The sequence below is a fragment of the Phocoena phocoena genome, chromosome 15, assembly GCF_963924675.1.
Source record: "Phocoena phocoena chromosome 15, mPhoPho1.1, whole genome shotgun sequence".
NCBI lineage: Eukaryota > Metazoa > Chordata > Mammalia > Artiodactyla > Phocoenidae > Phocoena > Phocoena phocoena.
Window position 1 is genome coordinate 16,108,090 of NC_089233.1, and position 66,739 is coordinate 16,174,828.

Here is a 66,739-nt window from a genome sequence, read left to right on the forward strand (position 1 = left end):
CTCAGGGAAACCTCACTTTGGCTCTCTTTTCTTCCCTTCAGAATACGTTATTAGGTTATCAAAACCTACACTTTTAGTAACTTCATTTTATTTTTCAAAAAAGTTTTACCGCTTTATTAAAATATAATTGACAAATAAAAATTGTAACATATTTAGTGTACAAAGTGATGATTTGATGTACATAGTGAGTCCCCAAGCTCCCACTGCAGAGCGCAACAGGGAGAGCCATGTCAAGGGAACACAGGGCCAGGCCTCTTGAGCAGCCCCAAGAATAGAGAGGCCTCAACCTGCACAAGCTGATGCAGTCGTCCAGGAGACAGCTGAGGTCAAATCCCTAAACAACCATCCCGACAGAACCAGTTCTCTAGTAACAGAAGACTCGCTTTTAGGCTACAGCTCATGGATTTCAAGAAAGTTTTTGGTCCAAAAAATTCAAGTCTAGCCAATGAAAGTGTGCAATTCTTGGTGTTATCATGAATGTGGACCTGTATGTTCTGGGGAAAGACAGCAAATACAGACCAATTTTTTTCCTAAATTTTTGTTTATTTGTTTTTGGCCGTTGTTGGGTCTTGGTTGCTGTGCATGGGTTTTCTCTAGCTGTGGCGAGGGGGGGGCTACTCTTTGTTGCGGTGCGCAGGCTTCTCTTTGCGGTGGCTTCTCTTGTTGCGGAGCATGGGCTCTAGGCACGGGGCCTTCAGTAGTTGTGGCTTGCGGGCTCTAGAGCGCATGGTCAGTAGTTGTGGCACACGGGCTTAGTTGCTCCGTGGCATGTGGGATCATCCCGGACCAGGGCTCGAACCCGTGTCCCCTGCATTGGCAGGCGGATTCTTAAACACTGCGCCACCAGGGAAGCCCAGACCAATTATTAACATAGGCTATATGAGAGAACATTAAGGATGACTTCAGGTAGGAAGACTATATTAATATGTTTACATGTTAACATGTCATACATGTTTATCTATTTCAGGGAAAACAGTAGGGAGAGATGAAAAATGGAAGAGACAACTAACATTTATTGAGCATCCATTTTAAGTCTGGTACTCTTCAGAATTACCTCATTTAATTGTGACTACAATTCTACTGGAAAGTAGTAGCATTGTTCCCATTTTTCAGATGAAGTCACCAAGACAGAAGGCAGTTGATATGTTTGTAGGTGATGAGAGTCACAAGGACAGATGTCAGAGGTCACTGTGTCCCCTCCCCACAAACTTACACCCTTGCCTATTCCCCATTAGTATTTAATAACTGAGCAAACCCAAGCAAAAAGAAACTTTTTTTTCCAATTCTCTGCTTCAGTTTGCCATCAAAATGAAATTCACCCAGAAGCACTATGAATCTTAGTAGAGCAAATGAAAATGAGATCTGTTATCCTGAGTACAAAATTAGAGCTAAGAAAAATTACGTTACTTCACTTGGTCATATTACAAGCATTTATTAGGTGCCTGTGATGCACCAGGAACTCTGCTAACTGTTGTTATTATACTTGTTCAAAGTCACAAACATAGCATGTAGCAAAATCAGGATTAAACTCAGGTCTTTCTGATGTTAAAACCTGGGCATTTTTCACATGTCCTTGATTTTCAAATATCTTAGAAACAAAATCTTACAAGGAATGCCAATATGAGGATCACACAGTTGGGAAATCATGTCATGCTTCCACACATGAGTTTTGACAAATTCATATGCCTGTGTAACCCAAACTACTATCGAGATATAGGACATTACCATCACCCCAGAAAATTCCCTCTGGGCCCTTCCCAGCCACTTCCTGCCCCCAACTCTCAAGAGGCAATCACTCTTCTGACTTTGTCACCACAGACTAGTTCAGCTTGTTCTGCATTCAATCTGTTATTACATATCATGTAGCCTTTGCACTCATGAGAGAATAAGAGTGAAGAAGCAAACAACGTCTTAGTATTGTTATGAAAATAGTTTTAACTTTATAGAGACCAGGGACCCCCATTTTGAGAATACCTGCTCTAGAGATTACAATATTTCGTTTTGTTTTAAACGTCAATATTCTTTTTTGTCTTCTCAAGGCAACCTCTGCAGAGCAAGCCTCATCATTCCAGTGAGCACAGCAAACTTGCCCATGCACAGCAGCCACCAAAGGTGACCTCAGTGCCTTTAGGAAAGGGCCTGTGTACAGCTCGGCCGGACCCCTGGGAGCTCCTCTGGGCAGTGTCCACCCCACCCCCCGTGGCTCTTATCTAATTAATTGTACATGAAATGAAAGAAAGGGTGTCCACGTGGGGGAGACTGGCATGGTTTCTTGGACACCCATGGTGCTCTATTATCTGAGGACTCCTTCTCCACCTCGCCCCCCAAGTCTGGTTCTCTCTTTTCCAGCCCGCGTTCTCTTCCTCATCACTGTTGCTATGCCTGCTGTCCCAGATGACCCTCATTTAATCTTCCCAGGCTTGAAGGACAGAATTATCTGCTTCATCCACTAGTCTCTTTCCAATTTTTATGGCGTAAGCTCTTGTATTCAACTTTCCTTCGCTCTCCTTTGCTACTTAAGGATCTAGTTTGGAAGTTTTTTTAAAAAATTACTGTTTCTTTCTCTTGGAATATCAGGTGTTTAACAACCCTAATTTCCACCAGGCAGAGATGCAGCTCTTGATACCCTTCCCTTATAATTCTTTGTTTATTGTCTGTCACCATCACCCAGTCCCACACCCATCTCCCCCACGAAAAAAATTAACTCCAGGAAAATAAGAACCACATCTGTCTTCTTGTTCACCATGGTATCCCCACCACCTAAGACAGTGGCTAGCACACTACAACTGAACACTGTGGACGGAATTATCTTACTCTCTTGGAATATCAGGTGTTTAACAATCCTAATTTCCACCAGGCAGATGCAGATCCCACCATTATTCCCTTTCAAGAGCTGAAGAAATGGAGGCAGAAAGAGGCTAAATATCTCTACCCCAGGCGGCCTGGCAACAAAGCCCCGTACATAAGCTATTTTTTCAACCTCAGAAGCCCTGACTCCCTGACCTATGCTCTTCCCACTATTTCTGGCAGGTAACTTACCAAATATCTGGGAACTGGCAACAAATGTGAAAACATGAAGAGCCCCTGTGTAAAGCGCAGGGAAGACCAAACTGCTAATCATCTAATAGTTCTCGAAGTGTGGTCTTGGAAATTCTGGAGATCCCTGAGACACTTTCAGAGGTCTCCAAGGTCAAAATTATTTTCATAATAAAACTGAGATGCCATTTGACTTTTTCCCTTGCATTCTTCCTTGGGCATACTGCCGAGTTTTCAAGAGGTTATATGATGTGTGATATTACAACAGACTTGACTACAGAAGCAGACATGAGAATCCTGGTATTTTGTCTTGAATCAGACATTAGATTTGTAAAAATGTAAAACAATGCCACTCTTGTTACTATTTTTTTGCTTTGGAAAATAGTCATTTTTAAAATTAAAATGTTTTCTATGTTCTATGTAATGGGTTTGTTATTGTAATTTTTGGCAATTTTTTTAATGGAGATATAATTCACATAACATAAAACTTACCATTTGTAAGTGTACATTTTAGTGGTTTTTAGTACATCCACTATGTTGTGCAACTATCACCAGTCTAATTCCAGAACATTTCCATCACCCCCAAAAGAAATTCCATACCTATTAGCAACAGTCCCAGTTCATCAACCCCTTACCATCCCTTGGCAATCATAAATCAACTTTCGGTCTCTACATATTTGTTTCTGTAATTTTTAAGTACATTAATACATGTTTTAAACTTGTATTCATTTCTAACACAGTAAATATGGATAAATAAAGTCCATATAAACAGAAGATCTTTGGGGCCTCAGTTTTTAAGAATTCAAAGGGATTCCAAGGCCCCAAAATTTGAGAACCGTTGGTCTAATATTTGGTTTTTGATAGGCTGGACATAATGTCTAAATCAGGGCCCTACCAGGAGCTCAAAGATGGGATGATCATCCCTGGTTAGCTTCCAGAAGGGATAGGGAACTACTTAACAGACGACTAAACCCACAGGACATGGGACCAAGGGTGAAGTTGACTAAGTAACAGACTGAGCCATGCTTTAACCCTCACTCCGACGTGTTGAGTGCTGAGTTACAAAGTAAAGAACATCCGAACTGGTCTCCTCGGCTCAGACATGCGACATAAGGGGACACAAATGTCACCTGGCCTCTGCACCCCAGAGTGGCTGTGGGCTCAGCAAGAGGTGAGTGCAGCATGACTGTCCACAATCCAGCCAGCCTGGTCCTGACCTAAATTAGTGACCAGACGTTAAAGCACCGTTGACTTGTCCTGAGGGCAAGTCCCCAAACCCACAAAATAATTCCCGCCTCACAAGCGCGAGAAACAACTTCTGAAGCAAGAAATTGTAAAACCGAAGACCACTACTAGTCGTTTGGAATATTCCCATTTCCGCGAACATCTTCCTTATTCCTATAATGTGTCTAATTATGCCACTAGAATAGCAAAAGTTGTATTCAGTTCAGAGAAATTTTTGGATAAATCGATGAAGTGCCTTCGACCACCCTCTGCTTGATTCGTACCAAAATTCGTAATTATTTGAGGGGGTAAAAAAATGAGGCGAAAACTCTACACTTAACGCAAATCTATGCCTCGAAACCCAGAAGGTAAAAGAAACCCAGTGCCGCGCGGCGCTCACCAGCTCCCCCGACGGCCACTGTGGCCAACGCGTCGGGCTCCGGAGTTTGCGCGGGAGCGCCAGTCGGACGTCAACGGCCGCGTAGCCGACGTGCGCGCATGCCTTCTACTCCGGCGGAAACTTTTTCTTGCAAGACCCGGAGGCGAGCCCTAGAGGGCGGAATAGGGGCGAGGCACAAGCTGAGACTTCCGGCGGCAAGTAGCCGTGATTGGTGGAGCCCGGGGAAGAGGGCGGGGCAGCGGGAAATTCGAATGGAAAGGCGGGCCCAAGGAAGGAGAAGGATGGACGCGGGGGTCCCGGCGCGGAGGCGACGCGAGATGGCGGCGGCGACCTCGGGTACGCGAGCCCGGGCAGGGTGGGTGCCGTGGTCTGGAGACTTGTGGGGCGATAAGTCGGAGTCCGGTCCCGGCTCCGCGAGTTGTCCGGGAGACCCAGGAATAGCGCGGGGGCGGGGGCGGGGGGGAGCTGGGAGTATGGGAGTCGTAGGCTGCTTCCTCCTCACTGTTTCTTGCTCTCGACGCAGATCAGTAGACCCGGGTTGAGACCTGGTTCCGGCGCACTTTTGAGCCCAGCGCACTTTTCCCTTGTGAGCTTCAGTTTTCTTCGTAAAATGGGGACAATGACCCATCTCAGATTACAAGAGAAAGCGAGCGAAGAGTAGCTAATACTCTAACCATAGGGACAAAAGGGAGCTGGATGCGCGTCTGGGGGAAGGGTTCATGTGTGACGTGTTGTTTGGGTGCAGGGAGATCCCTGAGAGAGGTAAGAGTTTCAGACGGGCTGCAGCTGGGTGAGCTGACAGCATAGGATGTGCTGGGATCACAGAAAAGGGAAATAAGGGACTATTTGTCTCCTTACGCTCTATCCTTGGCAGTCAGCGCTATTTTAGGGTTGGAAAGGCTGTTAGGACATTCAGAATCTTGTTCTCTCTTCCTGTAGACTGAATTCTGATCAATGATTATAATGGGCACCATAGTAATTTATTTGAGACCTTAGTGTTTGTCAGCCCCTGTGAAGAAACAGCTATCTAGTAGGATGTCAAACACATGCTGAGCCCTTGCTAGGTGCCAGGCACAGTTGTAAGTACTTTATGGTGATGAATCATTTAATCTCCACACAATGCTATGAGGTGGTTTACTGTTATTGTTCCTGTTTTACAGATGAAGGAACTGAGGCATAGATGGGTTAAAAAGCTTGCCCAAAGTTAACACAGCTAGTAAATATTGGGGTCTGAATTCACACCCAAGCAGTCTGATTCCAGAGCCTCTGCCCTTAACCATTATGCCCAAGCACATGATATTCCTGCTGTCTGAGCACAACACCCCCTCACCCTTCTAAGACCCACTGTGTCTGCTACATAGTAGATATCATAAAAATGCTTGAATGAACATTGTCCCTTCCCTAGAGGAGCTTATAGTCTGTTTCAGTAGATAGTCATATAAATCTATAACATGAAAAGCAACGAGAGATATGTATAACCTGCTATAGGGAACGCAGAAGCTGAAGTAAACCCTTGGGTATTCTGGGAAGACTTCATTAAGGAAGTGATATTTGAAGTGGGTTTCAAAGGTTGGATAGGAGTTTGCCAGGCTTTGGTGGGATGAAAAGACCACCAAATGATCGATTTCTTTTTTATGATGTAAAGAGAGGCCAAAGATGCTTTCTTTGGCTCAATTTCCTCATCAGTAAGAGTTAAGTTGAATGAAGCTTGGGAATTGTGGGAGAGGGGAAAATTAGGAGAAATAATTAGAAGTGCTAGCTTTGCCCAACCTTGAAGTTGCTTTTATGATGAAAGGGATAGACCATTGGCAGATGTGTGCATGTGACTCTCCATCTGTCCTCCCCTGGACTGTGAGCTTTGAGGCAAGAATGGCAGTGGCCACTTTTATGAAGAAAACAGGAAACGAACAAGCCAATGTTTTATGTTAGTCAGTCAAATCTTAGTTTGTTCAGCAAATATTCCCTGAGAGCCTAGTCTGTGCCTGGCATTGGGAATATAAAGGTGAGCAGAGTTCACAGTTACTTGGAGAAGACAGACAAATATGCAATTACAGTGGGGTGTGATGAGTGCTTGGATGGAGAGCCCATGGAGAGCCATGGGCTCACCTAACAGAGCCTTAATGGGGCAGTAATTTTACAAGGGAAGGGTTTTTTTAGAGGAAGTAAGGTGTAAGGATTTACCTCAATTGCTTGGGAGGCGGCAGGAGGTGTAAGGAAGATATTCCAGGGAGAGAGAATAGTATATGCAAAGGCCCAAAGGTGTGAGAGAACTTGGTGTGTTGTAGGGATTGAAGGAAATTCATTATGACTGAGAGCTTACAATACAAGGAAGGAAGTGGAGGGAGAATGATTGGAAGGGAATGAGACTGGAGGCAAGGAGACCAGCTGGGAGGCTGTTGAGATGAAGACAACCTTGGCAAAGATTGTGCAGTGGGGATGGAGAGAAGTAGACTCATTTAAAAAGGTAGACTTGACAGATGCTAATGAAGAGTGTGTGGGAAATGAGAGAGAAGGTGGAGTTAAGAAAGACTCTGCCATCTTTGGGATTGGTTCCATTTATTTACATTAGAGAGCATAGAAGGAAGATGGGGTTGCAGAGAGATGGGGAAGGATTCAGTTTAAGATGGGTGGAGTTTGAAATACCTGAGAGCCATGTAAGAAGAGGTGTCAGGGCAACAGCTGGGAATGCAGATCTGAAGTTCAGGAGAGCCTGTGGTGTGGAGCGGTCAATTAGGAGTCATCAGCTTTGAGGCAGTAACTGAAGCCAAGAGAGCAGGTGACCTTGCCCATGATTAGTCAGTCAGCAGTGGTTCTCAACTAGGGGCAGTTTTGTTCCCCGTGGGGACATTTGTGATGTCTGGAGACATTTTTGGTTGTTACACTGGTGGGGCAGGTGGGGTATGTGCTACACTTCCTACAGTGCACAGGGGGCCCCACCCCCAAAGAATTGTCCAGCCCCCAATATCATTAGTGCAGAAATTGAGCAACCCTGATCTGGAGAGAGGATAGAAGAAGTTTAGGAAAAACATTTAAGACTGTCAGAAACTGAGAAGGAGTGAATAGAGAGCTGGTGGGTGGCAGGGAAACTAAGGGAAAAGTAGTTTCCCAAAGAAAAGCAGATCAAGGGTGTTGAATACTGCTGCAAAGTCAAAACAGGATGGGGACCTAGCTTGCCTATTGTATTTAGCAGTAAGGAGGTCATTGGTGACCCTGCTGAGGGCAGAAGTGAGTTGCTGCCTTGAGGGGAGTGAGTAGCAAGAGAAAGTGTAATAATAACAATAACAGTAGCTTACGTTGCTGAGTACTTACTGCCAGCACTGTGCCAAACGTTGTATGTACATTATTCCTCTGACTCCTCACAGTCTTATGAGGGTAGATACTGTCATTTTTATAACAAGTAACTAAGGCTTCAGCTTCCCTGGTGGTTCAGTGGTTAAGAATCCGCCTGCCAATGCAGGGGTCACGGGTTGGAGCCCTGGTCCCGGAAGATCCCACATGCCGCAGAGCAGCTAAGCTCCCTGAGCCACAACTACTGAGCCCACGTGCCACAACTACTGAAGCCCACACGCCTAGAGGTTGTGCTCCACAACAAGAGAAGCCACCGCAATGAGGAGCCCACGCACTGCAAGGAAGAGTAGCTCCAGCTCGCCACAACTAGAGAAAGCCTGTGCACAGCAACGAAGACCCAACACGACCAAAAATAAATAATTAATTTTTTAAAAAAGGTAACTATCCAAAAACAAACAAAAAAACTAACGCTTGATAGAGGTTAAGAAGCTTTCCCAAGGTCACACATCTGGTAGATGGAACTTGTCTCCGACTCTAAGGCCCATGGGGACACAAAGATGAAGGGACTGAGAAGGCCCGAGGAATCACATAATGAACTTTGGAGTTAGACCTTCATCTGAAACTGTCACTAGCTAGCTGTTGACTATGGGCAACCTAGCTAACCTCTCTATACTGACGTTTCCTCATTTGGAAAATGGATGAATATATAATAAAGCACTTACTGAGCTTTTATCAAGTACCAGTGCTGTGCTAAGCACTTTTATATGAATTACCTTATTATCGCCTTAGCAGCCCAACTAGTAGTTATTTTTATTTATTCCCACTTTTACAGGTGTGGAAATTGAGGCACAGGAATGGAAAATTATTTCCCCAGGTTACTTAGTTAGTTGTAAGTGGCAGAGCTGGGATTAGAACCCAGGCCATCTTACCTTGAATTTTTTCCAACCTTGAATTATTACCAACTTGCTTACTATGTACTAGTTACTCTGTTGACATTTTACTTCTTTCAATCCTTGTTAAGCTCTTCCAAGGCCCTCTCCACCCCATTTCATAGACAAGGAAACTGGGGCATATGGATGTTAAATCACTTGCCCAGGGTCACAAGCTAATAAGTGTTAGAGCTGGAATTTAAATTCAGCTCTGTCTAGCCAGAGTCTCTACTCTTTCTTCAACACCAGACTTCCCCTTCCCTTTGTATTGATCACTGAACTTCCTTAAGTGCTTCTGTATCTGCCATCTTTCTCTGTTCTCACCAAAAAAACCCTGGGAAAGATAGGAAAGGAGAGGCTCCTGCACACATTTTTGACAAGTCAGTGAACCTCTTTGCATCTTAGCTTTCTTATCTGCACAGGTGCATCTGCAGGTTTCTACTTACTTCTGACTTTTAGGATTGCCATGAGGGTCAAGTGAAAACTAGATGCCCAAGTGCTTTGTAAACCTTAAAGTGAGAAATGGTGTTACTAGCTTCATTTGTCAGATGAAGGAACAGAGGCCCAGTTTTTGTTTTTTTTTTAATATTTATTTATTTGGCTGCGTTGGGTCTTAATTGTGGCATGTGGGATCTTCCTTGCGGCACGCAGAATCTTTTGTTGTGGCATGCAGGCTCTAGAGTGCACGGGCTCAGTAGCTGCAGCACACGGGCTCAGTAGTTGTGGCACGCGGGCTCAGTAGTTGTGACGTGCGGGCTTAGTTGCCCTGCGGCATGTGGGATCTTAGTTCCCCAACCAGGGATCGAACCTGCGTCTGCTGCATTGGAAGGCGGATTCTTAACCACTGGACCACCAAGGAAGTCCGAGGCCCAGTTTTTAGAATGGACTGTCTGCTATGTGTATACCTTACTTATGCATAAGGTTCTTCCCAGGGTTAGTCTGTCCACCTTTTTGTCCTGCTGTTTCTGTGTGGCCAGCCTCTTGCCTTATATGAGGCCTGTGGTTCCCAACAACCAGCTGCTACCACCAGCAAAAAAGGAGAGAGTCAGAGCTACCAAGAACTTTCCCATGTACCCAGTTGGTACATCACAGGGAAGCAATACGACATCCTCATTAAAAGCAGATTTTTAGAGATGAGATCTAGGTTTGAATTCTGCTATTAGCTGTGAGTTATAGTATGGTATCCTCCAATATAAAATAGAGAAATACCCTCCTCGTAAGATTTTTTTCAGCCCATTCAATCCTCACAGAAATAGAGACTTTTTTTCTTTTAGTTTTATCTTAACTGTGTTTTCTAATGATAAAAATAATTCATAATCGCCCCCCAGCCCCCTGCCAAATGACTTAGATTTAATTATGGGAAGCAAACTAAACAGAAATCTTACCATAGATGATTGCATGTTAGCGCCTTTGCAAACTGAGCTGGGACAGAAAGGGACTGGGGTCTGCCTCTTAACCTCATCCCTTCCAAAGATGTCCACAGTGTCATTATTATTATTATTTTTAATGCAAACATTACAGCATTACAGAACTGGGTAACATAGAAAATAAACACACATAATCCCCCATTGAGAGAAAACCATCATTAACAGGTTGACGGGGGGCATATGTATGTATGTATGTATTTATATGTATAATAAACCAGGTAAGAAACAAAGGCACAGAAAGGTCAGGCAGTTCATTGACTGATTTTAGATAGGGGCATATGTCAACTCTTTTAATCCTAGAACAACCCCATGAGGTCCTGGTCTGCTACACCTTGACTGATCAAAGTGTGTCCCACCAGCAGTAGCAGCATCACCTGGGAGTTGCTAGAAATGCAGAACCTCAGGCATCTCCCCAGGGACTGAAGCCAAATTCATATTTTAACTAGATCTTCCAGGTTATTTGTGTATACATTACAGTCTACACCCCACTGGACCTACTTACTAAGTAGGATAGGAACTGAGGCCAAGCCTGGGGACACACACAGCATGGCCAGGGTGGAAAGAGCTTCCCCCAAAATGAGCTGTGGCCCCCAGCCCTCCCAGTGGTATCCGCAGGACCCCAGCCTCCAGGCCTCCTTCCCTGCCTCTGTTGTCAAGGTTACGGGGGTCTCTAGTCTACCAAGATGCTGGGGTTTTGTTCTGCTTATTCCTCTGAAGAGCAAAAAGACACAATGTAGATTATGGTACAAGATAAAGTAATAGCCGCATGGCTCCAGGCATAAAACACTGAGGTGCTTGGAAGAGCTGCTGTGCCTCTACGAGTGTCTTCACTGGTAAAATGGGACTAACGGCAGCTACCTCTCAGTGACACCATGGAGATTAAAGTGTGCCTAGCATGTAGTCAGTGCTTCATAAATGTTAACGTTTGCTAAGTGTGCAATCTGGTTTACAGTCCCAGCCTATAGATAATCTCTCTCCTTCAAACCCCACCCCACCCTGCCCCACTGCACTCTGCCTGAGACCATGTATTTGATTCATCTTTTTCTTCCATCCTGCCCTTCTGTGCTCGCCGTCACCAAGAGAACACACAGTTCTCCTGCCTCACCAGTTCTCCAAGGGGGCCGTGCTTTCACACCTCCAGGCTTTTGCACGTGCCTTTCTTTCTGCCTGGAATGCTTGGCAGTGACCCTACTCATCCTTCAGGGGTCAGCTAAGTTAACTACCTCCTCCTCCAAGACCCCTACCCTTACTTCTCAGCAAAGCTACCACCATGCTTCACACCTAAAAATTGTCTTCTTCCAGGAGCCGGTCGCTGTCGGCTAAGCAAGGTGGGAGCTGGCCGGCGCCCACCTCCAGCTCGAGTAAGGGTAGCTGTGCGACTGCGGCCATTTGTGGATGGAGCAGCTGGAGAAAATGATACCCCCTGTGTACGGGGCCTGGACAGCTGTTCTCTAGAGATTGCCAACTGGAGGAACCACCAGGAGACTCTCAAATACCAGTAGGGTTCAGGCCACTCTCCCTCCTTTCCTCTCTCTTCTAGGCCTGCTCACACTATCACTTGCCCAGACAGTTTCTCAGACCTTCCTCCTCAGGATCCTTGCTCCTTCCTTAGCACAGCTTTGTTCGCCACACCTTTGTTTGTTCATTCAGAAAATGTTCATAGGAGCCCACTGTGATAGGTTCTCTGTAGGATACTGTGGGGAAGACTGGGGGCTAAATCAGACACAAGTTACTGTTCACAGTCTTACAGGGGAAATAGGCACAAAGTGGGGAAGGAGCAGCAAAGGTAAGCAGGGGAGCCCCACCTCGGGTCTTGGGGAGGTGTGGGAAGGGTTGGGGGAGCACAGACCAGCTAGCCAACCCAGGCTACAGCTGGGTGGTGTTGGAGACAACCACTTACATTTGGGGATAGAACTCACAAGGGCAGCTACTTTAAAATTCCTTTGGAGATTTAAAGTTCAGCCTCCTTGGCCTGTTATTCTAGGCCAGAGGGTGGCAAACTACAGTCTGCAGGTCAAATCTGCCGAGAATCTTTTTTTTTTTTTTTTTTTTTTGCTGTACACGGGCCTCTCACTGTTGTGGCCTCTCCCGTTGCGGAGCACAGGCTCAGCGACCATGGCTTATGGGCCCAGCCGCTCCACGGCATGTGGGATCCTCCCAGACCGGGGCACGAACCCATGTCCCCTGCATTGGCAGGCGGACTGTCAACCACTGCGCCACCAGGGAAGCCCTGCCGAGAATCTTTTTGTAAATAAAGCTTTATTGGAACACAACCACACTCGTTTATTTACATATTATCTGTGGCTGTTTTCTGCCCGACTGCAGCGGCAGAGTTGAGTAGTCGTGAAAGGAACTATGTGGTCCACAGAGCCCCAAATATTTATTATCTGGCTTTTTATGGAAGAAGTTTGCCAACCCTGTTCTCGGCCCTTGCCAATTTGGCTTCAGCTTCTTTCCAGCCTTATTCCTCCTAACACATGCTACACTCCAAGTATACGAATCCCTGCTGTGGCCTTAGCCACAGCTTCTCCGCTGGAGTGCAGTGAATGGACTACAGGTGTGTTGAGTCTCATCTAGTCATAAGCAGCATCCTCTCTTTACTCCATTACTGTGTACAAATACTACTTTCTGTATATCCTGTGATATACCCTGCCCTTTCATACCATGTCTTGTTTGTGTGCTAGTTTTGATAGAGTATCTTTCTCTTCTCTGGCAAAATCCTCCTTCCCCAGGCAGAGTGCTACTCCTCCTTGTGCGTTCCCACCTTCGTTTCCTGAATTGCAGCAAAGTATGGGTATCTATCTATGCCACCAGGCTGCAGAACTCCCAAGAGCAGGGACATCAAATTCATCTCTGTGTTTCTATGCCAATACAGAGACTGGGATGGAACGGTGTTCAGTGGGTGTTTTCTTAGGTCTTTGTGCAAGAAAAAGGATAGAGACTCTTAAATCTGAGACCAGTTTTATCCTCCTGGTCTGGGCGAGAATGGAACCCTCCACTAATCCCCTCCTTTCTTCCTGCCTGTAGGTTTGATGCTTTCTATGGGGAGAGGAGCTCTCAGCAGGACATCTATGCAGGATCAGTGCAGCCCATCCTAAGGCACCTGTTGGAAGGGCAGAATGCCAGTGTGCTTGCCTATGGGCCCACAGGAGCAGGTGAGGAAGCCAGATACAGAACAGCTATGGGTCAGAAAGGACTCGGGAGTGGGGAAGAAATTCTCACAGCTCTTTCCGCTCCTTTTCCAGGGAAGACGCACACAATGCTGGGCAGCCCAGAGCAACCTGGGGTGATTCCCCGGGCTCTCATGGACCTCCTACAGCTCACAAGGGAGGAGAGCGCTGAGGGCCGACCATGGGCCCTCTCTGTCACTATGTCCTATTTAGAGATCTACCAGGAAAAGGTGAGGCCCCTTTCTTATCGGGGAGGGAAGAGACAAAGGGTCAAAATCAGACCCAGTTCTGGAACATGAAGCTCTGCTCTAGCAAGAAGGCGTAAGACCTGGAAAGACAGAGGTTGGGGTAGTGGATGGCACAACTCTGAGAATCAGCAGAGAAAAGGAGCCCGATAGCCAGGAAGTAAGCAGCCTGTAACTGGAGGATTGGCCCTACCTCCCACTGCTCAAACAGGTATTAGACCTCTTAGAACCTTCATCAGGAGACCTGGTGATCCGAGAAGACTGCCGAGGAAACATCCTGATTCCGGGCCTCACACAGAAGCCCATCACTAGCTTTGCTGATTTTGAGCGGCATTTCCTGCCAGCCAGTCGAAATCGGACAGTAGGAGCCACGAGGCTCAACCAGCGCTCCTCCCGCAGTCACGCTGTGCTCCTGGTTAAGGTGAGGCCCACTGACAGGGGTGAGGACCAGGGAAGCCCCTGGAGCCTGAGCTAAACTGGAGCCCTTGCTCTTACCCCCAGGTGGATCAGCGGGAACGTTTGGCCCCATTTCGCCAGCGGGAGGGAAAACTCTACCTGATTGACTTGGCTGGCTCAGAGGACAACCGGCGCACAGGCAACAAGGGCCTGCGGCTGAAGGAGAGTGGAGCCATCAACACCTCCCTCTTTGTACTGGGCAAGGTGGTCGATGCGCTGAACCAGGGCCTTCCTCGGGTGCCCTACCGGGACAGCAAGCTTACTCGCCTGTTGCAGGTCAGGCCTCCCATCTCGGGTAAAAGGAGCTGGAGAAGGGGGTTCTCAGGCCTCCTGGGGTGTTGGGGAACAGCAGTCAGATAAGGGGAAGGTGGGGCTTCTGACCCACCCACCCTGCCCCATCCCCGTCCCTTAGGACTCTCTGGGTGGCTCGGCCCACAGCATCCTGATCGCCAACATTGCCCCTGAGAGACGCTTCTACCTAGACACAGTCTCTGCACTCAACTTTGCAGCCAGGTCCAAGGAGGTGATCAATCGGCCTTTTACCAATGAGAGCTTACAGCTTCATGGTGAGGACTGGGGTTGGTAGGAGTGGAAAGGCCCAGTCTGGACAGCTGGGGAGTTTGCTGAGTCCACCAAGCATCAGCATAGAAGTTGACCCCCTTTTTCCCCTACCCTGCCATCTTCCCCTAGTCTTGGCACCTATTAAACTGTCTAAGAAAGAACTGCTAGGCCCATCAGAAGCAAAGAGAGCCCGAGGCCCTGAGGAAGAGGAGACTGGGAGTCCTGAACCCCCAGCAGCTCCATCTTCTGCCTCCCAGAAACTCAGGTGAGCAGAGAGGGAGGGGTCTTGGGCATATTCCCTTTCCTGTTGTGTCTGGGTTGGGTGCAGAGTAGCATTGGGTTTAGCCTGTCGGATCCTTGAGCTGTAAACTTGTTCTTCCACTGGATTCACCCAAAATCCTCTACTGAATTCACTGAAGTGCTAAGATCAACCTCCAGCCTTGACGCTGCAGCTGGGGGCCATAAGGAGGCTCCCCCTTGAGCTCCTAGCCCCGCCTTTCTGTTTTCCAACCCCTTTAGGCAGTCAGCAAAATCTCACATTTTGGCACCGATGTTTCAAGGATGAGTACTTTTGCTTCTGGTTCAAGGAGTAATGAGGACCCGGTCTTTCAGGTCCCAAGGGTAAGAGCAAAGCAAAGGAGATAAGAGATGAAGAGAGATGTCTCGTTGAGACTCAGTCTGTATGTTAGAGTCCAACCTTTCTGTGACTTTCCATGGAGTCAGTTGCTGTCCTAACTTTGCCCTGCTTCTACCCTCAATCCAAACAAAGCCTCTCTAAACCAGGGAGGTGTGTGGCCTCCCTCCCTGGTTCTGATAGCCCCACCTCATGGCCCAGTATGCACTAACATTCAGGTCACCCCTGTTTAGTGGTCTTGCTTTTCGTGTCTGGCCACCTAGCCCTTCAAGGAACCAGCTGCAGTTTGAACTTTGTCCTTTTTCTACCCCTAACCCAAATGAAGCTTCTCTAAACTCTATAAGTCCTAAGACTAGATGTGACCTGAGACGGCCAAGGATTAGTGTACAGTCTGCCCCCGGGGACTATTGTAGTTAAGGATGGCATACATAAAAAGGTGCCTGGTGCTTGTGGTCACTTGGAACCCCATCTCAATCTTGTCCTTCTTAAGCCATTTGTCAGCAGTCCCCTCTCCTATGTGTACAGACTCAGAGAAACACACACACCCATACACCTGTATTATGTGTGGAACAGGCAAGGTCTCTGTCAGATAGGCATCTTGGGTAATCTCAGAGAATGGGGCACATCAGACCTAGACAGACCCTGACTTCAGGGAGCTCAAGTTTCAGTAGAGGAAGCAAGATGGGAACATCAGTATATGATGCAAGGTCGATAGTACAGAGCACAATAAGGAAGGAGGATCCTCTTGTTCTGTGAGAGCCGGGAAGGAAGAAATGACTTCTGTGTTCACCCATATTTTCTGATCCTGCTCTTCTAGGCACTTATACACAAAGAACAGGACAGTCTGTCCTCCAGGAGCTAGTTCACAGTGTAGGAAAGAAGATATACAATCAAGCTGGCATCGTGGGAAAGGGGGCATCAAACTGACTTTGAATGATAATTGAGATCACGTGTGAGGGGAAAAATTCCAGACAGAAGGAACAAATGTTCGACATTATCATGTTCAGATTAAGTCAGGACTCTGTTTGAATGGGCCTTTCCTACTGCTCACAGGAGAAAGGCTTGGCATTTGAGGTCTTCAGTAGTTTTCAGAGCCCTGCTGAAGATGACCTCCTCTGTGAATCTTTCACCGACTACCCCTCCAAATGGACAGGCACCTGGCCCTTGCTATCACCTTATCACGGTCTCTTACTTTGTTAGACAGTGAGTGCCTTCAGGGCAGGGTGGTGTCCTAGACCCCATGAATACCTGCCACTCAGGTGTTCATTAAATGCTTCTTCTCATCTGATCTCCTGGCATCCCTGAGAAGTTACTTGGGCAGGTAGAGATCAATCCCCCTTCGCCTGAAGAAGGCACAGCACCCAGAGAGTCTCGCTGACTTGTTCAGGGTTGCCTAGCAAGTTAACACCAGGGTTCTGGAACCACAGAAACACCAAGTTAAGGCAGCATGAGGGAAATCTGCGGCTGGAGAGGGTGATGAGAGAAGAGGTAAGTGGGGAGTAACCTCTTTGTCTGCTCAGCCCCCTACAGAAGCTAAATAGCATGGACCCAGCTATGGTGGAGCGCCTTCTAAGCTTGGACCGTCTGCTGGGCTCCCAGGGGAGCCAGGGGACCCCTCTGCTGAGCACCCCGAGGCGAGAGCGGATGGTGCTTATGAAGACAGTGGAGGCGAAGGATCTGGAAATTGAGGTAAGTGTTGGGGGGTTGGGGCTGGTATTCCTACTGGCCTTGAGAAGCAGCCTGAGGATCTTCAGATAGGGAAGGACACTGAAAGGCTGGACCAGTATCCAGTTTTCACCCAACACTGGAATCCCTCAGTTCTCCAGCTTCTGCTTGAATGTCCTTAACATGGCTGAACTTTGAAAAATAATTGAGGTCAGATTTGAGGAGGTGAGAGAAAAAAAAATTCCAGGTAAAAGTACAAATGCAAGACACTGCCATTTCCTAAAACTCAGTTCATATTAAGTGAGGACTCTCTGCTTGAACTTCCCTTCAGTATTTCATAAGGAAGCTTGTTGCACCTCTGGACAGCCCTGATCATTAGAAAGCCCTTAATTACACTGGGCTCCAGTTGTCTCCTGGTCATTTCTCCTGTTAGTCCTCGCCCTGCCCTTTTAAGGCCTCAGGGTCCTGCACACTCACTGTCCTAATCTACTGCCCTAAAGTTGGATCTGGGTCATATCTCTCCCTGATCCTTTCTAACAGAGGCTTAAGATGAAGCAAAAAGAACTGGAAGCCAAGGTGCTGGCCCAGGAGGCTGCGGACCCAAAGGAGAAAGAGAACTACTCTCCCACAATGCTCCGACCCCTTGCCCGCCGCACAGTCACAGTGGCTAAGCCCCTCAAAAAGGCTGTGGTGATGCCCCTACAACTGAGTAAGTTTGGCTCTGGCGGCCAGGAGGGCCCAGATAACAGAGATCTTAGAAGGAAGGAGGTGTTTGGAGCAGCTGTCCTCATGTCACTCATGTCCTCCCACCATGGGAAGGGGGAGGGGGATGTGAAATAAGAGCTGGGTGCACTGCTCCCGGGCATTTAGTACCATGGGGTAGACTGACCAGTGCATGACTGATTATCATGCAAGACCAACTGAGGTTAGTTTCAAATACAGGTATAAGAAAGGCCGTGTGGAAACGGAACAAAAGAAGATTAACTCAGGCTGGAGGGGAACTGGGAAATCAGTAATGGAAGAACCAAGTGGCTACTGGGGGGCTGAAAAGTGGCCTCTGCTGTGATTCCAGCTCACAATTCTTGCTTTCAGTTCAGGAGCAGGCAGCATACCCAAATGCCGAGATCCATATCTTGAAGAAGAAAGGCCGGAAGAGAAAGGTGAGACTAGCGGAAGGCTTAGGCTATACCTAGAACCCAGGAGAAGTAAGGGGTAGAGAGCTCTAGTGGGAAGAGTACTGGCCAAAGAGTTACATGGCCTGTCAGAACACTTATCAGCTATTTACAACTCTTCCAAGTTGCTTATCCTCTGAATGCAGTGACGTCTCACAGGGCATTTAGGATGAAATGCAGTAATATGAATGTACTTAGTGGGCTGGGTGTCCATCACCTGTTACTTTCCTTTCTTCGTGATGGCTCTTACTCTCAGTCAGTAGCTACTTACTAAGTACAGTGTGCAGCCTGGGTCCTGCCCTCTACAAACTTCAGAGCCCATTTAGGCAAACAGCCTAAACTGTCAAGAAATGAAACAACACTGGAAGACCTACCTAAAAACTGAGATGACATCGGGAGTGTGTCACTTGTTGAGTACCTTCTATGTGCTTTCCTAGGGGTGAAAGAGCTTATTCTGTCCTTTTAGAAGTGAGGAACCAGAGTTAAGAGCTTACTATGTGTTTTACATTCATTAACTCATTTGATCTTCACAGCAACACTATTCTACTCTTTCACAAGTCGGACAAAATGAGAATCAACCCAGAGAGTGACCAGAGGGAAGGGTTTTGGGACAGACACTGTACAGGAGGGAGAAGAAAGAGAGGCTGGGGAGGGCCGGGAGGTAGGTGCTGTTAGGTTCCTATCCTTGGCAGAGGAGTCCAGAGTGGTGAACAGCACGCGGCAGTAAACCACTGCTGTTACTGCTGTTTCTGTCACTCACCTCCTCCTGCCTCATAGCTGGAGTCCCTGGATGCCCCAGAGCCGGAGGAGAAGGGTGAGGACTGCTGGGAGCTACAGATCAGCCCGGAGCTACTGGCCCATGGGCGCCAAAAAATATTAGATCTGCTGAATGAAGGGTCAGCCCGGGATCTGCGCAGCCTGCAGCGCATTGGCCAAAAGAAGGCTCAGCTCATCGTGGGCTGGAGAGAGCTCCACGGGCCCTTCAGCCAGGTAATGGCCCAGGGAGGACAGCTGCGGAATGGAGTTGGGTGGGGGGAGCCTGGCATTCCCTAGACCCTTTCCCCATCGCTGCTGTCCTGCCAGGTGGAGGACCTGGAACGCGTCGAGGGCATATCCGGGAAACAGATGGAGTCGTTCCTGAAGGTGAGCTCAAGAGACTCGGGCCCCCTCCTCCCTCTAGCCTGTTCCCTGCCCGGCCCTAACGCCGCTCTCCCTTTCCCTCCTGTGTTGCAGGCGAACATCCTGGGTCTTGCCGCGGGCCAGCGCTGTGGGCCCTCCTGACTGCCGGCTGTCCTCCTCACTCTGCCTTTTTTTTTTTTCTTTTTAAATCCTTGTGTAATTGCTTGTCCTGTAAATACAGTTTTCAGTCCGTTGCTTCAGCCTGGTTCTTGGGACTGCGAGGGCGGGGCCGGGGTATAATTGCTTTGCGGATGGGCCACAAGCTTTGCGGGTTAACTTCTTTGGGCGCCATCTTTGGGAAAACACGAAGCAGCGCAGGATTGTAAATAAACCGCTGGAGTGGGAGGGGGAAGGGACGGTGGCCGAGAGGACACAAAAAGCTACCGCGAGAGTCCGAGGACGACAACCGTTAGGCGGGCGCGCGCTTAGAGTTTAGCCCCGCCCCATCCGTACCCCCGGCGCGCGCTCCCCTACTCTCCCGCTCGGCAACGACAGCGAGCTTGTGCGCGTGCGCGCGAAATAACGGCCGCTGGTGGAGGGAGGCGGGGGGTGGAATCTTTGAGGGGGGAAAGAGAAGCCGCCCCGTCTCCCGCGCGCCCACCACCTGCGCCATCGTCAGCCAATCAGCGGCCGTCTCAGGGGTCTCGCGCTTAGGGCGACTCCAGCTGCTGGGTGGCTCCCCCGTCCCTCCTCCCGCCAGAGTCCCTCTCGTACCTCCCCCCTCCCGCTGGCCTCGCGCGCGCTCGCGCTCGCGCCCGCTCCAGCCTCTTGTGTGTCCTCGCGCCCCCCGCCCTCCCTCCCTCCCCGCGCGCAGTGTGCTCCGCTCCCCCCCACCCTCCTCCTCCTCCTCCTCCCCCCTCCCGCCCGCCCCGCGCGCCTCCTCCCCGGGTTCCCCCTCCCCCACTGCCGCCTCCTCCTCCTCCTCCCGCCCCAGGGTGAGCGCGAGCCACCTCCCTCCCTCCCTCCGCCATGGATCCAGGCAACTGGAGCAGCTTCATCTTCCAGGTAACAACCCCCTCCCCCGCCCCACCCCCCCTTCCCACACCCCCTCCCGCCCGCCCTCCCCTCCCGTCCCACCCCCCCCTCCGCGCGCCCGGTGCGCGCGCAGCTGTCCCCCTCCCTCCCTCGCGCCCTCCCCCGCCCTCCCCGAGGCGCCGGCTGGGCGCGCGCGCGGCGGGGGCCGAGGCTGCTCCCTCGCTCCCCCCACCCCGCCCCGCCAGGCTCCAACCGCCGCCGCCGCCGCCGCCGCCCGGGCCCCCGCCCCCGGCCCCGGCCCCGCGGGGCCTCCCGCCCCCACCCAGGGGGCGTCGCCGCCGCCGTCTCCGCCGCGCTCCGCGGCCCGCCAGGCGCCCTCCTTCCCTCCCTCCCGCCGGCCGGGGTGCGCGGGCGGCGGGGCGGCCCGCGGGCCATGCGTTCGGCGCGGCCCAGCCCGGCCGGCCGGGGGCGGTGCCCCGAGCCCGGGCCCCGCGCGGCCCGCGCCCCCGGCCCCCGCTGAGCCCCGGGGGCCCCGCCGTGGCCGAGGCCATGTTCCCCGTGTTCCCTTGCACGCTGCTGGCCCCCCCCTTCCCCGTGCTGGGCCTGGACTCCCGGGGGGTGGGCGGCCTCATGAACTCCTTCCCGCCACCTCAGGGTCACGCCCAGAACCCCCTGCAGGTCGGGGCTGAGCTCCAGTCCCGCTTCTTTGCCTCCCAGGGCTGCGCCCAGAGTCCATTCCAGGTGAGTAGGGGCCGGCCGTGGCGGGCCGCGCTGGGAGGGCGCCGACCCGCGGCCGCGGCCCACACGGCGCCTTGTTTTCGCAGGCCGCGCCGGCGCCCCCGCCCACGCCCCAGGCCCCGGCGGCCGAGCCCCTCCAGGTGGACTTGCTCCCGGTTCTTGCCGCCGCCCAGGAGTCCGCCGCCGCCGCCGCCGCGGCCGCCGCCGCTGCCGCCGCCGCCGCCGTTGCTGCTGCGCCCCCGGCCCCGGCCACCGCCTCCACTGTGGACACAGCGGCTCTGAAGCAGCCCCCGGCGCCCCCTCCGCCGCCCCCTCCGGTGTCGGCGCCCGCCGCTGAGGCCGCGCCCCCTGTCTCTGCCGCCACCATCGCCGCAGCCGCGGCCACCGCCGTCGTTGCCCCAACCTCGACGGTCGCCGTGGCCCCGGTCGCATCTGCCTTGGAGAAGAAGACAAAGAGCAAGGGGCCCTACATCTGTGCCCTGTGCGCCAAGGAGTTCAAGAACGGCTACAATCTCCGGAGGCACGAGGCCATCCACACGGGAGCCAAAGCCGGCCGGGTCCCTTCGGGTGCTATGAAGATGCCCACCATGGTGCCCCTGAGCCTCCTGAGCGTGCCTCAGCTGAGCGGAGCCGGCGGGGGAGGGGGAGAAGCGGGTGCCGGCGGCGGAGCGGCCGCAGTGGCCGCCGGTGGCGTGGTGACCACGACCGCCTCGGGAAAGCGCATCCGGAAGAACCACGCCTGCGAGATGTGCGGCAAGGCTTTCCGCGACGTCTACCACCTGAACCGACACAAGCTGTCGCACTCGGACGAGAAGCCCTACCAGTGCCCGGTGTGCCAGCAGCGCTTCAAGCGCAAGGACCGCATGAGCTACCACGTGCGCTCACATGACGGCGCTGTGCACAAGCCCTACAACTGCTCCCACTGTGGCAAGAGCTTCTCCCGGTGTGCACGGGGCTTCGGCCGCCCACTAGGCGGGTGGGGAGGGAGGGACGGTCGGCGATGGAGGTGGCCTGGCCTTGGCTGGTGGGGAGGGAGGGAGGGAGGTTTCTGAGAATGGGGACAGGGAGCCACTCCCAGGGAGGAGGGCGGACAGCCTCTCCTGGTTACCAGGGAGCAGGGGGTGGTGCTTAGCAGAGGAGGTGGGTTCTTGGGTTGTAGGACAGCCTCGAGTGGGAGGAGGCCGAGGCAGCCCTGCACCAGAGGAGGGATTTCCTGCCTTACCAGGACTCTGAAACCCCGGGCTTGGGAGAAAATGTAGGGACCCAGGGAAAGGCTTGCTGTACAGTGTTAGGCAGACGCGGGGACACCTCCACACTCCAGGGCCCTAACCCCAACCCCAACGTATCTCCAGGCCGGATCACCTCAACAGTCACGTCAGACAAGTGCACTCAACAGAACGGCCCTTCAAATGTGAGGTAGGAAGCCCGCCTCCTCCTGTCCTGGTTCTCATGATTTTGATCCTCATTGTAGTTGTCTGAGTTCAGCCTCTCAGACCCCCTTTTTCTCTCTCTTCTTTTTGCTTTTTCACTCCATTTTTTCATCCCTTCTAAAAGGCCTCATCATCTCACTCCCATTTCCTACAGATCAAAGATCCCCAAGGCTCTGATTCCTTTAACCTCTTGCCCCCCTCTCCCTACTCCCCGAAGCTTTAACTCTCCTGACACCCCCCACGCCCCTCCCCCCTCCCCAGAAATGTGAGGCAGCTTTTGCTACGAAGGATCGGCTGCGGGCCCACACAGTACGACACGAGGAGAAGGTGCCATGTCATGTGTGTGGCAAGATGTTGAGCTCGGCTTATATTTCGGACCACATGAAGGTGCACAGCCAGGGCCCTCACCATGTCTGTGAGCTCTGCAACAAAGGTACACGCTGAGAGGTGCCGGGGGTGGGGTGGGGGACAAAGGGTGGGGACAAAACCAGAGGCCCTTCCACAGATGTGGGTTAAAGGTGCTGTAGCCAAGAGCTCGTGGCATCTAGAGCCCTTTAGAAAGCAAATGAAGCAACATTGGGATGACTAAACATCATCACTAAGTTCGAAGAGGTCACGGCTTGAGGAGATGATCTACCAGAAAGAGTCCACCTCTGGGTGTGTGTGGGGAGATGGGAGGGGGACACAACTGCTTTGGGGAAGGAGTGGTCAAGAGAGCCAGTTCCCAAGGGTCAGAAGGCAAGGTTTCAGCTGTGCAGCCACAAGTTCTTGTCTTCAGCTCCTGGGGCAGGTGGAGTACAATGGCAGGGATTTAACAAGTACTCGCCCTGCCTCAGTAGTAGAGAAAGCTGCTTTTAAACAAATTCACTTCTTCACTGAGTAACCGGTCTGAGACTACATGGGGCACTGGAGGGAGGGGACACAGCCGTCTCTGCTGAGGGTCAACTCTTCAAGTGGCTAGGAATCAGTGTCCGGTCACCCCAGGAGAGATCCCCCAGCCACAGAGGATGGGTTCTGTGGATACCAAGGCCCAAAAGCCAACACCACTCAACCAGTTCTCAAGCTCAGGGAGGAGCTATGCCCCACCAGCCCCAGCAGAGTAGTTGGCCCCAGGCTACCAAGGATATGGTGGGAGGAGGACAGGGCCATCTGAGGAGGGTGTCCCCAGCCTAGGAGAACAACCCCGTCTCTGGGGTCTCCGCCTGGCTGACCCCCACCCCCCCATCCCAATCCACCCCCCCCCCCATAGGCTTCACCACGGCAGCATACCTGCGCATCCACGCGGTGAAGGACCATGGGCTCCAGGCCCCGCGGGCTGACCGCATCCTGTGCAAGCTGTGCAGCGTGCACTGCAAGACCCCTGCCCAGCTGGCCGGCCACATGCAGACCCATCTGGGGGGGGCCGCCCCCCCTGTCCCGGGAGACGCCCCCCAGCCACAGCCCACCTGCTGAGGGGGACCCCCGCACCCACCAGGCAAGGCGTGGGGCATGGCTGGGGGGGGTGGGATGGGGCGTGTGGGACGAGGGGGCTCAAAGGGCCCAATAGGGGATCTTAGGAAGGCCAGGGATGCCCATCTATCACCCAAGTTAGGGAGACTTCTGGGGACAGGGAGGGCCTTTCAGGAGAACTGGGTAAGGATGCGGGCCAAAATCTCTGGGGACCAAACAGGAAGTGAGCAACGGCTGTGTCCCACGGGAGGTTGTCTGGGAAAGAGTCTGGGGCAAGGGGCAAGGTTCTTGCCATTCAGATTGCACTGTGATTTGGTGTTTCTCACCTGACAGGTACAGGTGAGGTCTGTCCAATGGCGGCAGCGGCGGCGGCGGCGGCAGCGGCGGCAGCAGCGGCAGTGGCAGCCCCTCCCACAGCTGTGGGCTCCCTCTCGGGGGCCGAGGGGGTGCCTGTGAGCTCTCAGCCACTTCCCTCCCAGCCCTGGTGAGCTCCAAGTTGGTGGGGGGGAGAGGGGAGAATGGAGGAAAGTCCCTTGGTACCATCTCCTCTTCCCCTCTCTCTTCCCACCAATTCCTCACTATTTTCCCCATCAACCAAGGAGCCTCCAGAAGGAAAGGAGGAAGAAGTGTTTTTCTTAGGGGAATTCGCTAGGTTTTAATGATTTGTTTCTCCTGCTCCTCTCTTCTCCCTATCAGACCTGACCCCACACACACCTGTCCCCTCGGTTGTGTTGCGGCCCCCTGGACAGTGGGCAGGGGTGGCAGAGGACAGGAGTGGCCACTGCCCTCACCCCCTCTCCTCTCTGTAACCCCCTGCCCTGCCCTTCCAGGGATTTGTGAGCCTTTCCCTCGATGGTCCTTCTTGCTCTCCTCCTTCCAGTGTCCCCCTACTGTTTGCTGCCCCTCCCTGGGGAGTTGGTGCTTTTTTTTTTTTTTTTCCAGGGGGAGGGAGGAGAGGAAGGAGGGAAATCAAAGATTCTGTCCCAGAGAGGGGGAAAGGTGAGATTTGAGGAGGGGCAGAAACAGGGAAGGCAGAGGTTGTACTTTCATAAGGTGGGGTGGTTTGGGGTCAGGCCCTAAACATCATCCTGCTTGAGAATCTGTCAGGGGAAAACAAGTCAAGGGGAGCAAAAGAAGGAGCCGCTAGGGCCAGAGGCAGGACAAGAGATGGAATCTTAGGGGGCCAGGGTCAATGGGGGGATCCAGGGACTAGAGGTGCTTCCTGGGGGTGGGGGGAATGCAGCCACAGTGTCTCCCCCTTCCCTCTTCCACCCCAGCTCCATCCCTGGCCTTTTCTTTTCATCCCTCCCCCCTCGACAGAAGCTGTGGCCCTGGCCATGTCATCGTGTTCCTGTGTCCCCTGCATGTTCCCCACCCTTCACCCCCTCCTTTTGCGCGGACCCCATTACAATAAATTTTAAATAAAAACCTGTCTCTGACTCAATGAATGAATTGCTCTCACCAAGCCCCCTATCCCCACCCCTAAGGGGATTCTTAGGCCTGTTGTCTGTCCCAGTCCTGCTCTGCCCTGTGCAGCTCTGGGGCTCTGGCTCCTTCCTCCCCAGAGGCAGTATCAGTGGCTGCAGTCCAGATTCAGGGTGGGGCTGAGGCTCCGGTGACTGTGGAGAGCACGTTCCAGGACTCCGGAGTCTCTGGGGAATACCCAGTCAGCACAGGCCCAGAATAGCCCCTGGAGGTTTGAAGAGGCCTGGGTCAGGAACCCAAACAGTTGTGGGACATAAATGATGCTTTCCCCCATCCAGGCCGATTGCCTGCTGCTCAGCCAAATACCTGCACACCCTTAAGGCCCTGAGAGTTGATGGGTGAGGTAGCTGCGAAAAGACTGGGCAACTCTGAGCCCTAAGACTGGGAACAATGAGGTTGAGAATAAAAACTGCACTTTTCCCCACTTGTTCTCTTCATTCTTGGTGTGGTCCAACCTGCTCTTACTCGGGCTCTGCCGCAGCCCCCTCCTGCTGTTCCAGACTGCCCTTGCAGCCTCTACCCTGCCCCCTGCAATTCCCTTCCCAGTCCTTGCTCTGACCCTTACAAGGACCTTTTCTTGAGCCTTCCAGTGCCCATTTCTGCTGCTGCTTCCTTGGGGGTAGAGGGCCTTCCTGTTCGGCAGGCTCCCTTTTCTTGAAACCCCACCCCGGTCATCCTCTGCAGCCTCCCCAAGTCTTGCCTCATCTCTTCTTTCTGCTTGTAGGGGTGCCTCCACCTGGTCCTGCCTGTCCCACTGGTCCTGTCTCCTCGCAGACCCCTCTCCGTTTCCCCCAACCCCCTGCCTCTGCCAGGACCCCCGGTGACCGTTGGCGGGAGGGGGCTGGGGCATGGGAAGGAGGCACCCCCAGGTGGCGCGCGGGGGAAGGGCCAGGGAGCGGCGCGAGTGGTCCCCCGGCCGGTTGCCCAGGTAACGCGGGGCCTGGCACGCGTGGCTCCCTCCGGCTGGCCGAGAGGGGCGGGAGGCGTGCAAGGGGCGGGGGCGGTGCGCGGCAGCGGAGCGTAGGGGAGGGGACCTGAGAGGAGGGGAGGAGGGGATGAGCAGAGGGGAGGGGAGACCCGCCGCCTCCCTCCCTCGCTCGCTGACTTGCTCCCTCCCGGGCTGCGGCTGCTGCAACCGCGGCGGTGGCGGTGGCGGCGGCGGCAGCAGCGGGAGCAGTTTGGAGGCCGGCGTCGAGGTGAGACGGGAATGGACTGAGGCTGCGGGTAGGAGTGGACGGACAGAGAGCGGACGCCGGGAGGGCTGTACGGGAATTCGGGCGCCTGGCGGACCGGCTGGTGGTGCTGGGCGCACCACGCCAATGGGAGGAAGCGGCGCCGGTCCCCCGGGCGCGAGGAAGTCCCTGGGAGAGGGGCTGGGAAGGGGCTCAGAGGAGATGCCCAGGTCCCCCAGGGAGGGGCGCGGGCGTCTACGCCCCAAAGGCGCATCAAGCAAACCGCACCGCTGGGCGCCCAGGGAGGAAGGGAGGATGGATGCAGGGGGAGTGGAATGCGAGTTTCGGGGTTCTCTGCCCAGTCTGCCTATCGGAGTGCATGAGTCTCTGAACAGCTTGTTGATTTTGGGGTGCTGTGGTATCTACTAGGATCTGAGAGTCTGGATCTTGTTGGGTGGACCCAGGAAGAGACCATGGGAGGATCCTGTTTACAAAAGGGTTCATCTTCCCAGGGCTCGCTAACCAGAAGACTGAGCAGAGCACTCCTCCCCAGAGATGTCCCACCCCAAAGCAAAGGAAACCCCAACTTTTCTTCCTTTCCCCAGAGGCAGCCCAAGGCTGGCCCTGAGATAGGAGCATTGCCTTCTTGGGCTGCAGTGCTGAGAGCTACCTCTTCCCTCCTCACACTAAGCCTGTCTCCTCCTCTTCCAGGATTTGCTGCTGTCTCTGCTGCTCTATCCTTCCCACAGAGGCCCTCTCCCCTCTCCTATCTCAAGATGGCAGCCAGCAGCTCTGAGGTCTCTGAGATGAAGCGGGTAGAGGAGGGTCCCCAGACCCAGGGAGAAGGGCCTGGCCATTCTGAAGCCGGAACTGGTCCTCCCCAGATCCCAGCTGGGGTCCCAGATAAGCCAGAGACCCTGCAGCCAGGCCTAGACATCACTGGGGCCCCTGTGGACCCAGAGCCCAAGGCTGGGCTGGCTCCAGAAACCACAGAGATCCCAACCGTGGCCCCAGAAACAGCTCAGGCCAGAGACCTCAGCTCAAACCCAGGAGGGGAATCAAAGGCCAACTCCAGCACTGAAGAGACATGCCAAGAGCTAGCATCCAAACCAGAAGTGAGCAAAGAGGCCACTGCAAACCAGGGGTCCAACCTGGAATCCGCAGCCCCACTTGAGCCAGCCTCAGAGCCTGCTCCCCAGCTGGACCCCCAGCTGGACCCCCAGCCAGACCCTCAGCCAGACCCCCAGCCAGCTTCCCAGCCCACCTCCAAGCCAGTCCTTCAGCCAGAGCCCCCTATCCAGGAGGACCCCACCTCTGAGGTCCTGACTGAAAACGTGGGAGAAAAGCAGGAGAATGGGGCAGTGGTTCCCCTGCAGGCTGGTGATGGTGATGGGGAAGAGGGTCCAGCCCTCCAGCCTCACTCACCACCCTCAACAAAAACACCGCCAGCCAATGGGGCTCCACCCCGTGTGCTGCAGCAGCTGGTTGAGGAGGATAGACTAGGAAGGGCTCACAGTGGGCATTCAGGATCTCCCCGAGGTAGCCTGAGCCGCCACCCTAGTTCCCAGCTGGCAGGGTCTGGGGTGGAGGGGGGTGAAGGCACCCAGAAACCTCGGGACTACATCATCCTCGCCATCCTGTCCTGCTTCTGCCCCATGTGGCCTGTCAACATCGTGGCCTTCGCTTATGCCGTCATGGTGAGCCCCAAGGGACCCTGGCCCAGGCCTGCTGTGGCTCCCAGCTTCCTGCCAGTGCTGGGACAGAGCCCCAGGAGTAACCTTGCCTTCCCTCCCCTTTCTGCATGGACCTCACTTCCCAATTACAGGGCCTTTCCTTGCCTCTTCCTAGGATTTCACCTTCTGAGCCCTACCTCTTCAGGTGGGAGGGAAGTTGAGACATTTCACACAGCCTTACTGACCTGTGCCCTCCTCCTGCTGCCTCTCCAATCCCCTTCCTCTCTTAACCACTGCTACCAACTGGCCTGTCTCCTTTGGACGACTCTCACACCTGATCCCGGCTGGGCTGGTGCCCCCACCCCTCACCCTAACCCCAGTCCCGGAACAGCCTGCAGCAGGGGGACGTGGATGGGGCCCAGCGTCTGGGTCGCGTGGCCAAGCTCTTAAGCATCGTGGCGCTGGTAGGGGGGGTCCTCATCATCATCGCCTCCTGCGTCATCAACTTAGGCGGTGAGTGGGGGTCTGGGGCAGGCTGGGAGGAATGGAAGGGTTGGCAAGGGCAGCTTTACTAACCCCTGCCCCTGATCTCTCCTGTCTGTCCTCCCTACTTCTTTGTCTCTCCTTGTCTCCCCTCCCCCCCCCAACTGTCTCTGTCTGTCCCTCCCTCTCCTCTCCCACAGTGTATAAGTGAGGGGCTCTGCCCTGCATTCCAAGACTTTTTTTCCTGTTGGGAGCTGCCTTGGGCCCATCCTCCCCTGCGGGGAGCCCAATCCATGGCCCAGGCCCGCACCCATAGGGACCAAGGGAGCCTGAGCGGCCTTGTTTACAGCTTCTTTCCTGCTCCTGCATCCTGCCAGGCTCCTCTGCCAACCGTAGGCCTCCCTTCTCCCTGCACTGTTTCCAACTTCCCTGCACTCCTGCCTGCATCCTCTCCAGCCTCTTGGCTTCCCTATCCCTGCACTTCTGGAAACCTCCTTGCACTTCTGGAAACCTCCCTGAACATCTCCCAAACTCTCTTTGCTCTCAGCCTCCCAGCATCTCTCCTCACCTTCCTGCACCACAACCTCCCGAGAATTTCCTGCACCTCAACCCTGGTCTCCCTTTCCCAACTTTCATTGTCTCAGCATCCTCCCTCATTCCTTTCTTCCTTCTCTCCTTATTCATCTCCCTTTCCCGCTCCACATCCTCCACCCCCTTCCTCTTCCTGCCTCCTCATCGCCCCTCAGCATCCTCTCCTCCACCCTCCTCCACCGTTCATTCTGCAAAAACTCCAGCACTTAGATCAGGCTGGGGGAGGGGAGCAGTGTCAGGAGAGGGCTCCCTAGCCCGGGCTCCGACTGTTCTCAGCTGGGACCACCCAGGTCCGGACGCCCCCATGGTGCCTCGGGGTCGCAGCGCTGGCAAGCCAGGCCTCGTTTGGAGACTTGTGCAGGGGTGGCCAGTACTGTTCCGAACACGCACCTGGGAGAAGGGAGGGGCGCTGCTGTTGACCCTTCCCGGTCAGCCTGAGTTGACCTACCCCAACCTGGGCTTTTTAACCCAGTCAGAGAACTCGTTGGGGCTGGGGTCATTCACGTGCTTTGTAACGAAAGAACCCAAAAAATAGGACCAAAGCTCCCAGCTGCAGGGAGCAAGGGAGGGGCGGAGAGGTCTATGATTATTTTTTAAGAGGACGAGAGAGGTTTGGGGGGCGGGGACCGAACCACAACGCGGTTCCGAGTTGGCGGGGTTTTTTTCCCCCTAAAAAAAGAAAAGTGTAGGGAAAAAACCTAAAAGTCTAAAAGCAAAACAAAACAAAAGGATACGCCAAACAGATTCTCCCTTTTTGTATGCCGGATGCCGCATGAGTCTGAAACACCAATAAACGGAGACTGCATGAGACTCGCCTCCAGCCTCAGTTGGTCCGTACGTGCGTGCGCCGCTGGGGCCCGAGGTACTGCCTCCTTTCGGGTTTGCGCATGCGCCGCCCAGGTGGCCATCTTTACTATGGGCCGAAGCCTATCTTTCCGGAGCGCCTATCTGCGCATGTGCAAGCCTTCCCTTGCTTTCCTCTTCCAAGGAGCTTTGACTAAAACTGAGCCTCCCGCGCGATCTCTGTGCGCCTGCGTACTGTGACCGTGCGCAGCCCGGGAGGCGGGTCTTAGCTCCTAGGTGCGTATGGCAGCTGAGGTGGTGAAACTTCGAGGTTTGGGGAGAGGGTGCCGGATCCAGGTGTAGAAAGGGGAGGTATCAAGGCGAGAAGAGCGGGTCCGCTCCTCTCCCGCCTGGAAAGTGGTTTCTGCCGGTCCCTGGGAACACCGGAGTACCGGATCTCGATCCGTGGGGGCGGGGTCCTTGGAGGGGACGGAGCGCCCCCTCTTGGGAACAGGCGGTCTATTCGCAGGGACTGCTGTTGGAGCCTGATTGGTTAGAGAGACATTCCCTAAACCCCTGGGGAGCCCAACCCTTGGGGTTGGGGGATCCCCAGTTCAGTACTCCTGCATCTCCTATCATCGCAGGGCCCCTTCCCTAGTGACATATGTCCCTTGTCCGGGGCCATGGAGACATTGCAGCCACCACGGCGGCGCCTCTGTCTGAAGAAGGGGAAGTGACCTCCGGCCTCCAGGCTCTGGCCGTGGAGGATACCGGAGGCCCCTCTGCTTCGGCCGATCAAGCCGAGGAAGAGGGGGAAGGAGGCCGGGAGGAGGCTGAACATGAGGGGTCCGGGGCCGAGGAGGTGCAGGGAGAAGCCCCCAGCACTGAGGGGGAAGAGCATGCCAAGGGAGAATCCGAGGACTGGTGCGTGCCCTGCAGCGATGAAGAGGTGGAGCTGCCCGCGGATGGGCAGTCCTGGATGCCACCCCCCTCGGAAATCCAAAGGCTCTATGAACTGCTGGCTGCCCACGGCACTCTGGAGCTACAGGCTGAGATCCTGCCCCGCCGGCCACCCACACCTGAGGCCCAGAGTGAAGAGGAGAGATCCGATGAGGAGCCAGAGACCAAAGAGGAGGAAGAGGAAAAGTGAGGGCACACCCTTACACCTTGTCCTTGAGGCTGCTCCCCTGATACCGGGAGGAAGTAGGGAGGGGAGGTGGGACCCAGGAGCATGGGAAGTGGAGGGAGGGAAGAGAGCCGGAGAGGAAGAGCCAGCAGGCTGTGGAGAAGTGGGGGTGTTGGGGGGGACCACCCTCACCTTTCACTCTCTGTCCCCCTGTCCCAGACCGCACATGCCCACAGAATTTGACTTTGATGATGAGCCAATGACACCAAAGGACTCCCTGATTGACCGGAGACGCACCCCAGGTACAGACAAGAGGGGAGAATTGGGGTGGTGGTGAAGGGCCTCTGCTTCCACTTACTCAGAAAGTGACTCCCTAAAAGATGCCTTTGCTTGGTGCCTTGATATCTACAGAACTTGTTTCAGGAGAGAGCATGCCCCCAGTGGTGCCATCCTTCCAGCTTTGGTGGTCCCCTATCTTCCGCAGATAATTCCATCATGCTTCCCATTCCTTTGATCTCAGTCCCCCCCAGAAGGCCAAGTCGTTATCATTATTATCTAGATCCACATCCCTACACTACTGTGTACATCTCCTAATCGGACCCAGTTTCCCATGTGTGCCTTCCCTCGGAGCCATTCTCTTTTTGTTTGCTTGTTTTTTTAATAAATTTCTTTCTTTCTTTATTTTTGGCTGCTTTGTGTCTTTGTTGCTGCACACGGGCTTTCTCTAGTTGCGGCGAGTGGGGGCTACTCTGTTGCGGTGTGCGGGCTTCTCATTGCGGTGGCTTCTCTTGTTGTGGAGCACGGGCTCTAGGCACAGGGGCTTCAGTAATTGTGGCACACGGGCTGTAGAGCAGACGCTCAGTAGTTGTGGTGCACGGGCTTAGTTGCTCCGCGGCATGTGGGATCTTCCCGTACCAGGGCTCAAACCCATGTCCCCTGCATTGGCAGGCAGATTCTTAACCACTGTGCCACCAGGGAAGTGCCCCCTCGGAGCCAGTGTTGATTTCTCTTTCTTTTACCCCAGGATTCAAGCCAGCAGCAAGTCTTGTTAGCTCTGCCTGCACCCTTATCCAAGCCACCATCTCTCTTGCCTAGATAGTTGTGGTAGCTCCTAACTGGTCTTCCTGTCGCCAGCCTCAGCAGCCAGAGACGGGTTTATGTTTCAAAACATAAATTGTGTCACTTCTCTGTTTTAAATTCTCCAAAGGATTCCATTTCTGGGGGTCGGGGGTGGGGTGGTGTATGAGTGTGTCAATTGAGAATCCAACCCCGCCCTCCCCTCAGGGCTTCCATGTAAACTAAAAGATCCAAACCCCTTATCGTGGCCTGTAGGTCATATCTTTGGCCTTATCTTTCCTGTCTCCCCCAGCTCTACATTTCTCATTGGACAGACCTCCCTGTTCTTGCCCTGGGGCTTTTGCACTTGCTCCTCCCCTACCTGGGATGCTTCTACCCAGTCTTCATATTTCTAGCCCCTTCTCAAAATTCAGATCTTCACTGCCCGCCCCATCTGAGGCCCCATCCCTAAACCTCAGAACCTCCAGGACAGGCCTGGAAATCTCTGTTCAATGAGCTCCCCAAGTGATTAGTAAGATCCAGGCAGGTCTGGTGCACACTGCCTCACTCGCTTCCACATTTCTCTCATTCCCCTTCTCCAGGAAGCTCAGCCCGGAGCCAGAAACGGGAAGCGCGCCTGGACAAGGTCCTCTCAGACATGAAGCGACACAAGAAGCTGGAGGAGCAGATCCTTCGTACTGGCAGGGACCTCTTCAGCCTGGACTCAGAGGATGCCAGCCCCACCAGCCCCCCGCTTCGGTCCTCAGGAAGTAGTCTCTTCCCCCGGCAGCGGAAATACTGAGCGCTGCTGCCCTTAGGGTGCAGAGTCTACCTGCTGGGGCCTTGGCCCTTCTTCCCTAACCCAGGCTGCTGGGAAACTTGGGAAGAGGAGAGACACTCCAAGCTCCCAACACAGCACCTTGCCAGAAAGAGGACATACGTGTATGTGTTTATGTTTTCTATTGAACATCTCTTTGGAGACCTGGGCTAAATTTTCTGAATCTAAAATAAAAAATACCAAGTTATCTTCTCTTAGAGGAGGGACTGCAGCTGGAACCGAAACAGCTGTGGAGAGGCAAAATTGTACGCACCCAGATTGGGAAATTAAAGCCAGATGGGGTAGAAGTGAACTCGGTCAGCACCTGCCCCCTGCCTCGGGCCGAGGACCCTCCCCAGTCTCATGCCAGTGCTGCCAGCTGGCTCTGAGGTGGGAATTCCTGCACTGAGTGAGCCGCAGTGCCTCCAGCTGCAGTAGAAGCCGCCCAGAGGAGAAAAAAACAAAACCAAACAAATGAGAACCAGCTGCAAGGGCCCTTTAAATGCCTAAGCCTCACCCCCCGAGTCTGCTCTGCCCTGCCCTGCTGGGAAGTCATCTCTAGGGCTGGGTGAAGGAGTTTCCTGATCTGAGGACTCTGTTGCAGCCAGCCACACTTCTGGATGTGAGTACTTCATACAGGCCTCAAAGCCCCAAACCAGTTGGTGGGACCTTGTGTCCTTCAAGACCCTCTCTAGCTCTGTCCTGCCTTCTAGGGCTTACTTCATCTGGGGCAGGTGGTCTCTGAACCAGAACCGGGAGAAGATGGGTGGAAGCTTAGCCTTGGGAGGCTTTGCTTTCCTTGGAGTTTTTTCTGGCTTCTGAAGTAAAGGTAGATCAACTTGTCATCTTGCCAACACCCTCACCCCTCCAAATCTCAGGCCTCTCTGACCTTAAGCTCCCCCATCAGCAGTAGGGGCAGAGGAAACTTAAGGGGTCCATTTAGAGTCCCTCCTGGAGTGAGATTGGTCCCTGCTAGACTCCCCCTGGGGACCTGAGCTCTGGCCTGTCCCTTTGAGCTTTTAAAATGTGACTTGTCCCCGTTGAGATTCCTCAACTGCAGACATCGAGGCTTTCCTATTACCCAACTCGGGGCTATGCCAGCTGTGATAGGCTAATGCCACTCAGGGCCTTGCAGATCATTTGAGAAATCATTGGCAGAGTAATCTTAAGGTAGGCTTGATTTCCAGAGGCATGGAGTTCGGTGAGCAAGGCTCTTTTTCTTTTTTTTTCTTTTTGGGACTGGGAAGTGAAAACAGGAAGCTCTCTTGGACCCGCCGTGCTTCTAAGATTCTGGTGATCTTAGCAGCATGGAGGGTTGGGGGATAGTAGTAGAGGCAGATGTGCCCTGTTTTCTCTGCTCCCTGTCTGGGTGGGCCCCTAGATATTATGGGGAGAAAGGCTGGCTGTCATGGGTGCCAACTGACTGCCAGAAACTTCTGCCTGTTTCCACCCTTGGCACACAGTATACTCTGCCTCCCCTGAGGGTGAGGCTTTCTGGACAGGGCAGCTCTCTAAAGCCATGGGCACGTAGGGGCAGCCACCTTGAATGGCTGGCCCAGGGAAAGCCAGAGAGCTCTAAGGTTACTCTGGCCTCCTTGTTGGGTGCTGCTCTCCTAGGTTACCGAAAACACCTTTGAACTGCAATGGCACTATCTCCCGGAGTGTACCCAGCCGCTCCCAGGTCCTTAAGTTCTTGTTCTAGTTTAGAATCTTATTGCCATTTTTGCCGGAGACCACACTACTTCTTGGTTTGGGGGCTCTGCGGTCACGATACCTGAGGTGGAATTCCGGCTCCGTCCTTTGATCATTGTGTGATCCTGAGCAAATTCCTTAATTTGTAGGTTCTTATGGGGATGAAATGAGTTAATTAAAAGCATCTAACACAATGCCTGGCACAGATTAAGTTCTTAATAAGTGGGAGCTGTTATGGGGGGGGCACTTGCCAAAGATAGAAATTCCAGAGTCGTTCCTGGAAATCTTAGCCTAGTGCGTCTGGGGTGAGGCCTGGGCGTCAATACGACCAGCTGAGTCCTATGATTGGGCGATTTTAGAAAACAGGGGTTCTGCAACCTGGTTCCTGGGTCGCTTCCAATCTAGCCAATCTTCACCTTCAATGACTGGCATTAATTGGCAGCATCTGGAGGTAGGATAGAACTAGGACAAGCATCCGGAGCTGGCAGGGCTGTTCTGTCCCCAGAAAAAGCTGCTGCTCCCGAAAAGTGGCCCAGCTGGGCTAGAGCTCAGATAAGATTTTCCTAGGAAGCAAAGGTCCTAAAACTTTGCTACTACTAAAGAAGTGATTTACGTGAAACAAATTCTCAAGAATTTCCACTATAGTCCCCCGAAGCAGGAAATCATTTCCCTAAATTGGGAAGCTGTCTGGTAAAAACAGCCTCTCTGCAGTCCCTGAGAAATGTGACTCTTGCATTCTCTAAACAAAGACTAGAATGTTTAAAATCAGTGAAGGGAAACTGCAAATATGAGTTCCCTGTCTGTGCTGAATTTCCTGTGCATTTTCCTAAACCTAAATTTGATAGACGTGATGGTGGCAAGGCTGTCTCCAACCTTTCCTCCAACTTCAGACCTGCCCAGGCCTTGGGACAAGGGAACTTGTGCTGGCTGGGGGTCTACTTGGACCTGAGGGTGAGGAGCTGGGGGGAAATACATGACATTCCCTGCGTTTGAGGAACAGTGATGCCATCTGGGTTCATCTTTGGTCTTCCTCCTCCAGGCCATCGTTTGTCGCGCTCCTACTGGGTATTAGACATGCTCCAGTCTTTAACCCCAGGAAACAGTCACTTTTTTTTTTTTTTTTTTTTTTTTTTTTTTTTTTATGCGTTACGCGGGCCTCTCACTGTTGTGGCCTCTCCCGTTGCGGAGGACAGGCTCCGGACGCGCAGGCTCAGCGGCCATGGCTCACGGGCCCAGCCGCTCCGCGGCATGTGGGATCCTCCCAGACCGGGGCACGAACCCGTGTCCCCTGCATCGGCAGGCGGACTCTCAACCACTGCGCCACCAGGGAAGCCCAAACAGTCACTTTTATTCCCACTCCAGTCTAAGAGAGTAAGGCTTGGAGGCTAGCACGTGGCCCGAGGTCATATCGGCAGTGACAGAGCTCAGTCTTTGCTATATATTAGAGTCAGTGGAAGAACTTTTCTATATAGCAATGCTAGGACCCCACTCCAGACCAGTTAAATCAATCCCCAGAGATGGGTGGTTTGAAAAGATCTCCAGGTGATTCTGATGTACAGCTAGGCAGGGCCGAGAGGCTCTTACAGACCAGAGCTGCTCATAGTTTAATGTATGCCCAAATCACTGGGGATCTAGTTAAAATGCCGGCTAATTCAGCAACTCTGGGGTCGGGGGAACCCAAGGTTCTGCATTATTAACAGGCTTCCGGGTGATGCTGACACTGCAGGCCTATACCCAGTGTGGCTGGTCGCCTGGGCATCTGCTGTTTAAGATTCACTGTCAGCCACTCACAACTGACACTGAAACTCTGATACGTAATGATATGACTCATTCATTAATTAAATTTTGCTCTAGCAAGTTTACTCTTGAGCCAGAACAGGGCCAGAATTGCCTCTTCACCAGAGGATGAAGCCAGCTTCTTCTCACAGGCTGTTCTGTTCTCTGTTCATCCCTCCCTTCTTGGTGTGTGGGGTGCGGTGGGGGAGCCACTGGTCTCTGAGACTTTGGGTAAAAGTTGGCTGGTTCTGGCAGGAGCCTCATGACACGTGAGGATCAGTGTGATCAGGCAAGGTTGGACAGGTACCCAGAGAGCAGACTACGGGGCAGATCTTGGAAGCAGACACCGAAGGGAGGTGTCGGTGAATTTAGGGAGTTGGGGCCAAACTCGGGGCTGGGCAGGACCTTCCAAAGGTCAACATGATCCTTAGCCATTGTCTTTTGAGGGCCCTGGTATGCTGGAAGTGAAATGCTCTAACTGTACACGTTATCTGGTAAACCACGGAAGTCTAAATCTGAGACACAGACATGCTGCCTGAGTCGGGTGGTCTCCCTGGTCTGAGAGGCCTCTAGTGAGGCTCACTTCTGGGGATGGCAAGACTGAAAAGGCAAAACCTGTTCTTGGGTGAACTTAGCAGGTGAACTTACGTGGAAAGCACAGCTTTAGGGCTGGGTAGGTGGGTGATCAGGGAGGTGAGACAGGGTCCTGGTACTGAAACAAGGGTAGTTGGCAAGGGCATGGCCTCGGAATAAGGCAGGAGCCCAGCCTGATTAGCTTTAGGGATGACTCTCAGCTGAGTCAGTGAGCTGGGCGAAGCTCTCGGCCCCCCCTGACTGGGCCCAGCTGGGGTGACAGATGGTCGAGAGGCCTCAGCTGTAGGGGGTGAGGGATCGTCCAAAGGAGCCATTGGAGGCTGTTCTCAGAGCCTGCTTCCCAGCCTCGTGTGGCCTTCTAGAGTTTAAATCTTCCCTGTGGGGCTGCACAGACCCTCCTCTTGCAGTCCTAGCCCTTCCTCTCCCCCATCTGGCTTCCTGGCCAGGCTTCCGCCCTGCAGAGAACCAGGAAGAGGCTTCACTGGGCTGTCGGATGCTCCTTTGCTATTCTAGGCCCACAGCTGGGGTGACACAAAAACCTGCCACCTTCCTGATCCGTAAACAAGTGAGGGTTAAGGCCGAGATGCCAGATGGGGTAGGGAGCCTCTGGTGCTAGGTCACATCCTCCAACTGGATAGGGAAGCTGGCCCTCAGCTGTAAGCCACACACATAGTGCTGCTAAGAGCCAGTCTCTGTTCCAAGTGCTTTATGATTAACTCAGTCCTCATACGTTGGGTTGATGACCTATCCATCCCCAGTTCACAGGCCAGGAAACGGGTATAGGGAGGGCAAGGGACTTGTCTGAGATCACCCATCCAGTAAGGGTTAGAACCAAGATCCAGGCAGTCCTAGCCCCGGGGTGGGGGTGGGGTGCTCTTGGGGGGCCCTCTCCTGGGGAATGGAAGCACAGCCGAGCAGGATGGGCAGTAGAGAGGAAGGAAAGCCAAGGTCCAGGTAAGAGTGGGGAGAACAGAAAGCAGAAAACTAGCACCTGGATTTTCAAACACTCCCTGAAATCAACAGAAGAGGGAGCTCTGATATTAGAAAAGTTAAGGGAAATTAACTTGACAAACAGGCAACAGAAAAGTATCAAGGTCAAACCCCATACAAAGTTGCAAGAAAAAGAATGAGGAGCAGAATAATAACCCGCTGATGTAGAAAGTGTACCAAGAAAACAGATCAAAACTGTAACCTCTTTGAAAATGAGGTAAGACATTAGGAAACAATACCAGGCAAAGCAGCAAATCAGAATTGTAAATAAGCCCAGGTAGTCTGGCTGAATCCATGCCCCTCACCATTGTACTGCACTGCCACTGGAGAGAAACAGGACCAGGCATTCCATCGGGATTCTCATCCCGATGGTACCACCAACTTGCTGTGTGGCCTTGCGTGACTCATTGTCCCTACCCGGGACTCAGCTAATTAGATCCACACTGTCTAATATGGGATCAACCAGCCACATCTGACTACTTAAATTAAAATTAAACACGAGCTCCCGAGCGGTCTTGAGCTCACACCCGGCTTCTCAGCCTTAACCTGCATGCCGCCGTCACTGTTATGCTAGGCACTGCTGCCTGCCGCTGCACTGCTCGGTAGCAGCAGTCAGTCTCCCGGACCAGCCCCCCGGGTCCCGCCGCTGTTACCCAGTCAATTCACTGCTACTCCCATGGGTCACATGAGACAGATGGAGGAGTTTGCTGCTCGCTGGGTGATATACTTCAATAAGCCAGATATTGATGCTTGGGAATTGCGTAAAGGGATGAACACGATTGTTGGCTGTGATCTGGTTCCGGAGCCCCAAATCATTGATGTTGCTTTGCAGACATGCAGACGCTTAAATGATTTTGCTAGCGCAGTTCGCATCCTAGAGGTTGTTAAGGACAAAGCAGAACCTCATAAGGAAATCTACCCCTGTGTCATCCAGGAACTTAGACCAACTTTAAAAGAACTGGAAATCTCCACTCTAGAAGAGCTGGGTCTTGACAAAGTGTAAACCCCATGGATGGGATTCCCGAGAATTTACTGATAGTGTTATTTGATTGTAAACAATCACCTGGAAATATTGATGATGACATATTACCTTATTTGAACAAGTTTTCCTTTGTTAAGTACCAAACCATATAACATAACTTGGACTTTAATAAAAAGGAAATGAGTTTGAACTGAAAAAAAATTAACTAATTAATTAAAATTTTAGTTCCTCAGTGACACTGTCCACATTTCAGGAGTTCGATAGCTGCATGTGGTCAGTCCAAAGACAGCACAGATTAAGAATATTTCCATCATTGTAGAAAGTCCTTTTGGATCATGCTGAGTTGGAAGGTTTTAGAGAGGAGCCCCACAGGTGATGTTAGTGCATCACCGCCAGGGGTAAGACAACTGGGAGTGGTGGGGACTGTGGTTAAGTAGGAAAGCTTGTGGCCCGTCTAAAGGGCTCGGCTGCTATGTGGCTCTCGTCAGTTTGCCACGTGGGAATGTAAGGCCCGGCTCCTCATTCTTCAAGAGAAGCAGGAATTGGAAGTTTGTGGTAACTCACAATTTCTAAACAAAAGAAATTTTACAGATTGTGTGGATCAAGTAAAACTCTTGGGCCTTGATTCTGTAATTTTGTGGCTCCAGCCTCTTTTTCCTGTGCCAAGCCACTCCCCCTTCCTCCTTCTCACTTCACATTTGTCACCCAGTTTGGAAGCTGTATGGATGGTGGACTAGATGGGGTACCACTCCTTTTTGGTGGTGGCTTCAAAAATGTTGGACCGGGACTTCCCTGGTGGTCCAGGGGTTAAGAGGGGTTAAGACTCTGCACTTCCAATGCAGGCGTGGCCAAAAAAAAAAGGTTGGACCAAAGTCTCGGAGGGCAAGGCTTTGAATCACTTAGTAAACTTGGTTCCCTTTGTGTGACTCCAGGGGACATGTCCAAAGTCCAAGGCATGCTGGAGGCAGGGATGGGGTCTAAGTAGGTGGTGTGACATTCCTGAACAGGCCAAGCACTGGAGGTAACCAGCCAGGATTCAGAAGCAGTTAGGGTGGGGGTGGACAGAATGCAGTACTCATTCACTCGCTTTCTCCTTCCCACCCACCCTTACCCATGATGGCAGGGAGTCACAGGTGGCAACAGACCACAGAGAACTGGGGAGGAAAGGACTAGAATACTCCGGTGTTTCTTTTTTTTTTTATTTTTATTTATTTGTTTATTTTTGGCTGCATTGGGTCTTCTTTGCTGCATGCGGGCTTTCTCTAGTTGTGGCGAGCGGGGGCTACTCTTCGCTGTGGTGCACGGGCTTCTCATTGCGGTGGCTTCTCTTGTTGTGGAGCACGGGCTCTAGGCGCGCGGGCCTCAGTAGTTGTGGCTCGCGGGCAGTAGAGCGCAGGCTCAGTAGTTGTGGCTCATGGGCTTAGTTTCTCCGCGGCATGTGGAATCTTCCTGGACCAGGGCTCGACCCCGTGTCCCCTGCATTGGCAGGCAGATTCTTAAACACTGTGCCACCAGGGAAGTCCCCTTTGAGGTGTTTCTAATCCAGCTGATTCTATGGGAGCGTCATTTCCATCAGGGACCCCTTCCTTGAGAGGCGGCCCACATCTAACAGTTCATCCCAGGATTGCTTAAAGCGCAAGGGGGGAGGGCTGCAAAGATCATGCAAACATTCTTGGGCTATGGGCTAATGTTTGCATACAACTGGGGCCCTTGGGATCCCCTGAAATAAAGGAGCCTGCCCCTGGAGGAGCCAGGGAGCTCTTCAGAGCCTCTGCCCCCCACCGTGCTGGGGAAGACACACAGCACCACCAGAGGCTGACCACCTCTCCCAGCTTGGTGTGCTTCCGCCTCCTACACTATGGGGGTTGGAGATTGGGGAAGTTTTGATCTTAAGCCCCTCCCAGTACTTCAGGAAGCTTGTAGGAGGTAAAGTAGATGGGAATGAGGGAAAGGAGTTGGCGGAGAACCCTGGGCTTCTGTGGTTAACTGCATCAAGCATCTCTTGGCAGGGATGAGGTCTGGATAGGCTGCCCTGGGTGGGAAGAAAGGAACAGGTAGGTGTGGGGACAGTGAAGGATGGCATAATCTGAGCCTGAGGAGGAAGGGCCCATTCCCCCAGCGCCAGCCAGTCTTCATGCCCACCTCATCCCAAGCCCCCTGGACTCATCTTCTGTCTTCTCCCCATCTGTCTTTCACACTCTGTGCTTCCCTGGGCTCAGGAGTCACCATGGCAACCGAAGAGTCCATCATCCGCATCCCGCCATACCACTACATCCATGTGCTGGACCAGAACAGCAACGTGTCCCGCGTGGAGGTCGGGCCAAAGACTTACATCCGGCAGGACAATGAAAGGTTGGTGTTGGGACCGGGCTATGTGGGCACCTGGGGCCAAGGAGGGCCTGGTAGCCTGGCTGCCATGATCGTCCATCTCCTCCTTCCTGCTCTCTGGCTTGGGTGACAGGAAGCTTTCTTTCCCATTCGCCGCCTCCTTCGGGAATAGGAACGGGGGGTCCCCTGGGTCCTCACACTGCTTCTCACTCTCCAACAGGGTCCTGTTTGCCCCCAAGCACATGGTGACGATCCCCCCACGCCACTACTGCACAGTAACCAACCCGGTGGCCCGGGACGCCCAGAAGGCCGTGCTGTTCGACGTCACAGGACAAGTACGGCTCCGCCACGCTGACCTAGAGATCCGGCTGGCCCAGGACCCCTTCCCCCTGTATCCAGGGGAGGTGCTGGAAAAGGTACCTGCTCACCTTCCCCGTACCCACTCTGCCTGTCCTGCTACCTTGACCTAGGGCTCAGCACTGCTTTCTGGAGGGAAAACAAACTGGAGCCGTGGGAGGGGGTGGGAGGTGACGCTGGTTCTCACTGGGACAGAATTGACTTGTTGCCCCTCCACTCACCTTCCCCAAACATCCCCTTCCTCTTCACATGCCCAGGTCAGACCTTTGAGAGCTGTCGGCCCGTCTCTGGACCTAATCTTCCAGGCTCCAGAGCCTGCCTGAAGCTCCTGGCCAGTCTGACACTAAATGACTTGTGCCAAGAGTAAGCGTTTCATTCTCTCAAACAGTGCCAGACGCCGGTGGGCGGTGACAGCAGTGGTGGACCAGGTGAGGCCCAGGCTCGTGTCGCCTGTGGCTGCTCCACGGGAAGCCATCGCAGACCTGTAGTGCCAGCCAGGCCCTCGTCCATGTTGCCCTAAAGCCCTGGGCCGGAGTGAGAGGGCACCCCGCCTTCATTTCTATAACGTTTCTTTACCTTCACCTCCTTGCCGTTTTACACTGTTCACTCTGGGCTCCTCTACTAAGGAGTGCTTCTTGATCCTGGGAGCATAAGAGTATGACCCGGGAGCTTTGAGGCATTCCTGTCCACTTAGCTGCAGGCACTTTGGGGAAAATGTATGTGGAGATACTAAGTGATGAAGAATGATTCGGATGTTAACCCTTAAGGAATCGGGGTGAAGGGTGTAAGGGAATTCTTTGTATTATTCTTGCAACTCTTATGAAGTCTCAACCTGTCACAAATTGAAAATCACCCATATCCAGGTTCTGCCTTAGACAAACTAAATCCCTCTCTTGGAGGGAACTGTGGGGGGTGGTCTGGCACCAGAATTTTTTTTTTCTGGCCACGTGGCATGTGGGATCTTATTTCCCTGACCAGGGATGGAACCGGTGCCCCCTGGAGTGGAAGCATGGAGTCTTAACCACTGGACCGCCAGGGAAAGCACCCCTCCCCTTTTTTGGGGGTGGGCACCAGCATTTAAAAGCTCCCTAGGGTGGAGAGAACTTCCCTCATCGCTGCCTCTTTAACCTCTGCTTCCCCGGCAGCCCCGGCTCACAGCGGCTTATACTCAGACCCCACGTGCTCCAGGCCAGGAGGGCAGGGCCTTCCCTTCCTCTGAGCCCAGTGCCACCAAGATGTTCCTTTACTACCAGAGAGTCGGCACTCGCCCTCCTTGGAGGCACTGGCCCCTACCCACACCACTTTCTTTCCCTTCACTGAGGCGCCACCTGGCTCGGGCCTCCCTTCCCCGGCCCTCCTGGGAGCCTCACTAATGTCCATGCGATAACCCTGTCAACATCTTGGCCTTCTTGACCTCTAGTCTGACCCTCACATCTTCTGCTTCAGTCCTGCCCAGTGCCATGTCCACTCTGGACTGGGTGGTTTATTCCCGCACCTGCCCCACCTCTGAAGTTTTTTTTTTAGCTAAAATATTTATATTTTTTATTGAGGTAAAGTTGATCTACAGTGTCGTGTTAGTTTCAGGTGTACAGCACAGTGATTCAGTTATACATACGTATATATCTTATCTTACAGATTCTTCTCCCTTGTAGGTTATTACAAAATGTTGAGTATAGTTCCCTGTGCTATGCAGTAGGTCCTTGTTGCCCCGCCTCTGAAATTAAACCCAGCTCCTCCTTAACCATCCGTCTCCCCTTCCTAGTCCTCCTGTGCTGTCATGTTGCCTCCAGGCTTTTGAATCCCACTTCTCTCCTGTCCCTCAGATTCTCTTCCTGGTCTCTCCCTACCCCAGCGGAACCCTGTTGTTTTAACACACGCTCTTCGTGTGCTAGACCTGCGCCCAAACCCTGTCCTCGATCGGTATTACCCCCACCTGATCTTTCTGTCCTCTCACTCAGGTAGATCCACCCCAACAGTATTATAAGTAGCTAGTGGGATAAGTGGTTCATTCCAGCCCAAGCCCTGCTCGTTAATGTTTCCTTCCCAACCAGCTTTCTCTCCTTTCTTTTCCCCCCTGCATGCCTCTAAATATTGATCATTCTCGGCTCTTCCTGTTTTCTGCTCTCTCACTCTCAAACAACTTGGTCACCTACTTAGAAATTGAGGCCATCTGGAAGGATCTGGGTCTGTGTCCCCTTTCCTTCCCTGTGTCTCCTTTCTACCTGTTGGAGCCTCTAGGAGGTTCCCCTCCATCCGTGGACCCAGGAAGACGCATCCTTCTATTTCTTGATCTTATCCCCACCTAGAGCTTCTCTCTCCTGCCTTTAACTTTTCTGTTACTGGTGCCTTTCTCTTGGCCAATAAACGTGCTCTGCCTCTTCCATCCTTTTCTGGCCTTGAAGGCTTACTTGTTCACACTTTTCATCTAAAGAATGCATTCATAAGACTGTAAAGTCCTCTCTGACTTCCACCACCAGTATCTGCTCTCCACCCCCAGAGGTATCTACTGTCATCCATTCAGGGTTTTCACTTCCAGATACGTCTGTGCATCCATGTAAGTGTGTATCCAATAAAGTATTGGTTATAACTTATTTGCATAAGAGCTAGCACATTGTCACTTGCCAGTGTACTTTGAATGAACTTCTCATCTTGGTGCATAAGTCATTTCTTGTTTAATTGTTTGTAATTCCATATGATAGATGTTCAGCCCTTCTCCTGAGTTACCATTTAGGATGTGTCCAATTTATAAGGAAAAACAGTGCTGTGGTGAATATCCTTGTGTGTGTGTGCCCTTGTGCATGCTAGTTTCTTTTTTTTCTCTTTTTTTATAAATTTATTTATTTGTTTTTTATTTTTGGCTGTGTTGGGTCTCCATTGCTGTGCCCAGGCTTTCTCTAGTTGCGGCGAGCGGGGACTACTCTTCATTGCGGTGCTCGGGCTTCTCATTGCGGTGGCTTCTGTTGCAGAGCACGGGCTCTAGGCACACAGGCTTCAGTAGTTGTGGCTCGTGCGCTCTAGAGCTCAGGCTCAGTAGTTGTGGCGCACGGGCTTAGTTGCTCCGCAGCATGTGGGATCTTCCTGGGCCAGGGCTCGAACCCGTGTCGCCTGCATTGGCAGGCGGATTCTTAACCACTGTGCCACCAGGGAAGCCCTAGTTTCTTTTTTGTTTTAAGAGTAGAAACTAATAAGAATTTCTGGGTTCCAGGATATGCACACTAAATTTGTATGGGCTTTTATGAATGGCCCTGTCAATCTAATTTTTAGCTATCTGCTTTCTCTTTCGTATTTTTTTTTTTTAATTAGGGTATAGTTGCTTTACAATCTTTCCTATTTACTTTGACAACTTGTACCTGATGTTCTCTGCCCTGTTGCCTCACAAGCACCTGCATCTGGCCCCCCACCTCCGCTGACCCCACTTTGGCAAAACCCCAAGACATCCTAAGTGCAGGCCCAGTGGACTGTCATTCTGTGTCTCACAGACCCTCTCGGCCATGTCCATTGTTGATCTGCCCTCTTACTAAAACTTGTCTGTGCTTTACTCTGTGGATGTCTTTTTTTTTTTTCCATCCTCTCCCCGTCCCCTCTGCCTTCAGGTTCTGTCCTGAATACCCTGTGTCTTTTTTTTTTTTTTTTTTTCATGGCCTGATCACTTCATCTGTGTTGAAGACACCCAACTCTATACCTTAGCTGGGAACTACAGGCTGTGAGTCCCCTAGCTGCCTATAGGAAGCCCTCTCCTAGATGTCCCACAGTCGCCTCATACTGGCTATCCAAGCCTAACACTTCCCCTACCCCCAAATCTGTTCTTGTCCCGTGTTCCCAGTCTCACTTGGTGATACTACTGGACCTAGTCACTCAAGCTGGAAGCCTGTAACAGCATGTGGGACAAACTGGAAGGAGACAAAGAAGGCAGCCAGGAGACCAGTTAGGAAGGTATTTCCATCATCCAGGCGAGAGGTGTTGGCGGCTTAGGTGAGGGTGTGGCAGGGATAGATAAAGGCAGACCTGGATTTGCAGTGGACAGACAGGAAGTGATGATGGAGTAGATGTGAGAAATGAAAACCGTACTGGTCTACATGCTCTTCCCAGAATGCTCACACCTTCCTCCTCCTCCTTCTACATCTTTATGTCAAAAGCCAGCTCTTCCTCTGAGCCCCAGTTCAAATGCTACTCTCTGAGGGCCTTTCCCAACTTCTTCACCTGGACTTCTGCAACCTCTTCCCCTTGACCCGGTCCACAGTCTGCTTGGAGGCATTGGTCTGTGTTTGTCTTATCACCCACTGGAACCTCAACTCCACGAAGATGGGGGTATGTCTTGACTCCACCACAACCAGCCGAGTGCTGTGCACATAGAAGATGTCCAGGCAAAGGCTTGCCCGGGCAGTAAACGTCCAGCTCTGCCTCTCCAACCCAGAGTGTGGTCGGTGGATGAAGTAGTTATCTGAGCTTTTCCTCCCAGGGGGCTACTCTAGTTGGAGTAAGGAGTGGCAGGTAGCCTTTAATAAGGCTGAAGTTCAAATCCTGATTCTGTTTCTTACTAGTTGTGTGACCTTGATCATGTCCCTTAGCCTCTATGAGCCTCTTTCCTTGCCTTCCTGCTTCCCTCGGATCAAAGATCAAGTGAAATCCTATTTGTAGAAAATATTTGTACAAACCTCTAAAAAAGGTTTGGCAGCTTGTGGCTGGGTCCCCCTTCCTGATGGAAGGAGATGTGATGGCTGGAGTACAATGGCTGTCTTGTGACCATGAGGCAACCTTGAAAACAAAGACTCATGCTTCAAATGTGCCTGTTATAGAAGTTTATACCTTCCCACCACCTTATACTTCCTGAGAGCCCCAGTGCACACTGGGCCATGAGATGCTCACTTACTCAGCTTCTCAGATGTTTCTCCCACATCTCCCATCAAGCCCTCTACCCAGTTTCCCACCTGGATTTCTAGTTCATAACAAGATCTGAGCACTTCTGCAGAGGAAGGTGTGTCCTTGCCCGTCAGCAGTGGCAGCCTCTTGCTCACAACTCCATCTTAGCTCTTCAGACCAGATGGCTTGGGGGCCACACCTACCTTGTGCATTCCACTCGGAGTCTTATTTTGGGACATGGAGAGATCGATGCTGTGGACTCTGACCTTCACGGTATCAGGTTTGACTCCAGGGGTCCCAGCTCTGAATACCCCGCGACCCCCCTTCTTCCCCTATTAGGACATCACCCCACTGCAGGTGGTTCTGCCCAACACCGCCCTCCACCTTAAGGCGCTGCTGGATTTTGAGGATAAGAACGGAGACAAGGTGGTGGCAGGAGATGAGTGGCTATTTGAAGGACCTGGTAAGTACTTCCTCTCCAGCTGGGTCAGGGTCAGAGGTTTCCTGCCCTCCCATTCTAGCCCTGATGTCTTCTGACCTTCAACACCCATCTCATCTTTCCTTCCCAGGCACGTATATCCCCCAGAAGGAGGTGGAGGTTGTGGAGACCATTCAGGCAACAATCATCAAGCAGAACCAGGCCCTGCGGCTGAGGGCCCGCAAGGAATGCTGGGACCGGGAGGGGAAGGAGAGAGTGACAGGTGGGGTCTTGAAGGGATGCTGACGGTGGGGGGGGGGGGTTGGGGGGGCAGGCCGTGCCTCGACCACAGGGAAAGTGGGGAAGTTTGGGGGTAGCCACTTGTAGCCTGGAGGAAATGCTTCCCTGGTATCTCTTGCCAGCTGTTCTGGGCTGCCCCCTGCTGCTTCCCCCCACCCCCTTCAGGAGGCTCTACCGGGATCCTGTGATCACGATCAAGCTAACGTGGCTTTTCCTTCCCCCCAACCCTTTACCATGAGCTGGGGGCAGCGGCCATGTCTGTTTCTAGGTCAACAAAGCAGGTGTTCATATACAACTAGCAATTGTGTTTGACAAACGTGATGTATTAACTGAGGTCTTCACAAAGGCTGTGCTTACTGAGCCAGATGCAGTTCAAATGCTTTACAAACGGCAACTTCTTTAGTCCTCCAACAACCTTGAGGTACCACGACTCCCATTTTCCATATGACATCACTGAGGCCTGGGTTTATGGCCAGGAAGGGCCAGACTGGAACTTTTGCCCCGGCACTCTTGCTTCTCCAGTAGGCTCAATGACCTCTGCAGCTATAATAGAGGCAGTTCTGCCCATTTTAGGGGAAGGAAAAAAGTTGGTCTTTGGAGCTTAGAGAAGGCCTAGCAGAGTATTGGAAGGGCTTTTTTTTTATTTTTTAAAAATCTTTCTGGGGTAGGGATTGGTTTTCCTCTGGCCTCAAAAAAGGAAAACAATGACTCCTGTCAGGCCTTGAGCATAGGGGCAGTGGCATCTCAAAGTGGCCCACAAAGTTCTGCGGGTCCCCTGTTGTCTAGGCTGCAGGAAGGGGCAGCTGGGGAACAGGCTGGGTGACCTTTGACCCTTACCTCTCTGCCCCTGGCCCAGGAGAAGAATGGCTGGTCCGTTCCGTGGGTGCGTACCTTCCCGCAGTGTTTGAGGAGGTTCTCGATGTGGTGGATGCTGTGATCCTTACGGAAAAGGTTTGTGCTCTGGAGGACCCTGGGTGGGAGACTCTCAGAGTGGCAGAGAACGGTGTCAGAGAATGTGAAAATAAGATCACCTGAGGAGTGTCCTGGGTCACCTGAAAGGGTTTAAGAAGTCTTCTTGGATTGGTAGACACTGTCACTTAGACCTGGATCATTTAGTGGCCAGTAGGGTTCCCAGATCCCCCAAGGAAGTTAGAGGTGGGTTTATTCAAACCCCCCGACATCTCGCTCTACAGACAGCCCTGCATCTCCGGGCGCGACAGAACTTCCGAGACTTCAGGGGAGTGACCCGCCGCTCTGGGGAGGAGTGGCTGGTGACCACGCAGGACACAGACGCCCACGTACCAGATGTCTATGAGGAGGTGATGGGGGTCGTGTCCATCACCACCTTGGGTCCCCACAACTACTGTGTGATTCTCGACCCGGTGGGACCAGATGGCAAGAACCAGCTGGGGCAAAAGTGTGTGGTCAAGGTGAGTGTCTCCACGTCACCCAGAGGTGAATGCCTTTGGAGTGGCCTAAGGCCCTTGGACTCCAGTCCCTGCCCTCCTCCCACCCTCGGTACATGTTCTAGAAACACCAAGCTTGTTTGGGCTGCCTCTGTGCACACTTGTCTCTATCCCTTGAGACACTGTCTCATTGATCTTTCTGGCATCCCTGACCTGAGGTCACACATGGCCTCTCTTGTGAGTGCCTCCCTGGCCCTGCACTGTGTCTGTAAACCTGGAAACTCTCTCTAATATTTCACATCCCTCTGTTCTGGAAACTTTGTCATCCTGCATCAAACAAATCTCTTGGTTTACCCTTCTCCGCATCCTCTACCTCATCCCCTCTCTGAACTATATGTGGGACTAGCAGGGCTGGGCAGACCTTTCCTGTGAAGATCGTAGATATTTTAGGCTCTGTGAGCCACATGGTCTCTGTTGCAACTACTCAACTCTGCTGTTGTGACGTGAAAGCAGCGTAGACGGCTTGTAAACGAACCACTGCCGCTGTGTTCCTGTAACATTTTATTTGCAAAAACAGGAGGTAGAATAAATGGGAACGACCCATCAGTCTATCAGCTGATGAATGGATGAAAAATATGGTGTATCCATACAATGGAATATCAGTCAAAAGAATGATAGGTAATCTTTCTGGGGTCGAGGGCACTCATGTTCTTGAAATAATTCAAAAATGTAAAAATCAAAAATGAAGTTCTAATGTGTGCTACAACATGGACAAACTTGACAGCGCCACGCTAGGCAATAGAAGCCAGACGTGAAAGACCACACAGCGTATGATTCCGTTCACGTGCAATGTCCAGAGTAGGTCAGTCCATGCGTCGTGGGTGGGGTGGGGCTGGGCAGTAACTGCTACTGTGTGTATAGGGTTTCTTTTCAGGACGACGATGTTCTGGGGTTAGGGAGTAGTGATGTTGGGCAGCTCTGGATATACCAAAACAACTGAATTGTATACTTTAAACAGGTGTATTTTATAATATGTGGGTTATATCAAATATATATATACACATATATGTATTTATATTATATATTAAAAATAGGCAGCAGGCCAGATTTGGCCCAAAGATCAGAGATTACCAACTCTGGACTACACCATCCCAAGGCAACAAAGCATGGGAGAAATAAAGCAATAATAGGTTAATTCTTAACTATTGAGCTTGTGAGAACCCAGACCTTGACAGTTTACAGAACTTTTCAGGGCAGGTTTTTTGTTTGTTTCTTAATTTATTAATGTATTTATTTATGGCAGCATTGGGTCTTTGTTGCTGCACACGGGCTTCTCATTGCGGTGGCTTCTCTTGGTTGTGGAGCACGGGCTCTAGGCGCATGGGCTTCAGTAGTTGTGGCATGCGGGCTCAGTAGTTGTGGCTCACAGGCTTAGTTGCTCCGCGGCATGTGGAATCTTCCTGGGCCAGGGCTTGAACCCGTGTCCCCTGCATTGGCAGGCGGATTCTTAACCACTGCGCCACCAGGGAAGTCCCAGGGCAGGTTTGACCAGATCTACAGGCATTTGTAGAGTGCCTCAAAGTCTAGATAATGATTCATTGTATGACGTAAGGGTGGGGAGGGTGCTTTTGGGGGCTCCTGTCCTCAGCACAAGCCCATGGTCACATGGAGCTGAAGGAGGTACCATCAGAGGCACCCACAGCCCTGGGTGGCGACTGCTCCTGACCCGCTTCTCCCCACTAGGGAGAGAAGTCTTTCTTCCTCCAGCCCGGGGAGAAGCTGGAACGAGGCATCCAGAACGTATACGTGCTGTCGGAACAGCAGGGGCTGCTACTGAGGGCCCTGCGGCCCCTGGAGGAGGGGGAGGGCGAGGAGAAGGTCTCCCACCAGGCGGGGGATCGCTGGCTCATCCGTGGACCCCTGGAGTACGTGCCACCTGCCAAGGTGGAGGTGGTAGAAGAGCGTCAAGCCATCCCGCTGGATGAGAACGAGGGCATCTACGTGCAGGATGTCAAAACCGGAAGGGTAAGCACTGAGGGATGGGCGCCATCGCTGCCATGTGGCCCTGGTGGTGGCTTGGTCTGGGCAAGTGGGTGATGCTGGTGGGGAGATGCATGGTGGAGGTGACAGAAGGGATTCAACAGTGTCGCTAGTAGCATCCAAGCCAGCCGGCTGCTAAATATGAGGGCATTCTCTGGAGTTTTTGCCTTCCCTTTGTCTTAAATATCTAATTTCAAATGTTAGAGCTCTCAAGCAAGAAGATGAACCAGATTTCAGGATGGAAACTTAGTCCCCAGTGCAGATCTGGCTTCCGGCATAAAGGTCTGACTGGGATGTGGCCTAGGAACAGTAAGACCTGACCTCCCTCCCATACCCTTTTCCTGGTGGAATCCCTCCTCTCTGCCTCTCACCTAGACCTTGATCTTGGTCAGACCTAGGACCACATCTCCAACCTCTTTAAGAATCCAACCTACAAGCAGAGCTCAGAATCCTAGGAAATGTTAGTGTGTGCTACCTAGTTCCTAGGATTGCATCTGTCCCTGGGATGCCCTCCAGGCTGCCCCATGAAGGAAGATTCCAGAAGAAATAATATCGGGAACTTACTATACGTCAAATTCTTGACGCTAGACATGTGAGATGTCATTCATTCCTCTACCCTGTGAGGTTGCCACTATCAGGTCCATTTTGCACACGGGTGAGAGAGCTGCCTGAGGTGACGGAACTTGCAGAGTGAACTTGAACGCAGCCTCCTTCCAGAGACCACATTTAACCACGATGCTGTCCTACCTCCTGGACCAGTTCCGCTTTAGGGATGCTGGGTAGGACTCTTCCCCTCCTCCCTTTGCCGGTGACATTCCTCCTCATCTTGCTCTCTCGAGGTGCGGGCTGTGATCGGGAGCACCTACATGCTGACCCAGGATGAAGTCCTGTGGGAGAAGGAGCTGCCTCCAGGGGTGGAGGGGCTGCTGAACAAGGGGCAGGACCCTCTGGCGGACAGGGGTGAGAAAGAGACATGCAAGACTCCTAGGCCCTCCGCTCCCCGGAACAAGACCCACGTGGTCAGCTACCGTGTACCCCACAATGCCGCGGTGCAGGTGTACGACTACCGGGAGAAGAAAGCCCGGTGAGCGGCGGCCTGGGGGCTGCGTCGTGTGGGGCTGCGGCGGGAGGGCCTCTCCGGGCCTCTGACTCCCGGCTCCCTCTGCAGCGTGGTCTTTGGGCCAGAGCTGGTGTCGCTGGGTCCCGAGGAGCAGTTCACGGTGTTGTCCCTCTCAGCTGGGCGACCCAAGTGTCCCCACGCCCGCCGCGTGCTCTGCCTGCTGCTGGGGCCTGACTTCTTCACGGACATCATCACCATCGAAACCGCAGACCACGCCAGGCTCCAGCTGCAGCTTGCCTACAACTGGTAAGGGGTAGAGGGGAGGGCCAGGGCCCCTGCTGGTGCAGCCCCGGGGGCACCCTGAAGAGAAGAGATGCCGCCTCGAGTGCTGAGCTCACAATCAGGGCAGAACGCCTGACTCCAAGCCACGGTCAAGGAGGAAACCCAGGGGTTCATGCAAATCCAGTCTGACGCCCAGGGGGAGCGACAGGAAAGATGAGGGCTCACCTGGGGGTAGAATGTGGGGGGAAACGGCAGGAGGACACTCCTCAGCTAAACTCCTAGCGTGACTTCAGCCAAACGTGTAACTACAAGGTTTAAAAAGATGAATCAAACCCAACTGGTGGGAGTGGCCGGGTGGTCAAGAGCAAGTACTCTGAGGCTGATGGGTGTGCTAGCTGTGGGCCTGGGCAAGTATTGGGTGCTTTCCTCAGTTTCCCAGTCTGTCAAATGACGTTAAGGACATAACCATCAACCTACTGGGGCTGTGGAAAGGATGCTGTGAGAATTGGAACTGTGACCGGCCCATAGTTAGAGCTCAAATGACAGTGAGGAGAATTGGGGTGGGGGAGATAAGTCAGATGCAGAAGCAGTGCTCAACAACTCCCAAGCACGCGTTTCTCACCTCTTGGCTGAGTGGCCAGGACTGTGACAAAGGCAGATGGGCACTGATATCTTTGGGGGCACAGACCCTGGAGCCACACTGCCTGGGTTCAACTTTCTGGCTTGGCACCTGTGGTGTGACTTCGGGTCTGTCGCTTAACCCCTCTGGACCTCTATTTCCTTGTCTATGATGGGGGTAATACTCATTCCCACCTCACAGGGCGGCTGAGCAAATAAAATGGGAACATGTAAGTTTCTTAGGACTTCACCTGACACATAGCAGATGCTAATTAGCGTTCTCTATCGTGAGACCCTTCCCAACCACAGAAGGTGGGTGTCAGTGTCCTTTTTTTTTTTTTTTTGTGGTACGTGGGCCTCTCACTGTTGTGGCCTCTCCCGCTGCGGAGCACAGGCTCCGGACGCGCAGGCTCAGCGGCCATGGCTCACAGGCCTAGCCGCTCCGCGGCACGTGGGATCTTCCCGGACCGGGGCACGGACCCATGTCCCCTGTCCAGCAGGCGGACTCTCAACCACTGTGCCACCAGGGAAGCCCTCAGTGTCCTTTTTGAAGGTGAGAGAGTTGTCTTTGCTCACAGGCACTTTGAGCTGAGTGACCGGAAGGACCCCCAAGAGACGGCCAAGCTCTTCTCAGTGCCCGACTTCGTGGGTGATGCCTGCAAGGCCATTGCATCCCGGGTGCGAGGGGCCGTGGCCTCTGTCACCTTTGATGACTTCCATAAGAACTCAGCCCGCATCATTCGCACTGCTGTCTTTGGCTTTGAGACACCAGAAACCAAGGGTTCTGACAGCATGGCCCTGCCCCAGCCCCGGGACCGGGCTGTCTTCCCCCAAAATGGGCTGGTGGTCAGCAGTGTGGACGTGCAGTCGGTGGAGCCCGTGGACCAGAGGACCCGGGACGCCCTGCAGCGCAGCGTCCAGCTGGCCATTGAGATCACCACCAACTCCCAGGAAGCAGCTGCCAAGTGAGTGAGGCCTGGGGGCCTGGCTCTCCACGATGCCCACTGTGGGCCCGACCTCTCCAGGGTCCCTGTCTCTAGCCTGCTGCCAGGACCTGGGTAACACGGCACCCTGGTGGTCAGCCTGCTGTCCTCCTTACCCAGAAGATAGCCTGGGCTACTTAAGGTGGGAATAGATGCCACCCCTGCTTCTGTAGCTTCTCACCTTGCTTGTGCTGGAACCCAGATTCGTATCTGTGGCCCTCCAGGCACTCTGGGGTCCAGCCTAGCCTCCCCCTCCTCACCTTCCAGCCTTCTCCCCAGGCTCACATGCTCCAGGCCCACCAGCTCCTTTCTGCTCTTCAGGGTGGGAACTCAGCACTGGCTGTTCCCTCTGGCCAGAATGTTCTCTCCTCCTTCTGGCCTCCAAAGGTCACCTCGTCGGAGAGCCCTTTTCTTTTTTACCCCAACTGAAGCAGCACCCTCTTTGCCCAGTCATGTTACTGTAGCACCCATTTTTCAAGGAGATTGTCACTGTCTGAAATCATCCCCGTTTACTTGTCCTTTTTTCCCCACTGGAAAGTAACTCGTGTGAAAGCAGGAGTCGCGGTCACAGCCACGTGCCCCTGCGCCTAGAATCGCACTTGGCTTGCACAGTGCACGTGCTGTGCTTTCATTTGCACGTCAAGGGCCTCCCATGGGCCAGTGGTCCCTGCCCTTGGAGCGCCTGTTCCAGCTCTGGCCCCATGCCAGCGTCTTACCTATCCCCTCTCCCACCCAGGCACGAGGCTCAGAGACTAGAACAAGAAGCCCGCGGCCGGCTTGAGAGACAGAAGATCTTAGACCAATCAGAAGCTGAAAAAGCTCGCAGGGAGCTCTTGGAGCTGGAGGCTCTGAGGTGGGTGCAGAACTAGAAGAAAAGATGGCAGGGGGTCTCGGAAGAGCAGCTGATGGGAGGGGTGTGTGTGTGTGCGTGCGCGCGTGTGTGTGCGTCTGTGCGCAGGTGTCCTCGTGCTGCTGTGGCATAAGTCAAGGGCAGAGGAGGGCAGGGCTGGGCTTCCTCCTGGGTCTCTCTGACGCTGCGCCGTCTCCAGCACCGCAGTGGAGAGCACTGGGACCGCCAAGGCAGAGGCTGAGTCCCGAGCAGAGGCGGCGCGCATTGAGGGAGAAGGCGCCGTGCTCCAGGCCAAGCTCAAGGCAGAGGCCTTGGCCATTGAGACGGTGAGTGGGGGAGATGCCCGTGGAACTGTGTGGCCTTGGGGTCTGGAAGAAACCCGATCGCTGCGGTCCCTGAAGCCACGTGGGAAACCAAGTACCCTAACAGAAAGCCCTGTCCAAATATTTTGTGGTTTACAAAGTCTTTTGCCCTATGTCAATTCACTCAATACCTGCTTTGAAGGTGAGGATGATTACACCCATCTTACAGACACGTGCTCCAACACTGGCCCACTTTATGCTAGGTATTGCCTGTGTTTTACATGCAAGATCTTATTTAATGCTTGAAATCCCATTAAGGGTAGGAGTTCTCTCCATCTTACAGAGGAGGGCACCGAGGCTTGAATTAAGGGGCTCCCAGGGTCACTAGCTAAAAGGTGGCATAGCCAGGGTTCACCCCTAACTGATGGTAAGTTTACCATTCCATCCCCTCCATCTGAATTCCCTCAGGCTTGCTGGCTGGGGCACTTGCTGGACATGTCCAGGGGCCACACGATGAAAAGAATGCTGGCTTTTCCCCTTCCAGGAGGCTGAGCTCCAGCGAGTAAAGAAAGTGCGAGAGCTCGAACTGATCTATGCCCGGGCCCAGCTGGAGCTGGAGGTGAGCAAGGCCCAGCAGCTGGCTGAGGTAGAGGTGAAGAAGTTCAAGCAGATGACAGAGGCCCTGGGTCCCAGCACCATCAGGGACCTTGCTGTGGCAGGACCGGAGATGCAGGTGAGGTGGGGGGAGAGTGCAGGCATGGGTGTGTGTGTGTATGTCTGTGTGTGTATGTCTTGGGACCATATTTGGAACCAAGAAGGCAGAGCCGGGGAGGCAAACACAACACCTAGAAAAATGTCGGGGACAGAGGGGCGAGGGGAGGTGGCGACATGGACTGTCTCTGTATCCCATGTCATTTGAGCATGGTGTCCTATCAGGCACAGTCCTAGACTCAGCAGTGAGTGGGAGCTCCTGCGAGAGCAGTAAACTGATGGGACATCAGTCTATGACAAGCCCTTCGAAAGAAGTCAACAGGGTGATATGGTGAAGGGGGAGGTGACATGTCAAGTTAGCTGGGGAAGGAGGGCCCCTCTGAAGAGGGGATACTTAAGTGCTCTGTAGAGTCGACAAGAGCTTCCCAGGAGAGGGTCCAAGTGCAAAGAATGAAACCTGGTGCATTTAAGGAACAGGAAGGACTGGACGGCTGCAACCTGGCTGAAAGCTCCCAGAGCTTTCAGGCCCGCGAGGCCTGGGAGGGGATGCAACCCTCAGGCTCCCCTTATGTTCCTTGCTTGTCACTGACTAGTCCTATGAGGATGGCTTGGGCTACAATGTCAGACCAGAGAGGGGGGCAGCCCACCCTGGAGAGGTGGCCGAGGGGATGATAAGAAGGGACCAGGGTCTGACTATCTTTTCGTCTGCCTCTTGCTCCTTCCAGGTAAAACTGCTCCAGAGCCTGGGCCTAAAATCAGCCCTCATCACCGATGGCTCTGCCCCCATCAACCTCTTCAACACAGCTTTGGGTCTGCTGGGGCTCGGGTCTGAGGCCCAGCCCACAACCAAGAAGGCAGCTTCGGCGCCCAGTGCCCAAGAGGGCTTGCTTCTCCCCTCCACTGCTGGCCCTCTAACTCTTGGAAGCAACCAGGTCATGCCTTAGCTCCCTACTGCACTGCCAAATAAAACTGACACTTCTGGGCATTTAAACCCTCTTCTGTTGCCATAAGTCCGCATCACAAGGGAGTTTAATGGTGGTGGGGAAGAGATACCCCTGAAATCTTGATAATTACTAGAGGCTACCCTCATCTGTAAAGTGGAGCGGAAACTGAGGCAGGAAGAAGACTAACCCAGTCAGGCTGATGGGAGTGTGGGCCCCAAATCTGGCTCAACAGCCAGACCATCCTTTCGGCAGTCAGCTTTCCTAGACGCCAGCTGGGGGAGATGATGCCACAGGTGAGAGGATGGGCCTGTACCCCTTGGGATGGTTCCTGTGCCATCTCTTCCCACTGCCCTTTCGTCCCAGACCCCAGCTTGGCCTGGGAGTTCTGGAGTCTTAACCCTCTGGCTGTGGGTGTATCCATCCTGGCTTCCCCGCCTCCAGCACTTGGGAGGCTTTCTCTGGCGCCACCTGCTGGTTGAATCACACACCTGCACGTGGTGTCTGTGCATGTGTCCCTTCTCGGATGGGGGTGTCAGATCTGAGAGGAAGTTACTGCACCAGGGCCATAGGAACTGGAGCACCTCCCTGGGCTTCTGAATTGGGGTCTTCGGAGCATTGAGGAAGGGGTGCCCCCTTCTCACCCTCCCCCATGACCAGTGAGGAGCCCTTATTTGGGGGACGGATCCAGGTACAATCAGTCTGGGCACACAAATGGAGGCTGCAGGGTGCACCAGCCCTCCCACCCAGGTACAGCTGTAGGTGCCAGGCCTGCCTGGTCTCTGCTGAGGAAGCAAAAAAGTCTCGGGGTAGAGAGAGAAGCTTGGGTGTACTAGCTGTGCAACGAGAATGCAACCTCCCTGATCTTTTCCTCATCTGTGAAATGGGCCAGCAGTTCCCCTCCTAAGCAGGGTTGAAGCTTTTTTAGGGTCTTATTCCTTTTCCCCCACTGGGCCCTGGCCCCATGAGCTCTTGTCTCCTTCCAGCTCGAGTTGCATTGGTGACCAGTAGCTCCACTCAAGTCTGAGCTGGTTGGGGCAGGGGGCTGTCTTTAGCCCACAGCACTTGGTGGTGCCATCTCAGTGTGGATGGAATAGGCAAAGGGGTCAGCTCATCCACCCCTGCTCCCTACAAATCCCCTACATCTTCCCTTAGGAGAGGTAACTGATTTAAAGCTCTTCATCTGGTACCTGGCATGTGCTAAGTGCTGTGTTAGCACTGTTTATAGCCAAGCGCCTCTGGGGATAAGTGACAGCAGGTAAGGTTGCCCATGGAGGGTAAGTTCCTTCCTGTCTCAGCCATGGCTCCCGTGGCCATCCTTTGACCTTGTCGTTACTAATAACCACAGCACCTCTGAAATCAACTCCTGCCGCCTCATCCTCGCCTTCCAACAAATCTTCCTCCGACTCCAGGCTTCAGTGACCTTGTTCTCAACCACTTTCTCAACGTTGAACCCCACACCCCTTTCCTTTCAATCTTGCCCAGCTTAGATTTTGTTGTCTGTTGTGTAATTCACTCACTCTCAGTCAAAACCTCCCTCAGAACAGGGAACCCTCCTACGCTGTTGGTGGGAATGTAAGTTGGCGAAGCCACTATGGAGAACAGTTTGGAGGTTCCTCAGAAACTAAAAACAGAATTAACCTGTGGTCCAGCAATCGCACTCCTGGGCATATATCCAGACAAAAATATAATTCAAAAAGCTACATGCACCCCTATGTCCCTAGCAGCGCTATGCACAATAGCCAAGGCATGGAAGCAACCTGAATGTCCATCGACAGGTGATTGGATAAAAAGGTGTGGTCCATATATACAATGGAATACTACTCAGCCATAAAAAAGAGTGAAATGCCATTTGCAGCAACATGGATGCAACTAGAGATTATCATAAGTGAAGTCAGTAAGAGAAAGACAAATACCATACGATATCACTTATATGTGGAATCTAAAATAGGACACAAACGAACCTATGAAACAGAAACAGACTCATGGACACAGAACAGACTTGTGGTTGCCAAGGGGGAGGGGGTTGGGGAGGGATGGTGTGTGAGGTTGGGGGTAGCAGATGTAAGCTTTTATATACAGGATGTATAAACAAGGTCTTGCTGTATAGCACAGAGAACTGTATTCAATATCCTATGATAAACCATAATGGAGAAGAATTTTAAGAGAATGCATCTATATGTATAACTGAATCGCTTTGCTGTACAGCAGAAATTAACATCATATTGATTCAGAGCTGCCTGTGAAGCACAAGCCACAGGGGAGGACTCAGCTGCAGGGAACAGCAGTGCAGCTCTGGGGGCCACGGAAGAAGTACAGAAACCAGGCTTCACGGACTACACAGTTTTGCCTAGATCTGCCCCTACACGGAGCAGCCAGGAATAATTTCAAGACCACATAAGGGCTGAGTTTTGAGTGCTGGCAGATCCCCGCTGACATCCCACTGAGGATGTTTGATTGTCCCCCTGTATTCCAAACCAGATGTCTTTGGATGGCAATCTCCTTTCTCTCACCCTGGGGTGGCCAGAGGGGAAGCTGGATTAGATGTAGGGGGGCAATAGGGTAAAGGTTTAAAAAATTATATTCCATGACTGATTGCCTAAGATTATGTATGAGGAGTGATCATAAGTAATGAGAGCTAGAAAAATAAAAATGAATCAACTATACTTCAATTAAAAAAAAAACCTCCCTCACTCGCCTCTTCCCCACCCCACGATGCTCAGTGGAAAAAGCCCCATCCCGACTTGAACCAGCTACTGCCCCCTCCACCCTCCCTGACCAGCTGCGTGTTCCTGGAGGAAGAACACCCCACCTACTGACTGATCTCATTTGAAACTCACGGCAACGAATCTCGAGAGACCTAACGGCTTCTGACTCTGCTTGTCTAGCTTGCGTGAGATCCCCTTCAGAACAGCTGTTCACACCCCCTCTCCTCTCCACCTCCCACACCCCTGCCCACTTTCTCTCACCTCTTTGAGAAAATAGAAGCACATGGGGCAGGAAGGCCCTTTCCAGCATCACATGTAACAAACGACCCCATCTGGACTCTGTCGTCCCTCCTCTTCCCACTGAGGACGTGTCCCGCTGACCCCAGCTCGCCCCCTTTTCCTCAGGTCCTCAGGGTCCACTCCTCCGTCCCCACCTCCTTTCTCTCCTGCACCGTCTGCTTCTCCCTGTCTCCTGGATCGGTGTCGCCAGTATATAAACATGCTCTGCTCCCTCCCATGGAGAACCACCGCTCTCAGCCCTACATTCCCTCCAGCTGCCACATGTCCTCCCTCACGGCCAAAGTCCTCAGTTTCCCTGCCTCACCTCTCATTATCTCCTCAAACCACTCCAATTAGCTTGTCTCCACCCCTTGCTTCGTGGAAATGGCTCTGTTCGGCATCACCAGTGATGTCCTTGTTGCTAAACCCAGCAGTTAGGTCCTCTCGTTCAGCCTCTCCCATCATTCAGCACAGTTGGCCACCCCTCTTCCACCCCAGGCTCCCATGACCTAGCCTGCTGCACTTTTCTATCCACCTCCCTGGCTGTGTCTCAGTCTCCTTGGCCAGCTCTACTTTCTCTGCTCAGCCGCTAAATATGAATCACTCTGAGCCTTGTTTTTTTTCGGCCACGCAGGGTGGCTTGTGAGATCTTTGTTCCTTCACCAAGGATTGAACTCAGGCCCTCAGCAGTGAGAGCGCGGAGTCCTGACCACTGGACTGCCGGGGAATTCCCAGAGCCTTGTTCTCTTACTCAGCTACATTCTTGGCCAGTCTCATGGCTTTATATTCAAAAATCCATTTCTCCATCCCTGATCTCACCCCTGAGCTCTAAGCTCATTTCCAATTGATGACTTGACGTCTCCACATAGATCTCCAATGGCCATTGGGCTTGGCCACATATATGACCTATTCAGGCCAATGAAATGTAAGAGGGAGTGACATCACCATCCTTCTTCCTTGTCCATGTCAACCAGCAATATTCAAATATTGGCCTGGGTCCCACAGAAAAATGTCCAAGCAGAGCCACAGTTGACCTGCAATAGACATGCAGCAGGAGGGAGAAATGTTTGCTGTATTAAGTAACTGAGATTTGGCGGGGGAGCAGAGGGGCAGTGTTACCACAGCATAATCTAGCCTATCCTGACTACACGTACCTCATAAAGTTGTGAAATCCAATAAGATAATAGAAGCTTTTTGCATGAAGACAGGTTTTCACTGTCTCCCCAGCACTTATTGTATAGTGGGGGAGACAAGACATACCTCTGTGGTTGGAAAACGGGCCTTGCTGGAAATATAGTGGAGTTCCAGCTCACACCAGAGCCCAATTCTCAGTCAGTCCCTTGGTACCAAATTTATCCTTGAAGTTCCCTTAAATTGCCCATTAAATACAGAATGGTGTGACGTGTGCTGAAGATGAACACAGACTGTTTTCCTCCAGCACTGGAGCAAATGGCTTTTCTTTGGTTGAATACCAAATAAATTGATTTGTTGAAGTACGCCTTGTACAAGAAAAGTTTGTCTTTAAACAGCAAAACCACACTCTATATGGTAAGACACTGCCTACCAAATCTATCTGCTCTTCCTCCTAGTCCCACAACTAATCTCTTTCCCAACCTCCCCTGCATGTAGATGTGGCCACGTGGCTTGAGTTGCAGCCAATGCAGCGGGAGTGGCAGTAGCACGTGCCAATTCCCTGCCTTCCCATAAACCAGCCTCGTGCAGTCCTCCAGGTACACCTCTGCCTGCACGAGATGAAGGCAAGCAGAGTGCTCTGTGTGTTGAAAATCACAGAACCGTAAGTCGGGAGGAGCCTGAGTCCCTGAATCTCTGCTTCAGGAGCTCCCAGGCAGGAGCTCCTGATTAGGCCTTAACATGAGTTAAAAATAATCTATCTTGGGACTTCCCTGGTGGCGCAGTGGTTAAGAATCTGCCTGGCAATGCAGGGGACACGGGTTTGAGCCCTGGTCCCGGAAGATCCCACATGCCGTGGAGCAACCAAGCCCGTGTGCCACAACTACTGAGTTTGCGCTCTACAGCCCACAAGCCACAACTACTGAGCCCGCGTGTCACAACTACTGAGCCTGCGCACCTAGAGCCTGGGCTCTGCAACAAGAGAAGCCACTGCAATGAGAAACTGCAACTAGAGGGCTTCCCTGGTGGCACAGTGGTTAAGAATCCGCCTGCCAATGCAGGGGAAACGGGTTCAAGCTCTGGTCCGGGAAGATCCCACATACCGTGGAGCAACTAAGCTTGTGTGCTGCAACTACTGAGCCTGTGCTCTAGAGCCCACGAGCCACAACTACTGAAGCCTGCGTGCCTAGAGCCCGTGCTCCACAGCAAGAGAAGCCACCACAATAAGAAGCCCGCGCTCGCCGCAACTAGAGAAAGCCTGCATACAGCAACGAAGACCCAACAGAGCCAAAAATAAAATAAATTTAAAAAAAATATTTAAAAAAAAAAAAAAAGAAACTGCAACTAGAGAAAAAGCCCACGTGCAGTAAAATAAATAAATTTTTTAAAAAAAGATATTGTTCCGCCAAGGCTGCACTATTGTCTCTTGACATCTCCTCCCTTGTTTCCCCTTCTCTGATTAGCAACTGTTTGAACCTGCCCTTTGGAACTCAGGGAAGGTCACGGAGGCTGAATGAAGCCTATTTCCTACAAACAAGAAACAGGAGACACGGAAAGGATTTGTACCTGGGAGCCCCACAGGGTCCTGCTGGGTTTCATTAGCGGACCAGCAAATATAAAAAATGAATTTTAAAATACAGAATACGTGTAGACGTGAAGAATTTATTTAGACACAGAATCAGTGAGTAGCAGTGGTTGCCTCTGGGGAGAACTGGGAGCTTGAAGTGGCAGACTTGTCCTTTTGTAATGCCTGCAATTTACTATTTTTACGTGTGAATAACTTACCTATTATTTTGAAAGATTCCTTCAGCGCCTCCATGTGGCCCTCAGGGTGAAGTCCAAAAGCCCTCCTGGGTTCCTCAGACTGCCGCAGGCTTCCACCCCACCTCTCTTCAGCTCTCCAGCCACCAACCCCCAGTGCTCCACGTTCCGGCAAATCAATCCGCTTCCTTTTGGCACCTGCTCAGGGCGCTCTCTGGCCTCCCAGCTCCCTCAGCTGAGAACCAATCCTCTCCTCTGCACTAACCCTTCCCGCCCCAATTACTATTACCAGTTTTCTACTTAAGACACCCAAAGCACTACAGCACATTCTAACCCTATCCCCCAACAAGCACCTCCCTAACTGCATCATCTCCTTCCTGGCTATCCTGCGGCCTCCTTTCCACTGAATCCCCTGGGCCTAGAGCAGTGGAGGCTCAAAACACATCTTTTTTTTTTCCTTTGGCAGTGGCACACGGCTTGTGGGATTTTAGTTCCCTGACCAGGGATCCAATCTGTGCCCCCTGCAGCGCAAGCGTGGAGCCCTAACCAATGGACAGCCAGGGAAGTCCCTCAATACACATCGGATAAATTTCAGCCCTCTCAGACATGAGGCCCTCTCGGCTAAACTATTCCAAGGATAAAATAAGTAACATCTGCAAAGAAGCCCCAGCACAGGGTCTGGCATATGGTAGGCTCAATGCAGTCTTAAAAAGAAAGCTGGTGCCAGACAGCTTTCTGCTCAGATAGCAGGGATAGCTGTCAGGGACAGATGCCTGGAACAATGTCTCCTATGATAAGTACCCCAAAAAATGTTTAAGAGGGAACAGTGATTCTCAGTGTAACTGGGAAGAAGAATCAATCAGCTGGAGTTTATTAAAACTTCAGACTTCTGGGGCCATCCCTAGAATTTCCAACTCTGAAAGTCTGGCACAGGGTCCAAGAAGCTGAATTTTCAAGAAATATCCCACAGGTGGTCTAAGGACCATATTCTGAGAAACCAACCGATCTATTTGTGAGTATTTAAGCCGCTACGATATGTCAGGTCAAGGTTAATCTTCTTTGTAGGGATAGAGAAAGAACAAGAAGAGTCTGTGCCCTCGTGGAGTTTACATTTTAGTGAGGGTAGAAAATATCAGGTACACAAGTAAAGGTAGACAGCCAGTGACGGTGTCGGAAAGAAAATAAAGCAGGTGGGCGGAGGACATGGAATGCGCTTGGGTGGCAGGGAGGGGATCTCTCTGAGGTCACTGAGGAATGACAGGAAGGAGCCAGCCAGTAAACTACTGCGGCCAAAGTATCCAGATGGATCCTCATTTCCCCCCAAGCTCCCCTCGACCCAGGCCCTGGTCCAAGACTATCTCAAAGGAAACCAAGTCCAGAACAGTGATGCTCCCGCCTTTATAATCAAGGCTTTCGGAGCAAGGACAGAGATTGCAATGGGGATCTCGACAGCACCTTCTCTCTGGGCCATGGAACCCACAGGCTTCCTCTGTCTAGCCAGGGGCAGAGGTCTGAACCCCTGCCTTTTGGGAAACCTGGCCCCTGCCCCACCTCCCTTACTCAAGTGTCCCTAAGGTCTCAGCCAAGCCAGGTCCCAGGGCTGAGCCAGCAGGTGTGACTATGCCCGATCCTCAGACAGCTCTCTTCGGGCCCCGGGAGCACGGCCCGTGTGGGTGGGGCCTCCTGAGCATCCTTCCTGATTTGAAGTCCAGGTCCCTGGAGATCACAGGGGTGGGACTGGTCCCCAGGATTACAGAGAACATGACATCACCAAAGAGGCTGGTCCCCCTCCCCAGCAGGTTGGACAACACATTGGGAAGACATGTGCCTGGGACCTCCTAGGAGGGACAGGGGTGCCGCGTGGCACAGTGAGACTCCCAAGGCAGGTGGGTAGCCAGGGGCTGGAGGTTCCAGGATCACTTCTTCTTGGCACGATCTGCTGCGTCCAGGGCAGCCATGTTGCGGGCGGCTGTGATCAGGTGGATGACACTGATGAGGGACTTGAGCAAGGCAATAGGGGCTGTGATCCAGAGGCCCATTCGGAAAAGACCTACAGAGCCAACTGTGGGAAGGGAGCAGGGGCGATACAGAGAAAACAGGATGCGGGTGAGGGAGGGGCCTTTGACTCCCTGGGCAGGCCCGACCCCCTCCCACCCTCCTGCCCAGCCCCTCATCTCCTACCTAAAGGTCCCTCGGAGAAATTGAACAGGTAGAGGAGGCAGTAGAAGAGCTCATTTCCAGCACACAGGGTAAACAGAGCGGGCTGCACAGACAGCAAAAAGGCTGCTTAAGCAAGAGGGTAGGGTAGTGCCCCCGATCCCCCAACTAAGGGCCGGGGGGCCAGGAACTGTACTGGAGAAAGAGGGGTGCAGGGCGATACAGGTAGGATGTGGGTGGGCATAGGGGGAACAGGGCAGATCAGGGAACCTGCCCAAGGCCCTTCACCCTCCCCTTCCACATGGAGCTGTGGGCAGCACTCACCACAAGGTTACGAACCAACAGGAAGATATTTTTACCGGGCTGCCCCCTTGAAGCCCTGGGCCTTACCTGGAGGTGTTACACCCTCGAGCCTCGAGTGTAAAGACTACACTCCTTCTCACAGCCTAAGGCCTTTTGAGAGCTGGCTCTGCACACCTCTCTGGCTTCTTCCTCCCTCCCTCTCCCCTCAAGCCACTCCGTTCCTTCTCCCTGGGCGCACCTGGGCCTCAGGCCCACTTGCTTTCTCCAGCAATTCACAGGGCTCAGCCCAGGAGCCCTTCCCACCAATCCCACCCGGGGCCCAGGGCTCAGCCCAGGACTTGCCCGTAAGCTAAGTGAATAGGGAGGGGCAGCAAATGCTCACTCTGGAGGTGTAGTAGATGCGAAGCACTGGATTTCCAGACAGGTCAATCACCTTGTGACTTTCACTGCCTCGGGCCACAGAACTTGGGGAGAAAGTAGGCGGAATCCATGAGCTTTCATTACTACGAATGCCCACCTAATCCACATTTCAACCCACACAAAGTAGGTACTGGGGTTGCCTCTGTTGAACAGAGGAGGGACTGGGGCACAGCTGAGGACCACTGTCTTGCCCGAAGTCACACTACCTAGCTGCGTAGCTGGGGGAAGAATCAGGATTCAAAAGCCTCATGCCCCTTCCCAAGGGATGTTAACTCTTTGGAATCCTCAGAAGGGTTTTAGGGATTACTTAATCCAACCGTAAAACAGGACTGACGCTAATTCAGAGAAGATTTGCCCAGGGTCCTTCAACAAAGCAGAGCTAAAAAGGAGACCTCCCAAGAAGCCTGAAGACACCTCCCATATGGTCTCACCCCTCCCCACTGTAGTGTCTTCTTCAACCGGTCGACACCCCCAGAGTCACTGACCTGTGGAGGTGCAGCCAGTGGCTGGCAACGTCCAAGCTCATGCTGAGCTGGAAAAGAAGGGTGGCGCGAGGGTACAGCAGGGCCAGGTTGACCAGCAGACACATTGTGGAGCACCGGTCTGTCAGCATGTCCAGCATGGCCCCAAATCGGGTTCCTGAAAAATGGCAACTATTAGGTGGATGGGGGCTGTAAGGGGGCAATGCATCTGTGACAGAGGCCATATTGAGTGTATCACTCCAATGCAGAGCCTAAGAGAGAAAAGGCCCACAATCCACTGCCTGGGGAGGAAAGCAGACTGCTATCGCTGGAGTATGAAGGTCAAAAGGCAAGGGTCACTGTATCATAAAACAAGGAAGCATGGCAGTGTAGAGAAAACAGTGTAGAAGGGAGTGAGAAAGCTAGCATGGGAAGTCTTAGAGGTGGGTCTGAAGAACAGATTAAAAAAAGTAATCATCTCTCCAGAAACCATCTCCCTTCCCTCTCCATCCTCCCTCTAAACATGCTTTCTGGAATCCTTATGGCTTGTGCCCGGCATACAGCAGATGCCCCCAAAACACCTGTTGAATGGGTTTTTATTCAGAGAGGCCTCCAGCACTTGCACTGCCATGCTGGGTCTTGGTATCCCACACCCCTCGCTATCAATGAGTTCTTCTCCACAGCGAGCTTAAATCCCTTCTGCTACATTCTGTTCTGCTTTCTACAGAGATGGGAATGACAGAGCCCTCTGATTCCCGAGTACCCGCCTACCCCGAGGTCCTAAGGAAGCAGGAAAAGGGGGCAGAGGGTTGTTGGGTCTCAAGGCTGGCTGAGAAAAGGTGTCTGTCACCTTGATTAAGGGCTC

General features: G+C 52.7%; 6 protein-coding genes across 10 annotated transcripts in view; 5 read left to right on the plus strand and 1 right to left on the minus strand.

The window, feature by feature from the left end:
* Positions 1-4,909: 4,909 nt before the first annotated feature.
* On the plus strand, positions 4,910-19,581 carry KIF22 (kinesin family member 22). The gene is made up of 14 exons (XM_065892234.1): positions 4,910-4,996; positions 11,607-11,802; positions 13,332-13,459; positions 13,550-13,704; positions 13,931-14,140; positions 14,221-14,451; positions 14,588-14,741; positions 14,866-15,001; positions 16,891-17,059; positions 17,576-17,744; positions 18,128-18,195; positions 18,985-19,197; positions 19,291-19,350; positions 19,441-19,581. The coding sequence occupies exons 1-14, from the start codon at positions 4,912-4,914 to the stop codon at positions 19,486-19,488; spliced, it is 2,022 nt and encodes a 673-aa protein (XP_065748306.1). The 5' UTR covers positions 4,910-4,911; the 3' UTR covers positions 19,489-19,581.
* Positions 19,582-20,355: 774 nt separating this feature from the next.
* MAZ (MYC associated zinc finger protein) lies at positions 20,356-24,466 on the plus strand. 4 transcript variants are annotated; one of them, XM_065892612.1, is made up of 6 exons: positions 20,356-20,391; positions 21,016-21,102; positions 21,186-22,042; positions 22,452-22,515; positions 22,791-22,962; positions 24,312-24,466. In XM_065892612.1, the coding sequence occupies exons 1-6, from the start codon at positions 20,356-20,358 to the stop codon at positions 24,464-24,466; spliced, it is 1,371 nt and encodes a 456-aa protein (XP_065748684.1). The 4 variants fall into 4 exon arrangements, with proteins under 4 accessions (XP_065748684.1, XP_065748686.1, XP_065748683.1 ...); XM_065892614.1 differs by lacking the exon at positions 20,356-20,391 and having other exon boundaries at positions 20,752-21,102; XM_065892611.1 differs by lacking the exons at positions 20,356-20,391; positions 24,312-24,466 and adding an exon at positions 23,779-23,981 and having other exon boundaries at positions 20,911-21,102.
* Positions 24,467-26,568: 2,102 nt separating this feature from the next.
* PRRT2 (proline rich transmembrane protein 2) lies at positions 26,569-30,090 on the plus strand. The gene is made up of 4 exons (XM_065892515.1): positions 26,569-26,659; positions 27,347-28,332; positions 28,689-28,821; positions 28,992-30,090. Exons 2-4 carry the CDS (start codon positions 27,412-27,414, stop codon positions 29,000-29,002), a joined length of 1,065 nt encoding a protein of 354 aa, XP_065748587.1. The 5' UTR covers positions 26,569-26,659; positions 27,347-27,411; the 3' UTR covers positions 29,003-30,090.
* Positions 30,091-30,146: 56 nt separating this feature from the next.
* PAGR1 (PAXIP1 associated glutamate rich protein 1) lies at positions 30,147-33,362 on the plus strand. Its single transcript, XM_065892516.1, has 3 exons — positions 30,147-31,311; positions 31,511-31,593; positions 32,950-33,362. Exons 1-3 carry the CDS (start codon positions 30,830-30,832, stop codon positions 33,147-33,149), a joined length of 765 nt encoding a protein of 254 aa, XP_065748588.1. The 5' UTR covers positions 30,147-30,829; the 3' UTR covers positions 33,150-33,362.
* Positions 33,363-33,754: 392 nt separating this feature from the next.
* MVP (major vault protein) lies at positions 33,755-56,704 on the plus strand. The gene is made up of 15 exons (XM_065892211.1): positions 33,755-33,786; positions 41,418-41,550; positions 41,747-41,942; positions 47,083-47,206; positions 47,313-47,444; positions 48,318-48,412; positions 48,655-48,891; positions 50,611-50,892; positions 51,747-51,991; positions 52,076-52,273; positions 53,446-53,832; positions 54,587-54,703; positions 54,900-55,026; positions 55,547-55,735; positions 56,439-56,704. The coding sequence occupies exons 2-15, from the start codon at positions 41,426-41,428 to the stop codon at positions 56,655-56,657; spliced, it is 2,673 nt and encodes an 890-aa protein (XP_065748283.1). The 5' UTR covers positions 33,755-33,786; positions 41,418-41,425; the 3' UTR covers positions 56,658-56,704.
* Positions 56,705-63,907: 7,203 nt separating this feature from the next.
* The window catches only part of CDIPT (CDP-diacylglycerol--inositol 3-phosphatidyltransferase), a 3,464-nt gene continuing 632 nt past the window's right edge, over positions 63,908-66,739 (minus strand). Inside the window, exons 2-6 of one of the 2 annotated variants that reach the window (XM_065892256.1) lie at positions 66,725-66,739; positions 65,899-66,052; positions 65,376-65,457; positions 64,715-64,796; positions 63,908-64,595 (exon numbers count right to left, since the gene is read on the minus strand). The exon at positions 66,725-66,739 is cut by the window's right edge and continues 120 nt beyond it. In XM_065892256.1, the coding sequence (XP_065748328.1) occupies positions 64,450-64,595; positions 64,715-64,796; positions 65,376-65,457; positions 65,899-66,052; positions 66,725-66,739 (479 nt within the window). In that variant the 3' untranslated portion in view covers positions 63,908-64,449. The remainder of the gene's footprint in view (positions 64,596-64,714; positions 64,797-65,375; positions 65,458-65,898; positions 66,053-66,724) is intronic. The other variant, XM_065892257.1, reaches the window with a different exon arrangement.

What these genes read in the sequence shown, in the direction of transcription:
- KIF22 (XM_065892234.1), top strand. Translation starts at nt 4,912, where the DNA reads ATGGAAAGGCGGGCCCAAGGAAGGAGAAGGATGGACGCGGGGGTCCCG. An exon ending in CTATGGGCCCACAGGAGCAG is followed by an intron (nt 13,460 to 13,549) that starts GTGAGGAAGCCA and finishes CTCCTTTTCCAG; the next exon opens with GGAAGACGCACACAATGCTG. An exon ending in AGATGGAGTCGTTCCTGAAG is followed by an intron (nt 19,351 to 19,440) that starts GTGAGCTCAAGA and finishes CCTGTGTTGCAG; the next exon opens with GCGAACATCCTGGGTCTTGC.
- MAZ (XM_065892611.1), top strand. Translation starts at nt 20,911, where the DNA reads ATGTTCCCCGTGTTCCCTTGCACGCTGCTGGCCCCCCCCTTCCCCGTG. An exon ending in TGTGGCAAGAGCTTCTCCCG is followed by an intron (nt 22,043 to 22,451) that starts GTGTGCACGGGG and finishes ACGTATCTCCAG; the next exon opens with GCCGGATCACCTCAACAGTC. An exon ending in CTGTGAGCTCTGCAACAAAG is followed by an intron (nt 22,963 to 23,778) that starts GTACACGCTGAG and finishes CCCCCCCCATAG; the next exon opens with GCTTCACCACGGCAGCATAC.
- PRRT2 (XM_065892515.1), top strand. Translation starts at nt 27,412, where the DNA reads ATGGCAGCCAGCAGCTCTGAGGTCTCTGAGATGAAGCGGGTAGAGGAG. An exon ending in CCTTCGCTTATGCCGTCATG is followed by an intron (nt 28,333 to 28,688) that starts GTGAGCCCCAAG and finishes CCCTAACCCCAG; the next exon opens with TCCCGGAACAGCCTGCAGCA.
- PAGR1 (XM_065892516.1), top strand. Translation starts at nt 30,830, where the DNA reads ATGTCCCTTGTCCGGGGCCATGGAGACATTGCAGCCACCACGGCGGCG. An exon ending in AAAGAGGAGGAAGAGGAAAA is followed by an intron (nt 31,312 to 31,510) that starts GTGAGGGCACAC and finishes CCCCTGTCCCAG; the next exon opens with ACCGCACATGCCCACAGAAT. An exon ending in TGACCGGAGACGCACCCCAG is followed by an intron (nt 31,594 to 32,949) that starts GTACAGACAAGA and finishes CCCCTTCTCCAG; the next exon opens with GAAGCTCAGCCCGGAGCCAG.
- MVP (XM_065892211.1), top strand. Translation starts at nt 41,426, where the DNA reads ATGGCAACCGAAGAGTCCATCATCCGCATCCCGCCATACCACTACATC. An exon ending in GGCAAAAGTGTGTGGTCAAG is followed by an intron (nt 48,892 to 50,610) that starts GTGAGTGTCTCC and finishes TCTCCCCACTAG; the next exon opens with GGAGAGAAGTCTTTCTTCCT. An exon ending in AGGCCTTGGCCATTGAGACG is followed by an intron (nt 55,027 to 55,546) that starts GTGAGTGGGGGA and finishes TTCCCCTTCCAG; the next exon opens with GAGGCTGAGCTCCAGCGAGT.